This window comes from Musca vetustissima, unplaced genomic scaffold (assembly GCF_032173495.1).
Source record: "Musca vetustissima isolate MV318-11 ecotype Yass unplaced genomic scaffold, APGP_CSIRO_Mvet_v1 utg7851, whole genome shotgun sequence".
NCBI classification, from domain to species: domain Eukaryota; kingdom Metazoa; phylum Arthropoda; class Insecta; order Diptera; family Muscidae; genus Musca; species Musca vetustissima.
The window spans coordinates 172,260-243,843 of record NW_026878755.1 but is presented as its reverse complement, the minus strand read 5'-3'; the positions used below and the strand labels follow the sequence as shown (position 1 = coordinate 243,843).

Below are 71,584 nucleotides of genomic sequence, written 5' to 3'. Positions count from 1 at the left end.
TAGCTAAGTAAGTAAAGGCGTGGATTTATTAAAGAATATTTTTTGAGGGTCTATACGGGCGTGTATTTTTTAAAGAATATTTTTGAGGGTTTATAGGGGCGTGGATTTTTATAAGAATATTTTTTGAGTGTCTATAGGGGCGTGCATTTTTTAAAGAATATTTTTTGAGGGCCTATAGGGGCGTGGATTTTTTAAAGAATATTTTTTGAGGGTCTATAGGGGCGTGGATTTTTTAAAGAATATTTTTTGAGGGTCTATAGGGGCGTGGATTTTTTTAAGAATATTTTTTGAGGGTCTATAGGGGCGTGGATTTTTTAAAGAATATTTTTTGAGGGTCTATAGGGGCGTGGATTTTTTAAAGAATATTTTTTGAGTGTCTATAGGGGCGTGGATTTTTTAAAGAATATTTTTTGAGGGTCTATAAGGGCGTGGACTATTGAGGCGTGGATTTTTTAAAGAATATTTTTTGGAAGGACTATTGAGGCGTGGATTTTTTAAAGAATATTTTTTGGAAGGACTATTGAGGCGTGGATTTTTTAAAGAATATTTTTTGGAAGGACTATTGAGGCGTGGATTTTTTAAAGAATATTTTTTGAGGGTCTATAGGGGCGTGGATTTTTTAAAGAATATTTTTTGAGTGTCTATAGGGGCGTGGATTTTTTAAAGAATATTTTTTGGAAGGACTATTGAGGCGTGGATTTTTTAAAGAATATTTGTTAAAGGTCTATAGAGGCGTGGATTTTTTAAAGAATATTTTATGATGGTCTATAGAGGTGAGGACTTTCTAGAGAATATTTTTTGAGGGACTGTAGAGGCGGGGACTTTTTAGAGAATATTTTCAGCCGTGGATTTTTTATAGAATGTTTTGTTTCAGGAACTTTCAAGCAGCTACCCTGGGCTTTTTTGAAATTGTTTGTGAATGTTTGTTCATATTTTGTTCGGAAAATATTCATTATTATTACAAATTAAGTTATCAGACATTATAATTATATGTTTTCGATTAGTAGGACTAATTATCTTTGTTTACTAAACACTACAATAATTGTTCAATTAAATTGTTTAAAATCTTAATGAGCCAGAGTGTAAATAAAAGGATATTTTTGTGCCAAGGGGTGTTTTATTTTGCCGAGAGCCATTGAACGTAACAAAAACAACATCAAAGTTTTGGGTGTAAAAATAATAAAAAAAATATTATTTTAAACTTCGGATATTGTCCCAATAAACTTGAACGTCCAACGATGGCTATAATCGAGCGTTTTTTTGAAGATTTTGTATACCTACCATGTTTGCTGCAGAAAACATTGGGCTTTGATTTCCAAGGCTTACCACGTTCGTGGTTGATGAAGTACCTAATGAAATTGTATTTCCTATTCGCGCTGCTCTCCTGTTTATATACCACCTATTTTGTGGCCAATATAGCCTTAACCGAAATTCTAAGCAGATCTGAGGATTTACCATTAATTCTACGACTCATCGATGATATTTTTCACAATCTCTTTGGAATAGTTAAAAGTTTGGTTTTCTTTTACAACTTAAAATCGAATCGAAAGTTATTCCAAAGATTAAAGGAAATTTTCCCCACCTCTCTAGCAGATCGTATGGCCTATGATGTAAATGCATATTTTTGGCCAAAGTGGATTACCAACACCGTCTACATGCAATGCTTTGCCATTGCTGTGATAGTCTTTTCACCATTGGCTGTGGCCTTGGTGGAATATTTTGTGGGCCTGCTGAAGGAGGGCTTTGCTAATGCTGAATTTGGTTATCACATTTTGTACGGGGATCACATGTATATCGTTGATCATCATAATCCTTTGGTTTATATATTCATCTATTCGTTATTGGTAATGGGAACTCATTACGCTGTTATTTTTAATATTTCTCCCGACATTTGGCTCGTGGCCTATGCCATTCAGCTGTGCATGCATTTCGATTATATTTCAAGGAATTTGGAAGAATATAAATGGCAGGAAGGAGGAGCTAAAAAGGATTTACACGTTGTGAGGAAATTGGTGCGGAAACATGAAGTTTTATTGGAGTAAGTAGAAAATAACTTGATAAGGGATTTAACAAAATCCATGTACCACGGAGGCCAGGATTTTGTAATTATTAATTTTTCCAAAGCGTGGATTTTTTAAATAATAATTTTTCCAAGGACAAACAAGGCGTGGATTTGTTAAAGAAGAATTTTTCCAAGGACCAACAAGGCGTGGATTTTTTAAAGAAGAATTTTCTAAAAGACCAACAAGGCCTGGATTTTTTAAAGAAGAATTTTTCCAAGGACCTACAAGGCGTGGATTTTTTAAAGAGGAATTTTTCCAAGGACCAACAAGGCGTGGATGTTTAAAGAAGAATTTGTCCAAGGACCAACAAGCCGTTGATTTTTAACGAAGAATTTGTCCAAGGACCAACAAGGCGTTGATTTTTAAAGAAAAATTTCTCCAAGGACCAACAAGCCGTTGATTTTTAAAGAATAATATTAAGGATATTAAGGAAGACCTCTTTTATAATTTGTATAATCGCACTCTATATTTTTTGTATTTCCAGACTCGCCCACGACTTACGGCAAAACATCAGTTTACTCATTCTGGTTATGCTATTCTCAACAGTAGCAACACTATTCGGGGCAGGGATTTACGTTCTTACTCAGGGAGTAAATTCAGACATACTTGGCTATTTGGCATTTTTACCAACAACTGTGGGTCAATATTTTATGGTCTGCTATTATGGACAATTAATTATCAATAAGGTATAATACGAACTCCTATATAACTACGAAAAATAATTTATTTGTATCCTCCTTCTAGAGTTTAAAAATTGCCGAAGCTGCCTATGATCAAGCTTGGTACAATGCTTCTCGAAGCTATAAGAAATCGATAATGGTAATTATGGGTAGAGCTCAACGTCAGTGTGAAATAAATGCTGGCGGATTTCAAACCACCAATTTAAAGGCATTTGAGGGGGTAAGTTTTCGGTATATAGTTTTCGTAGAATAATATTGTTATAATCCTTTTCTTTTTCTAGGTTATGCGTATAACATTTCAATTGTTCACTGTGTGGCGTAGCCTTATGGAAAAGAAATGAAAAAAATGTGAATAAATAATTTATGGAGATTTGTATTTTCGGAAAGTATTTGAATGTACAAAAAATTAAAATAAAATTTGTCCTAGAAAAAATTAATTTTAAAAAAATCACTTCTTTTTGGTATGGTCCTAGAAAAAATTAATTTAAAAAAAAATCACTTCTTTTTGGTTTGGTCCTAGAAAAATTGAATTATTAAAAAACACCCCTTTTTTGCTTGGTCCTTGAAAAAATTCTTCTTTAAAAAGTCCACGCCTTGTTGGTTCTTGAAAAAATTCTTCTTTAAAATGTCCACGCCTTGTTGGTTCTTGAAAAAATTCTGCTTTAAAAAGTCCACGCCTTGTTGGTCCTTGAAAAAATTCTGCTTTAAAAAGTCCACGCCTTGTTGGTCCTTGAAAAAATTCTTCTTTAAAATGTCCACGCCTTGTTGGTCCTTGAAAAAATTCTTCTTTAAAATGTCCACGCCTTGTTGGTCCTTGAAAAAATTAAGCTTTAAAAAGTCCACGCCTTGTTGGTCCTTGAAAAAATTCTTCTTTAAAAAGTCCACGCCTTGTTGGCCCTTGAATAAATTCTTCTTTAAAAAGTCTACGTCTTGTTGGTCCTTGAAAAAATTCTTCTTTAAAAAGTCCACGCCTTGTTGGTCCTTGAAAAAATTCTTCTTTAAAAAGTCCACGCCTTGTTGGTCCTTGAAAAAATTCTCCTTTAAAAAGTCCACGCCTTGTTGGTGCTTGAAAAAAATCTTCTTTAAAAGTCCACGCAGATCGTATGGCCTCTGGCAGATCGTATGGCCTATGATGTAAATGCATATTTTTGGCCAAAGTGGATTACCAACACCGTCTATATGCAATGCTGTGCCATTGCTGTGATAGTCTTTTCACCATTGGCTGTGGCCTTGGTGGAATATTTTGTGGTCCTGCTGAAGAACGGTTTTGCAGATGCTGAATTTGGTTATCACATTTTGTATGGGAATCAGAAGTATATCGTTGAACATCATAATCCTTTGGGTTATATATTCATCTATTCGTTATTGGTAATGGGAACTCATTACGCAGTAATTTTTAATATTTCTCCCGACATTTGGCTCGTGGCCTATGCCATTCAGCTGCGCATGCATTTCGATTATATTTCAAGGAATTTGGAAGAATATGAACCGCAGGAAGGAGGAGCTAAAAAGGATTTACACGCTGTAAAAAGTCCACGCCTTGTTGGTTCTTGAAAAAATATTCTTTAAAAAATCCACGCCTTTGGTAGTCCTTGAAAAAATATTCTTTAAAAAATCCACGCCTTTGGTAGTCCTTGAAAAAATATTCTTTAAAAAATCCACGCCTTTGGTAGTCCTTGAAAAAATATTCTTTAAAAAATCCACGCCTTTGGTAGTCCTTGAAAAAATATTCTTTAAAAAATCCACGCCTTTGGTAGTCCTTGAAAAAATATTCTTTAAAAAATCCACGCCTTTGGTAGTCCTTGAAAAAATATTCTTTAAAAAATCCACGCCTTTGGTAGTCCTTGAAAAAATCCACGCCTTTGGTAGTCCTTGAAAAAATATTCTTTAAAAAATCCACGCCTTTGGTAGTCCTTGAAAAAATCCACGCCTTTGGTAGTCCTTGAAAAAATATTCTTTAAAAAATCCACGCCTTTGGTAGTCCTTGAAAAAATCCACGCCTTTGGTAGTCCTTGAAAAAATATTCTTTAAAAAATCCACGCCTTTGGTAGTCCTTGAAAAAATATTCTTTAAAAAATCCACGCCTTTGGTAGTCCTTGAAAAAATATTCTTTAAAAAATCCACGCCTTTGGTAGTCCTTGAAAAAATATTCTTTAAAAAATCCACGCCTTTGGTAGTCCTTGAAAAAATATTCTTTTAAAAATCCACGCCTTTGGTAGTCCTTGAAAAAATATTCTTTTAAAAATCCACGCCTTTGGTAGTCCTTGAAAAAATATTCTTTAAAAAATCCACGCCTTTGGTAGTCCTTGAAAAAATATTCTTTAAAAAATCCACGCCTTTGGTAGTCCTTGAAAAAATATTCTTTAAAAAATCCACGCCTTTGGTAGTCCTTGAAAAAATATTCTTTTAAAAATCCACGCCTTTGGTAGTCCTTGAAAAAATATTCTTTAAAAAATCCACGCCTTTGGTAGTCCTTGAAAAAATATTCTTTAAAAAATCCACGCCTTTGGTAGTCCTTGAAAAAATATTCTTTAAAAAATCCACGCCTTTGGTAGTCCTTGAAAAAATATTCTTTTAAAAATCCACGCCTTTGGTAGTCCTTGAAAAAATATTCTTTTAAAAATCCACGCCTTTGGTAGTCCTTGAAAAAATATTCTTTTAAAAATCCACGCCTTTGGTAGTCCTTGAAAAAATATTCTTTTAAAAATCCACGCCTTTGGTAGTCCTTGAAAAAATATTCTTTAAAAAATCCACGCCTTTGGTAGTCCTTGAAAAAATATTCTTTAAAAAATCCACGCCTTTGGTAGTCCTTGAAAAAATATTCTTTAAAAAATCCACGCCTTTGGTAGTCCTTGAAAAAATATTCCTTAAAAAATCCACGCCTTTGGTAGTCCTTGAAAAAATATTCTTTAAAAAATCCACGCCTTTGGTAGTCCTTGAAAAATATTCTTTAAAAAATCCACGCCTTTGGTAGTCCTTGAAAAAATATTCTTTAAAAAATCCACGCCTTTGGTAGTCCTTGAAAAAATATTCTTTAAAAAATCCACGCCTTTGGTAGTCCTTTCAGGAAAAAGAAGAAAGAGCAAGAAAAACGTGAGCGAGAGCAAATCGAGATGTACAGGAGTCAGAATGAAGTCTGAAAATTCTACCAACGGGTAAAACACCAAACCGAAGGCTTTGGTGCAGGCACATCCTCCTGTAGAGATGAAGAAGGAAACCTGGTGACAGATACAGACAACGTGTTGAGGATCTGGAAGGAATATTTTGAAAAGTTTCTGATATCAAATAGTGGCAGTGAAGTGGATACCCCAGAACCAATAATAGATGACGGTATAGAGTGTATACCACCTAGCCAAGGTGATGTCCGAATAGCAATCAATCGGCTGAAGAATAATAATGCAGCAGGTGCCGATGGGTTACAAGCCGAACTATTCAAGACTGGTGGTCAGATGCTGGTAAGGAGCATGCACCAGCTGTATAGTACAATTTAGCTCGAGGAATGCATGCCAAATTATTGGAACTTCAGCATCCTGTGTCCCGTGCACAAAAAAGGAGACAAGACGATATGTGCCAACTATAGAGGAATAAGTCTTCTTCCCATCACATATAAAGTGCTATCCAGAGTGAATGACTGAAGCCAATGTGAACGACTGAAGCCAATGGCCTGGCAAATCCACCATTGAACAGATTTTCACTCTGCGCCAAATCCTGGAAAAAAAGCACACGAAAAACACATCGACACATGCCACCTATTCGTCGACTATAAAGCCGCATTCGACAGCCCTATCCGTTGGGAGGTGTATAAAGCTATGTCTGCGTTTGGCATTCCTGCAAAATTAATTCGGCTATGCAGGATAACTTTAACTGGCACAAGATCAGCAGTTAACGTCGGAAAGGACCTCTCGGAGCCCTTTAATACCGAACGAGGATTCAGACAAGTTGATAGTTTGTCGTGTGACCACTTTAACATCCTACTGGAAAAGGTCATACGAGAGGCAAAAGTGAACAGAAATGGCACTCTGTACACCACACAGCATATGTTACTCGCCTACGGCGATGACATCGACATAATGGGTCGAACATTGCGTGCGGTAACAGCCACCTTTGAACAAATTGAGAAGGAGTCTGCCAAAGTGGGTCTGGCAGTAAACGGCGAGAAGACCAAGCTGATGGTATCGACGAGCAAGACGTACAGTAGACTCGGACCAACAGTGGAACTTGAGAACTGCAGCTTCGAGGTAGTCAAAGATTTTATATACCTTGGTACCGCCATAAATAAAACTAATGACATCAGTTTTGAAATTCGGAGAAGGATAGTGTTGGCCAACAGATGCTACTATGGTCTACGTAAGCAGTTCAGAAGCAAGGCCACCTCCCGCCAGACCAAACTCACACACTACAAGACGCTTATACTACCCGTGCTATTATATGGATCTGAAGCATGGGTACTTACGCAAGCAGACGAGTCAGCTCCTGGAGTGTTTGAGAGAAAAATTCTCCGAAAGATCTATGGGTCGATCTGCGTTGATGGTGAATGTCGCCGTCGAATGAACCATGAGTTGTACCAGCTATTCTCGGACATCGACATTGTTAGACGTATTGAGCTGCAGCGACTTCGTTGGCTAGGTCATGTTGTGAGAATGGATGAAGATGCCCCAGCCCAGAAGGTATATAAAAGCGACCCAGCTGATGGTTCAAGCAGAAGGGGAAGGCCACGAATACGAAAGAAAGATCAAGTCGAAAACAACATTGCCGAAAATGGTCTTTCAAATTGGAAAAACTGCGAAAAAAAGACCGACGCGCCTTGAAATATTTTCTAAGCTCGGCTTATGGAAAGAAAGTCCTGCCACAAGGCAGCTATGTAAGTAAGTAACAACAAGGCGTGGATTTTTCAAAGAATATTTTTAAGGACCATTTCATTTCATCAGCTACTTGATATTGACACACATCATTATTTAAATATTTCGTATTTATTTGACTTTAAATAGAAATATTTTTATTTATTTTGGTGTTCTATTAAAATTTGTAATGAATTTGGCCTTCTTTAATTTTTTTTTAATTTTTCAACAGTATTTGCATAGGCCACACAGACAAAAATCATAAATAATTATTATAAAAATTCAACTCTACTTGGAAAAAAAAATTACAAATTTCTCAAATCATTGATGATTTTTTATTACCCCGTTTTTATTGTTGTTGGGCAATATTTCGTTGCTGTTGTTATTTTTGTATTATAGCTTTTTTTATCATTCTTCTGCCGAAAGACAAAACATCTTTTAATTGAAATCATTTATATTCGTTGAATAAATTATAAAGAAATTGATGAAAAAGTTCATGCCAGGCAGTCAAATTCTGTTTTTTGTCGTTTCATTTTCATTTTCAATGAAGAACAGACCCACTATTGACTCTCCCATACGCATAAGAAACGAAAAACCCCATTGGCTTATGACGACAGTCAAGCATTTCATCTCATTTATTCGATTAAAGTATATTCTGCATCGTTTTGCCTTCACTGTCTTCGTTCATAGTTGTTCTTCAGTGCTGAAGAAGTAACATGACTTGAAATTGACACAAATGACAGAGTCATAAACTTGATGTACATTTTCCTCATTCAATAGCAGGGAGATCACTCATAGAACAGCAATTCCACCAATCATGTTGTAGATGAGGAAATTGCGAAACAAAAGTTGGGAATTATTAGTATAGAAAAAATACTGAATGGAGCACACTAGACAAGCAAGACGACTTTATTGCACTACATAAAGTCAACCATCCACACATGCAATGCAACAACCACTATTATCGTCATCGATTCACTCCACCCAATTCAATGACAATTTTCACTTTATGATTATATTTAATTTGTTCGGTTCTTTTTCGCTTTTATTGGTTGTTAGAGAATTTTCTATAAATTGTTATTGCGGTTTTTATAATTATCGGTGAGTGATAAGAACAACAGAAATGGAATGTAGTTTCACTTTTAGAAGAGAGAAAGTTAATTAATGCGGACTTAACCTCTAAAGTCTAAATGGAAGTCAATAATGAATTCCTTAAAAGAATATTTGCAATGGATAAAATCGTCATACGGAATTTGTACTTTTTAAGATGTTTGTTTTTATACCCTACACAACTATGTTGTCAGGGTATTATAGCTTTGTGCAGCCCCAAAAGTTTGTAACGCCGCGAAATATTGGTTCTAGACCATCCTTTAAGTATACCGATCGTCATATCGCGACCAGCTGAGTCGATCTAGACATGTGTGTCCGTCCGTCCGCCTGTCCATTATAATTTGTAAACACGGTTATGGACCAATCTTCACGAAATTTTGCATGTAGGATAGGCTCTGGCCAATGAAGACCCCTATTGTTTTTGGTAAAGATAGGTTAATATTTAGGGGATGAAATGGTCCAAAAACTTTATTTTGTCTGATTTTCTGGTAGCTCCAGAGGCCGCAATTGTGGCCCAAACATCGCGATTTTTTAGAAGGAGAAGGGACATGCCTGTTTTGATAAACATCGGTCAATATTTACCGGGTCAAATGGACCCTGACTTTTGTGTGAAAAATGACAAAATTTGTATTCTATGGCATATATATTTAGCCCTGAAGGACATATACCCAAGAAGTTGATAGTATATCCAAGAGGAGTGGTTGACCTTTAAATTGATGCCAATTATATTGTCGTAAGTACTCGGATGTGGAAGCTACACTTAAATATTTACAGGTGCTTACGTATTCATATATTAATTAGTAACGCATTACCACACGATAGGGCGGAAATATAGCGATGATCGCGTTGAAATTTTCCATGAGGATCCATGTATGGTCAAGGACAACGCATATAACTTTCGGTGATGATCAGATAATAATTTTGGTATGAACTGGACCGATAACTTAATTTTTTGTATTTTTTTTCCAGTCGATCCACAAGCCACAATTGAAAGCCGAACATCGCAACACAACCCACGATGAAGGGAATATGGCCAAGAAATTAGAAGGGTTATACTGAATATTAGTAATATTGGTTGACCTCTAATCGGTCAAGAGTGTGCAAATATCGCGAAATATTGCACAATCTCCGAATATAGAACCACAGAAAGTAAGAGATTCGTGGAAGTTGTGTAGGGTATCATATGGTCGGCCCCGTCCGACTATACTGCTCCGCTCACTGGTTTCTATTGTGGGAGAGGATTGGACCAATGGATCCTATATTCTGATTTGATCTAGGTTTAATAAAAGTAAGAAATAAAAGTAATGGGGGTCCCATTGGTCTACCTGAACAAGGCTTGGTAAAGATAATAGATTGTACAAAGTTTCGTTAAAATCCGATAGTCTGTTTGCATGTTATTACCAGAAGGAGTTCACCGATATTCCCCATCTTCGAACTTAAACAAAGTTTGGAAGAAATATGAAGATGTGCAAAGTTTGAATGAAATCGATTATTCCCTTCGAGAGTTATCGTGCGCACCAGCCAGACAGACAGACGGACATGGCTAAATCGACTCCAAACGGATTTGATCCAAAGAAACATGGGGCCTAAAACCAATATTTCGATGAGGCACATTTTCCCCATATCAAAGTGTATATACCCTCATTAGCCATAAGGCCGAGGGTATAAATATTACAATGGGTAACGTTTCGGGAAGGATTTTTTATGCTCAACTCTGAACCCTTTTCGAATATACTTCAAACGAATCGAGGGCAGATCAAAAAATGTTTACCACAGTTAACCCGAGCTGTGCTACCGTGACCATATGGTCACACTCATAAGACGAACAATAAATCATCTAAAAAACCTTTACCCGAACAGTGGTAGTGTGAACATATGGCCACAGCCCAAAAATTGATCCTTTCGATTATCCTGATAAGAAAAAAGGATAAAAATCAAATTTTTGGATTCACTGACCCACAATCTAGTTTCGTCCCAAAATTCGAAAAAAAAATAATTACAGCACTAATCGGGTTAATGTTTTAATTACATGATCACAACTGTATACCCAAAGTTAGACGCCTTCAATATATACACGTTCATTTGCCAGTCGTTTGGAATTTACCAAAACTTCAAATAGAGAAGGGGGTAAATGGCCACGTTTTTTACATGTGTTTTCTGTTCAAGCTTCTTGTGTGAAAATTTGAGCCCTCAGAGGGTAAGTTCGTTCGCAAGTTCGGCAGTGTCTGGATTTTTAATCCTGTCTGACTTTTTTAACCCTGAGGCAGACATTCAAAATTCCTAAGATCGGTCGGCATCCTTATAAGTACGCCATAAGGTTGGAAAAATTCGGCTAGGGTCTTGTATGAACGAAACCCGCCCCTCATTATCGTCTACACAAGAAACATAGTTGGTGAATTGAACAAAGTAGTAGTACAGTTGTGCCCAAAATGTTTAGTAAAAAAGAAAATTTTAATTAAGATGTAAACATGTTCTCGTTAACCATGACGCTTTGTTCCTAAACAAGATCCCGTTAGTAGAGAGGCCATGTGATCGGCGCGACAGCAGGAGTTCGACTGGGAGCATCTTGGAATTTGCGACCGTGTATAGAAAAAGGAGAGACAAGTCTGGCTTGTGATCAGTCAGAAGGTCCCGAGGATAGAAGAGATCACCAGCGGAGAAAAATAAGAAATTACCGTTATGTGGACACTATACCAGAACGTGGACCTATATAATAAAAAAAAAACTGCGAAAAAATTGCCCACCCATCAATAACACAGATTGTCAAATCGCTTGAAATGAAAATGGTATCTATTTCGGAAGAAATGTTCTGATTTATATTTACCAAACTGTCGATGTCTTCTGTAGTCGATGTCTTGACAATAATGTTTCCCATTCGATTTGAAGAAGCAACATTTTTGTAAAATGTATCCTCTCTTTCTATCTAGAACCCTTGGGCGTTTTCTTCGTTTTATTTATTTAACCGTAAACTACATACCACAAGACGAGATTTTTTATCTTCAAATATTCTACAAAATTGTCCACGGTGTGTATACAAAAAAGTATAGATGCTAATAAATGTAGCACAATTGGTAGACGAATTGCGCTAACATACAACCAGTGAGCGGAGCAGTATAGTCGGACGGGGCCAAACATATGATAACCTACACAACTACCACGGAACTCTAACTTTCTGCAGATCTATGTCTATTTGCACCCTCTTAACCGATTAGAGGTCAATAGCTCCTATTTCTTTGCCATGACATCTTTTTCGAATTATGTTTTATATCATAATATCCATTTTTTTTTTTCATTTTACACAGAAAGGTCTTGATTGACTTGACCCGGTGAATAGTGACAGATCAGCCCATCAAATTAGTTGGCCAGATTCATTTTCCAGTGTAACATTCTACTTATAATTGTGGCATATAGATCGACATAATCATCACCGCAAATTATAGGCGTTGTCCTTGATCATAACCGAACCTCATGGAAACTTTAAAAGCGATCAGCGCAATATTTCCGCCTTCTAGTGTGGTAATGGGTTACTAAATAATATCTCAGTACATAAGCACCTGTAAATATTTAAATGTAACTCTCACATCCGAGTACATACGACAATATAATTGGTATCAATTTAAAGGTCAACCACTCCTCTTGGATATACTATCAACTTCTCGAATACAATTTTTGTCATTTTTCACACAAAAGTTAGGGTCCATTTGACCCGCTAAATATTGACCGATCTTTATCAAAGCATGCATATTCTCTTGCCCGATCCCCTTCTCCATGCAATAATTGCGGCCTCTGGAGCGACCAGAAAAACCGACAATGATGGTCCATTTCATCCCCTAAATATTAACCGATCTTTTCCAAAAACAATAGGGGTCTTCATTGGCCAGAACCCATCCTACATGCAAAGTTTTGTGAAGATTGGTCCATAACTGTGGCCTGTATCGTGTTTACAAATTATAATGGACAGACGGACGGACGGACACACATGTCTAGATCGACTCAGCTAGTCGAGATATGACCATCGGTATACTTAAAGGTGTGTCTAGGACCAATATTTCGCGGCGTTACAAACTTTTGGGGATGCAAAAAGCTATAATACCCTGACAACGTAGTTGTGTAGGGTATACAAATTTGGGAAAACGTTGATGATTTATAGACATAAATGTGTGGACGTTACCTAAACAAGAATCGATTGTGGCATTCTTGCTGACCTAAATAAAATGAATGCATATTCATTGAAATACTGTAAGGGAATGAATTGAGGCTTACAGAGTAACCCATCTAACCAATATAGTGGATGGGTTAGGAAAAAAGTTCTCAAGAATCGCTTATGACAAAATGTTGAATAAATTGCATAATTTTCTTTCATAGTAGGATTTCGTTATAATTTGGAATAATACTTCCATAACAGGCTTTAACTAATAGTGCCTTCAAGCTTCACTGTTCTGTTTTAAAGAAGAAACACCATTGTGTTAATCCTGAAAAAATCTTGAAAATAAAAGAGAAAGTATAGGGTGATGGAGGATTGAAATTAGGTTTGGTAATTAGCCATGATATTTCTTTAAACCTTGAAAATTACATTTCGGAAGAAAAGTTTAGATTAGTTGTATCATATCTACTAAACAGTCGATGTCTTCTGTTCCGAAGTTGTTAAAATCAGCAGGTTCGATGGATTTCCAAATTATGCTGTGATCTGTCATTATCCCTACAGAAACGTATATGTATATCGAGACACTCAGTTCGGTAGCTTATATAAATTCTTTTGTTAGTACGATTACAAATTTGATCTCAATTGAATAATAAACTCGATCTTTTTTATAAAAAGTCAGACGGTCACACGTGAATCGACATACATATAATATATTCTTAGACATTAGACATTAAAAATATCTAAAAATCGTTTATATGAAGGTTACGACTTGGTAAATTTCAACCAACTTGGAGAACTAGGCCAGGACTTATGCCGCTAATAGAGCATGACGGGTTAAAAACACGCCTAGAATCATTAAAATACCAAAAATTGCAGTTGGACCGATGTTGACTATTTTTGAAGCAAGATTTGACACCCATTGAACATTTCAAAATAGTCCAATTCGATTAAAAACTTGCCGAAAATACCGAATATTAGGGATACCCTTTAAAACATGTACCAATATTGATATATTTTGATAAGAAGATTTTCAACCCAATAATCCAAAACATACCAGAAATACCGAAATTTAATACGTACAATGGAGGCAATATTCATATTTTTTATAAGGAGATGTTCTGCCAAATTCGGTTGAATTCCACTGTTCGATCTTGATTTCAGCAGAGGGACACGACTAAATCTAATATGATTGTAATCAAGAATATAACGTATGGTCTCCGGCGAATATTTTGAATTTGTGATATTATTATAAAATATTATATATTTTAAAATATTTAAGCTTGTAGCTTGAATTTAGGGGTTGAGAGTAGATGTAAATCGTAGTCCTTGGCCCTATGGGCTAGGACGCTACATCAAATAATCTAATTATTATAATAAAAATGTCTTTGAAGTACAAGTGCTCAGTAACGAGCGGTCATAGAATCCATTATTCAACCATTGAATATAGGCAGCCCGAAGCTCTGCATATATACCTTCAAGCTAAATTTAATTATAATGAAGTGAATGATTGGGTCGGTATAGTTATATCGCCAAATTCCGCAAAATATATAAAAGTCACATCTGATAAAATCAATTCGAAATGAACCCATTTCTCCACAAGTCGTAGTATAGTGTAACACATTTCCATATAACTTTTCATTACTTCAACAATTTATTATTTTTTGTAATTCTCTTTAAAAGACACACAACTATTAACTACAAACTAATGATTAGAAAGAATATAGCTTCTACGTCTTCTCTCTCACTTAATCCTTGGGATCATGTGGCAATTTGAAACCAACCATATCGGCAGTTTCCCTTACGGATCTTTCGCCGCGACCATGGAACTCCTTATACAGCTCGTTGTATTTACGAATGCTGGACAAATAGGTTTGATAGGTCTGAGCCAAAGACAGGGCTTCATCACGAGCCTTGCATAGCTGTTCATCGGTTGTTTGGAATTTCTTATATTGCGTTAAGACATAACGAGCGGCCAATGAATCTTTGATGCAACCATTTGGTGAGGCAGCACGTAATTCTGCCAAGAGGCCACGTAACGTTTTAACAGCAGCCATTCTGTGTTTAGTGAAGAGTTTTAATTAATAATTTTTTGGAATTTAATTGTTGAAAAAATTTTGAGAAACTTACTTTCAAGTGATTACTAAACACAACAAACAGAACCACACTACGGACAATGTTTTTTTTTTGTCTTGCGGCGATTAAATAAACGAACAGCTGTTTTGGGGGGTATAACGAACAGCTGATTGTCAAATCGAAGAAATGTCATATCTATAGTGGCAATAACGAATGGTAGTCGGTTCGGTTATTCGTTATTCTTTGTGGAATTTTGAAAAATAGTGACAAGCCAATACAAGGCGTGGAGTTTTTAAAGAATATTTTTTTAAGGGTTACAAGAGGCGTGAAGTTTTTAAAGAATATTTTTTCAAGGGTTACAAGAGGCGTGGAGTTTTTAAAGAATATTTTTTCAAGGGTTACAAGAGGCGTGAAGTTTTTAAAGAATATTTTTTCAAGGGTTACAAGAGGCGTGGAGTTTTTAAAGAATATTTTTTCAAGGGTTACAAGAGGCGTGGAGTTTTTAAAGAATATTTTTTCAAGGGTTACAAGAGGCGTGGAGTTTTTAAAGAATATTTTTTCAAGGGTTACAAGAGGCGTGGAGTTTTTAAAGAATATTTTTTCAAGGGTTACAAGAGGCGTGGATTTTTTAAAGAATATTTTTTAAAGGGTTACAAGAGGCGTGGATTTTTTAAAGAATATTTTTTCAAGGGTTACAAGAGGCGTGGATTTTTTAAAGAATATTTTTTCAAGGGTTACAAGAGGCGTGGATTTTTTAAAGAATATTTTTTCAAGGGTTACAAGAGGCGTGGAGTTTTTAAAGAATATTTTTTCAAGGGTTACAAGAGGCGTGGATTTTTTAAAGAATATTTTTTCAAGGGTTACAAGAGGCGTGGATTTTTTAAAGAATATTTTTTCAAGGGTTACAAGAGGCGTGGATTTTTTAAAGAATATTTTTTCAAGGGTTACAAGAGGCGTGGAGTTTTTAAAGAATATTTTTTCAAGGGTTACAAGAGGCGTGGAGTTTTTAAAGAATATTTTTTCAAGGGTTACAAGAGGCGTGGAGTTTTTAAAGAATATTTTTTCAAGGGTTACAAGAGGCGTGGAGTTTTTAAAGAATATTTTTTCAAGGGTTACAAGAGGCGTGGAGTTTTTAAAGAATATTTTTTCAAGGGTTACAAGAGGCGTGGAGTTTTTAAAGAATATTTTTTCAAGGGTTATTATTATAAAATAATTTTTAAGGAGTATCCAAGAGGCGTGGAGTTTTTAAAGAATATTTTTTCAAGGGTTACAAGAGGCGTGGAGTTTTTAAAGAATATTTTTTCAAGGGTTACAAGAGGCGTGGAGTTTTTAAAGAATATTTTCTCAAGGGTTTCTTGATTTCTAAATAGACGCCCACAACTCTGCAGTCTTCAAACATCATCTGCAGATATCAGTATGTTGAATATATATTTCTATGGTCTATCAAATTATTTTTTTAATTACTTATTTTACAATTCAAACTTCTTAATTAAACACTGTATATTTATAATTACGTTCTTCTTTTTTATTATTAAAGTGGCATGTTCTTATCAATCTAAATCCATACATACTAAAATTTCTGGAAAATTATTTAGTAAATACAAAAGAAACCTCTTCTAAGACGACAGAATAACATCATCCATTTTAACGTCATTGTCATCCTTATCAATGCTCAGCTCCAAAACAACATCCTCATCAATGGACATGGGCTCCTTGATACTTTTCGCATCATCATCATCTTTGATTTCGATTTTCTCAACGATATCACGTTCCATATATCCCCGACGGCGACCAGTTTTCCCTGACTGTGACCCGGACTCTACTTCATCATCACTCAAACCATCCAATAGGGTTAAATTAATAACATTTGATTTATTCGATGCGGAACCAACAATTTCTTCATCATCACTTTTGCTAGTTTCCTCATCACTGGAACTATCCTCAGCCAATTGGGCTTCCAATTCGCGTACGGCGTACATGAGTACGGAAAAATCTTTTTGTCTCTTCTCAAATTTACGTTCCAATTTCATTTTCTTTTCATTCAATTCGGCCAGTTCCTTCTGCAGGGATTCAATGTGTTTTTGGGTCTCTTTGCGATCCGGTTGCTGCTTTATCACCTTGGCCAATTGATCATATTCCATTTTATTTTTACGTATTTGTTTAGCAATCACCAACTCCTTTTTACTCTCTTCGATTTCTTGTTTAGCTGCTTCAATATTTTTCTCGATAGTCTGGGAGAGCTGCTGATAGTTTTCCAATTCCTTGTCGATCATTTGACTGGTACGTTCCGTCTTGGCAGCAGCAAATTGACACTGGGCTAATTGGGCCATCAAACGATCATAGATAATTTGGCTAAAGAGTTTTGTTTGACAAAAGGGGATAAATGTGGGGTTATTTAAGGGATCAAGTTTGAGGATTTTTTTTATATTGACTTAATGATATTATGAGGGTGAATTGCATGCAAATGAATGCTTCAGGAGTCTAGCACCCAAGTAATATATACACATTTCACTTATACTTCACACCACTTATATAATATTATTACAACTTCGTCTTCAAAATTCACAAACAAAAACTTGTAGACATAAATGGTTGATATTAGCAGCATAGGACCCAAGACAAAATATTTCGATTACTCTTAAGTAAACCAAATGGCGTGGATGGGTATGATAATATAATATTTAAAGCTGCGGAATATAGAACCAAAAACATTCCTAAACTACTAATTTTGTTGAGTTTCTATGAAAAGCTGATGGTGGACATTCACAAATGCAAGATATGAGACTAGAAGCGGGAAATCTATGAGGTATCCATTTTTTCATGACATCCTCATCCATATCATTTTCCCCCTCAATTTCCATTTACTTTGAAATTCTGCGATGATTTACCTTCGCTAGAGGATGACACAAATTATTACAGAAGTGTAGATATCATCATTCCCGTTAGCTTTGGTGTTTTTTATTTTATTTTTTTTGCTAGACCAACGTGATCCGTATTTACCAACCGATGTGTCATATAGATACTGATACAACTGAAGTTTGAAGAGACAACCGCCCAGGCACGTCAGGAATGATCTTTGCGATCTAAAGAGATCCAAAGAACAAGTAAAAAAGTGTCAGACGATGTAGCCAACAAATGTGGTTTGCGGGGGTCTAAGGAATTACTACAAACTGTTTTTTATTATTATTTAATATATGTTTTTGTTATATAGAGAGGAACCAGAAGAGGTTTCTCTAAAGAAAAATATGTTTGACTGATTGTGGGAGGTACCAGAAGGAGTGGATCGATTTTTCCCATATTCGGTCTTAATACAGGTTTGGTAAAAGTTATACGATTTGCAAAGTTTGAATCAAATCAGACATTCAATTCGTTTGGTATCGAAATTAAAAAATGTTAAATTACACTTCTTGATGAGGTACCAGAAGAAGTGGACCGTCCTAACTTGGGACAGGGGGTGAATAAAAAGAAGCTGCTGACAAAACTGAGCTTAGTACAGCGATCGGCTTCAATTCTGATCACTGGACCATTAAGAAGCACACCACAAGCAGCCTTGAATGCAATCTTGAATCTCCAACCATTGGACATTCTGATCAAATTCCAGGCTGCTAGGTGTGCCCTGAGACTCCGGGAAACAGATGCCTTGAAATCGCTGAACTATGGTCATGCCAGCATTCTAAACATAACGCCAAGTTATGACCTTTCTAGAGGGGATAGTCATATCAGTGACTATATTCCCCCCACAGGGATTTTAATGACATTAAAGTCGAATTTCCTAACAGGGAATCCTGGACTAGTGGCTCCCTACCTCTGCCAGGTCTGTCAATCTTCACAGACGGGTCCAAGATGGAGGAAGGCACTGGCGCAGGCGTCTACTGCAGGGAATTAGGTATACGAAACTCATATAAACTCAACAATGATTGTAGCGTTTTTCAAGCAGAGATTCTTGCAATCACGAAAGCGGCCGAGATAGTAAAAGCACTTAATACAGACATTACAGGACCGGTGACTATTTACGTAGATAGTCAGGCGGCCCTGAAAGCAGTGAAGTCGCATACTATAAACTCGAAAGCAGTTCATGATTGTAAAACCGCTCTGAATGATATACGTCAAATAGTTGGGTTATGCTGGGTTCCAGGACATAACGATATTGAAGGGAATGAGATAGCCGACGAGCTTGCTCGAGGGGGGTCACAGTCGTCCAGTCTTCTGATTGAGAGATCTGTGAAACCCCCTATTAGCTATTTCATTGGCAGAATCCGCGCGTTCCATTGCGAGGTAGTCGGCAACAGATGGCTAAGGGAGCCTGCATGCAGAATCTCTAAATCTATCTGGCCAGAATTCTCTCGTAAAAGAACGTCTTCGCTGCTGAATCACAACAAGAGGGAGATTAAGATCGTTGTGGGGATCATTACTGGTCACTGCAAAGTTAGATCTCTCACTTCTAAGTGGGACTCCAGTGGAGAGGATTACTGTCGTCTATGTGAGGATGAAGAAGTGGAAACAATTGAGCACATCCTTTGCAAATGTCCATCGCTGATCAGCAGAAGACATAAACAGTTTGGATGTTATGAAATTGATAATCTAGTCTTCTTCTCCAAAATAGACCCTATCCTAATTCTAGGCTTTGTCAAAAAATTGACTTGGCTAAAATAATGTCTCTTCCGCTCCCACCCATTCTGACTACCTCTCTCTCTACTCTTCCACTATCTTTTCTTCTTTCTCTTTATAGGTACACCTATACATAAAGGATGATCACAATGGACATAGTTTCCGAGTGGACGGTTGTTACAACAGCCGTACATCCCTAACCTAACTTGGGACTTCATCCAGCCAAGATAATTTTGGATCAAAGCGTACATTTCATTCGCTTGATTAACAAATTATTAAGATTTTCAGCCTTTAAAGGGGAGATACCAGAAGACATGATCTAAAATTGGTAAAAGTATGACGATTTGCATAGTTTGGATGAAATCGGACATTTCATTCATTTGATATTCAATTAACACATTTACAAAATGCTGACCCTTTGTGGGGGAGGAATTAGAAGGAATGAATCGATATTAGATTGTGAAAAGTTTAGTTTAAAACGGGTGGTCCATTCACGTGTTACCATTTTGTGGTTGAGGTACCAGAAGAAGTGGACCAATATCTTCCATCTTCGAACTTGATCTAAGTTTGGAATACACATTACGATGTGCAAAGTTTGAATGAAATAGTTTACTCCTGTCGAGAGTTAGGCAGTGTATGTACCCTCATTAGCCATAAGACTGAGGTTGTACAAATCAAGTGGTTATATGTTCTCCCATCTCGATTAAAGGATTTTTAAATTATTGATACATAACAGAGAATTGCTGACCGGACATAGTATATACAGTTGGTTCCAAGATGGAAAATGGCATAGGTCCGGAAGTTCACTGAAATGAACTTTCCATCAAGAGTTTCATCAAACAAAACTGTAGCGTCAAGGAGCTATTTATTAATGACTCAGGACCGGCGTTCTTATAGTCAAGCAGCACTTAATGCAATCAAGTCTTTGACTACAAGCTCTTCATGAATGTAAAGTAGTTTTGTGGGATTTAGGACATTTTGTTAGGTTTTGTTGAGTTCCAGGTCACAGTGACATATGACACATGTTGCCAAAATATATAACCTTGGTTTTCTCAGGATTTATTAAGAGCCTATTGGTAGCAACCAAGTAACTAATGCATTAACAGTGAAATTAATCGAAGACTTCTAATAATCATACCACTGAAAATATAATTAACATACATTATAAACAACAGGGGACCAAGAACAGGCGCCTGAGGCACACCACTACTTACTGGCAACGTACTCGAAAAACAATTCTTACAATTAACATATTTGGTCTTTTCCAGAACCTGTAAAAATTTTTACTACGATAACAATTTTTGATATCGAAGAAAATAGTAAAAATTGGTAGATTCTTGCAGGACGGGAACGGACCAAACAAAAATGGGAAAACTAGCTTGCATGCTGACGATGAAAAATCAAAGAAACGATGAAATTTATCGACCAATATGGAGTGATTGATTCGGTCAAAAGCCAAGGTCCAGTGACAATAACACAATACCATACATTGTCATTCAAGCCGACAAGCAGGGATGTCGTACTACGATTACGCTTAAATCCAAATTGGCTATCATGCAATAGTGGTCGCTCATTAATATAACCAAGCATTTGATCCTTTAGGATATGTTCAACCATTTTAGATAAAGTAGGAATTATGGATATAGGCCGGTAATCACTAGTGTCTCTACCTTTATGTATAAGCACCACTTTAGCAATTTTCCATACATCAGGGAACGAAGACTTTGTTAAAATAGAGTTCACAATGTGCAACAAATGTCGCCCAACCAAGAGTATCACCAACTTCAAAAACTTTGAAACCATCGGAACCCACTGCTCTGGGCCTAATTTTGCCAAACGCATCCATAAGTTCAAACAAATCAACTACATATTTGATACCTTTTATATTCGAACCTTTGGTGAATTTGCATCACATCTCTTTCCACTATAAAGGTGGTAAACATACATTTAAACGGAATATTGGAAAATGAAAAGGGAATTTCTACATTGCACAATTTTAATCAAATTCTAATATCCAAAAGTTGCAACACAGCCAAATTAAAGAATCGTGAATTGGATATAGTATTACAATCAATCCCTTTATGCCTCCTTATGATAAGCCAAACGAGCAATGTTGATGATGTTTGGAATGTGATGATGAATATTAATAAATAAAAACACAATTACTCACTTATTTTCTGGTGAATCGTTCTTGGAATACATCCATTTCAGAAATTGTTTCAACAGCATATTAAGACGCCGGTCATCGCCGGTGCCATCTCCATCAATCAGGAGACGCTTCTTGATAATTTCCTCTGCAAAAAATAAAACAAATTACAAAAGCTATCCATCGACAAATAACAACAACAAACCATCCGTCATTTTCAGTAGTTGTTTTTATAAATATTTAAATGTGTATTTAATATTTATTTAATTTATATTTTATTATAAAAATCACACGCGAATTTAAAGTGGCGTTCTATACGAATGAGATTGTAAAGCAACATTACCAAAAACCAACCATTATTTACGAATGGGCAAAATGCGAATGGTAAAAACAGCTGATATTCAATTGCGAGTTTGTAAGCGGAGATCACATTCTGTGAGGTTTTCCAATAGGTGGTTCACATGCTATGGTAATGTAAATATTGAAGAGATATACAAACAATTATTAAAATATTTAAATTAAAATGCGAGGATTTATTTAAGACAATTATTTGAAGGGCCAGTTAGGCTTGGATTTATTAAAGAATGTTTTTTCAAGTGCCGTTACAATATTTTTTAATAAATCTATTCCTTTATTGGTCCTTGAAAAATGATGTTATGGGATATCATCTCACTGTTCATAACCTGCTAAAATAAAGAGGAAGAGTTGAATATAAGTATTGCCAATCACTAGAGTTACGTTTTAGCAAGTGTTGGCAACTCGGAGAAATAACATGGATTTGTTTATGTTTACATTTTGACCAAACGAACGTATTGAAGGGATGAGTGCTCCAATTGTAAATAATACAATTAATATGGAGTACAATCACCCCGGTCCACGAGTCCATTCCACATTTCGCAATCAACCCAGCTACACCTACTTCAACAAATCAATTGCCGACCCCAAAGATAATGTCTATCTGTTGCTAAATGAAATCGATGCCCATTTTATGGAACCCCAACAATTGGCGGATAAACGGGGCTTTGAAAATGTGACAATAATTGATCCTCGCAATCAGAAACTGGTAACGGATATCCTTTATGATTACACCACCAAATATAGTACCAAAGTATTTTATTCTCCTAGACCATCCAGTTTGAACTTTGCCCAGCATAGTATTGGAATGCGGGTTGTAAAGGCACGCCAAGAAGGAACAGAGTTGGCAGAGGATGATTACTTGATATGGCATAAAATGGAAAGTAAATTTTTGAAAGAGACTCAGGAATTTCAGAAATATGTCTATGAATATCATCAGACAAATAAGGAGGTGATATATGCTCCGGCAAGAATGCTCATGGATTTGTATAAGCTGTGGTATGGGAGGAAAGCGGAGAAGTTGTTAAAACGATACTCAGATTTGTCATATAACACACATTTAGGTTTGCCTCATGTCAGGGTGTGTAAGGAAGCCCTCAAAGAACAATGGGCGGAAATTGTTGAGGTTCAAGTGAAGACGGAAATGAATTTGTCAATGAAACCCGACCAAATGGATTTAAAACAAGTTAAAAGAAATTTGGAAATATTTTTCCAAAACTATGTGGATTCGGAGAGCAGGAAAGAGGAGATGGAAGATTCAACAAAAAATGAATTTGTTAAAAGTTTGGGATCAACTGAGGGGTTCCCCTTGTTTTACATACCCTTGGATTCTTTATTATTTCTACTGACGGCTGGTGACTATGTGGATTTGCCCATGGAGATGCTATTGGACATAAAGGAAAAGGAAGGAGATTCTGAAGAAAAATATATAATTATGGATTTGCCATTGCCGGCAAGGCAAATGGGATGGCATACATGGCAACTGGTGGTAGAGTCAGGAGCCACTGCATATCTTTGTCGATCTTCGGAGCAACAACAAAAATTAAAGGATCAAGAAGAAGACAATGCAATGTTAACTGATTCCCAGGAGAGTATTCCCTATGTACTCAAAACAATTGAGGATTATATGGAATCTCTAGCCAATAGAGATGGAGAACATTGTAAATTTTCCCAATCCTGTACCAAATGGCAGCTAAAGGCCAAAGATAAAGATTTGATACAACACATCCATACAATTATACCAACAAATCTTGCCATAGATTCCATTAAATTGGAATATAAACCCAAATTCGGCTGTGAGCTACAAACCAAATATGAGTTACTAAGGGCATGGTTGAAACTAAAATTGCTGAATAATAAATCCAGCACCTGTCACCGCTTGGATGTGAATAATTTTCAAACATTGCTGGCGGAACGCCAAACTTTGGAAAAATTACAATTTCAATTATCCACCACCTATCACATACAAATACCTCAATTACTCAGCAATCTCTATGAGTTCCTAAATCTCCTCACGCAAATGCCTTGTGGTCATTATATGTTGCGCTATAATCCCAAATTTCGTGATAAATTTATGCTTTGCAAACCCTCGGAGGAGATTACACAAAATACCACCAACATACATCAATTGTTGAAAACCGAACCCTCCGAATTATTGTTTATGTCACAACAAAGTTATCTGCCCATTGCCGATAATCTTTGTAGTCTAATGCATGTTCAACACAAACTGATACCATGCACCTTTCGACCTTTGGGCATGAAGCATCGTGATGAGAAGTTAACTAAAAAGCTAACAAAATCTCCCATCAATGATCGCAAGCTTATATTGGAAAAAATTGAAATGAAGAAAAAGTCGGCGCGAGATCATTTAAATGCTATGCGTAAAACACGAAAGAAGAAGGCCCAGAGAGCTAATAAAAGAAAACGTGCCCAGCAGCAGCAACAACAAAATGGTGACGAGAATGGATTTCAAAAAGAAATGGAGTTGGATCAGCAGATTGTGGGCCATTAATATTTGTAGTTATGTGAAAACCAATATTATAAGGTATTGAAATGGATAAAGTGATATGTAATAAAAATAAGAATTTCGAAGATCTTAAGAAAAAATAGAAAATAATAATTTCAACGACCTCAGCATCCGGACTCTTTATCAATCCCGTTGCCTTCCAAATAGTGAAGATTTTAGCTTGGAAAACAATACAGTTGCTAAAAGAAATTAGGCTCTATAAATAAACCAGTGAGCGGAGCAGTATAGTCGGACGGGGCCGACCATACGATACCCTACACAACTACCACGAACTCTAACTTTCTGAGGATGTTTATTCCGAGTCTGAGTAATATTTCGTGATATTTGCCCCCTCTTGTCCGATTAGAGATCAACAACACCTCTTCCTTACTTTTTTTGGATATTCAGTACAGTCCTTCTAATTACTTGTCCAGATTACCTTCACGGTGGTTTGTGCTGTGATTTTCGGATTATACTCGACTCGAAAACACACAAAAAATTAAGTTTTCGGTCCATTTCATCCCAAAATTTTAATCTGATCATCGCCGAAAATTGTAGGCGTTGTTCTTGACCATAACTGGAACTTCATGAAAAATTTCAAAGCCATCAGCGGGATATTTCCCCCTCTAATGTGGTAATGGGTTACTAAATAATATCTGAATACGTAAGCACCTGTAAATATTTGACTGTAACTCCCACATCTGAGTAGATACATCACTATATTTGGTATCAATTTAAAGGCCAACCACTCCTCTTGAATATGCTATCAACTCCTCGGGTCTACATCCTCCAGGAGTAAATATATATGCCATAGAATACAAATGTTGTCATTTTTCACACAAAAGTCAGGGTCCATTTGACCCGCTAAATATTGACCGATCTTTATAAAAACATGCATGCTTATTCTCTGGCCCGATCCCCTTCTCCATGCAAAAATTTGCAGTGTTTGGGCCATAATTGCGGCCTCTGGAGCGACCAGAAAAACCGACAAAAATAATGTTTTTGGTCCATTTCATCCTCTAAATATTAACCGATCTTTTCCAAAAACAATAGGGGTCTTCATTGGCCAGAACCCATCCTACATGCAAAATTTCGTGAAGATTGGTTCATAACTGTGGCCTGTATCGTGTTTACAAATTATAATGGACAGACGGACGGACGGACAAAAGGACACACATGTCTTGATCGATTCAGCTAGTCGAGATATGACGATCGGTATACTTAAAGGTATGTCTAGGACCAATATTTCGCGGCGTTACAAACATTTGGGGCTGCACAAAGCTATAATACCCTGACAACATAGTTGTGTAGGGTATAAAAATATATTATATTGTATTGCAATTGTTAAAAACAAATGTATATTAAAGTACATTGAAAATTTATATTTTAATAAAAAACAAGAAAACTTAAAACAAAAAAAAAATAATAATAAAAATAAACAACTTGTAGTTTAAATTTTGTATTTATTATTAACTTATACTTAAATTAGCAAAATCTTCGGCAGATATCATTTCACCATTATCATCATTGTTGTACTTGGGTGCATCTTGTTTCAACCAAAAATCATCTGACGACAATTTCAGTTTATTTTGTGGAAATATATGCACCGATAAATCATTAAATATATTTTGTACTTCATAATCATCCTCCAGTGGCAATTCCTCGCCATGTGGCATTATATCCAGAATATAACCAGCATCTAAACGTAGTAAACGTTCTGGTTTTGAGCAGGACAGACTTTCAAAACTATTATTAATTAAAATTACATTCGATAATAAGTGAGGTTGCCAATTACTCCACAGGAGATTGTTGGTTAAACAATTCGGGCAATGGGGCAAGTAAAATAGTGTCTGAACATCAGCTTCATATTTCCCTTCACAATTCTCAGTCATAACAAGGCATTTTAATTTGTGCAATATGTCTTTTTCACTTTGTCGAAAGACGGGATCAAAATAGATAGCCTCATCTATTTGAAAATGTCTTTGGGTACATAAAATAAATGCCAGTTGATGTAGAGCTTGAAAGTTGCGGGTAAATGGTCCAATACCAAAACACACTAAACGTTTGGGGGTATTATTTTCCTCTGTGTTTGTATTAATTTTCTCCAAAGATTCTTTAAGTGTCGTCATGGCCTGTGTAAAATAATCACTGTCCTCCATGCGTTCCCGCAGCGTGTCCAGTTTTCTGTAATATAAAATCAATAGAAATAATTTTAACCTCTCGATATTTCCAAATAAATAACATACACCATAAACTTGTCCACATCAACATCAGGAAAATCCTTTTCATATCCTTTGTCCGATAGTCTGCGCGTCCTTTTGTTTATACTTTTGTGGGCAATCCATTTTTTTCGTGTCACCGTACGAAACTCTTCACTCATGGCGCTTTGGTTTATCTCTCTTTGTATTGATTTATTTCGGATTCCCGCCAAAATATTTATGAATATTAATTATTTTTATTAAATTAATATAATTTTATTAAGATTTCTTTGTTTATTGTTTTCCATTAAAAAATAAAGACGTGTTTATGTTTACATTACATCAACAGGCGGTGAAGTGTCAAATGTGTGTTGAGTATGGCATACAAAAGCTGAGTGCTGTGAAAACGTTGTTTAACTTCCAATTAGAACAGTACGTAACGTAAAAGGAAAATAAGACTGAAATCAAATTTATCAACAGTTGTACATTTTTTTCTCCAAAATGTTTAAGCGTAGATTTTTAAAGGACTATTTGTTCCAGGACCAGGGTAAAGATGTAATCTTGTATTTTTTATATGGGAATTTTTCAAGGAATGTAGATTTCTCTGTCGTGGAAACCAATCATTTATGATTTAATGGCATGGCATTGCAAGTGTAAATATAAGTCCCAATATCTTATAGCCTCCATACAGCTGAACCAACCGAATTTAAGCATTTGAAATATTCCACAATAATTTGACAATCAAATTCCTCAAAAATGTCCAAAATTGACACCCAAAGGGCCGAAATTAGCAAAGTATAGTAAAATAGAATTTTGATTGTTTTGCGGAATCCTAATACTATCGTATCCAATAAATTTTGAAACAGGCAAGTATTCCTGGAGGATATAAAAAGTTCGTACATCGACTACAACAAACAAAGGATACAAAGCAGTTTGATGTGCTGCAAACGACTGCTTGGATCTCTTCGAGGGTGGTTGTTTCTCATTCGAAGATCGTATCCTCTTCACAGACACAGGTTGTTTTGGAGGTTTGGTCCACAGAGTTGCAACGGCCGCAAAGGACAATGCTGTTATAGCGTGTAGTTCCTATTTTACGTTTCTCATTTTATGTGGTTGTTGGGGCTTGTCGTGCTGTTTTGAAGCTGGTTCTGGATTTTGGCAGCGCAGCAATCGTCCTAGCCGTCGATCGAAATTCTCTTGCCTTCCACTCACACTTGTAGATGATGCAAAGATTCTCATCATTCAAGAGCCCCCTCGAAGGTCCTGATTGATCGGGGATTCCTGGCATGATTTTCACAGTCGTACTTGGGCTACTCAGAGTGTTCTCCTATGTTGGAGATTTAACTTTTGGCACCTTTATACACGACGTCGGAATTCTTTCGACCAAGAAGTTACTCGCAATATCATTCGGAAAGTTCTTGAGGATTTCTGATTAAATTTGAGGTTTATTTTAATCTGAAAAAAATCCGTGTCTGTAATCGTGATTCTGTTCCGTTCGAAGAATCAATTGAGAAGTTCCGAAAAATGTTGTGGTTTCTTTTGAATTGAAGGAATTCCTTGTCAGTAATCGTAATTCAGTCCCACTCGGTTATCTGCTCTCCGGTAGATATTTTTTCGAAGGCTTCCTCATCATTTACACATTTGGTGACTGCTTGCTTTGATGAGTATCCATAGCTTCAGATCTTCAAGGCCAACATACACTTCAATGCCATTTTGCCTTGGAAGCATCGATTGGCCACTTACCGCAATTTGGGATTTCTATCCCGATTGACGTCCTCTCCCTTCAGTTTGGATGATTCTCCTTAATTTGAAAAAAATCCCAGAATCGCTGTTGTGTTACCCACAGTGATATCCATAGTGTCTTCCTCGTTCATCAAGGGTATATCATTGCAGAGATGGGTCGGAATACTCTCTTGGCTGTGACGGGAAGATGGATTCCTTAATTAGTTCGATGAGAAGATCCGTATCTAAATGCTCGCATTTATGTAATAGATTGTAATGGTTTTTGGAGGGTTTAAAAAAGGTTCGTTAGATATGATCGATGTTATTGTGAAGAAAAATTGAAGCTGCAATTGTAGAAGTCGAAACTGAGGCTACCAAGGCAGTCACACCAACGAAATACATTCGCAATAATTTTTTAGAAGAGGGGGAGTTTTGCCTAATATTTCCATGGGAGTATTTTTCTCGAGGACTTAAGGATGTAAGCCCACCATTGTAAGGACATTGCAACTAAGCCTGTATAACATGTTAAGACGACCAGTTATCAACAATGCTCAGTTAAAATAGGGTCGGTTCCCTCACTACAATCTGTGAAGCACAAGGATAACATCTCGCATTAGGGAGCTCGCTTAAGGAATGAGGTTACATGTGTTGTTGTTGTAGCAACAAAATACATGTGATGGGCTATTCATTGTCTGGTTCTGCTTCTTCTACCTCCAAATTCAAAAATGTTCGAACTTGAGCGAGTTGCGTCCATAGCCAATTAGGTGATAGATGACTCGGCTTAGCTGGGCATTTGAAAAGGTGCAGGACATGTGCTAGGTATCGAGATATTAATTCTTGTCCAATAGAAATTAACGAGGTTGCACCATCCTGATCTTAGTTGAGCCTCTGCTGGGGCCATTGTCTCCGATTATTCCGATATTGCTCTACTGCCTGAGCGACTGGGTCCGTTTGAATACCATTCAGACCTGCTTGCTAGGCTTCTTGATCTAGAAGCTCACGTTCATATCTTTGGATCTCTCTCTAGATCATAAAGATCTTTCCTGACGTGCATGGGCGGGGAATTTCTGTCCATAACACTGGGACGATTGCAACCAAGCAAGAACTGCACGGGTAAGATCATCGTCTCCTCATGAAGATGGTTCACAGGAGTTTTGTTCAGACACCCTGTTGCAGTTCTGGCAGGTTTGGATATTATTCCACTGCGTATCACTTACATTCGCAAACCACACTGGCGTCGCATAGCTTACCACTGACCGTACTATTGCTTTATAAGAGGTTCAACAAAGTTTCATTGTCAGTGCCCCAATTGCTGCCGGCTAACGACTTGAGGACTTTGTTCCTACTTCTCAGCTTATCGCATAAAGCAGTGGCTTGCGCAGACGACTTGAAAAGGCTGTCGAACGTTATTATGTTCAGTGGGAGCTTAATTTTAGCCGTCCATGTGGTGTACAGTGTGGCTGTTGATTTTGTGGCGGATATGTATTTTCATATTCCTCAGATGGAAGAAATTTACGAGATCAGCTATGTAGAAGTTTAACCTCACACATACGATACGATCTCTAGCCGTCCGGTGGTTGTGGAATAGGGGGTTCTGACCCCTCCTTAGGGAAGGGGTTCTGACCCCTCCTTAGGGAACTCCCTGTTTCGCTCTACGGGGGTTAGGCTTTATGTTTCTGAATTCCACATACAACTGGCGCCCATAGTTGATTATCCAACGTTTCAAACACGACCGGAAATCTTCGAACTGCTTGGCATGGTTGACGGTATGGAAGGCCTTCGATAGGTCAAATGCCACCATAACTGTTCGGTTGCACGGCATGTTCTTGTTAAGTCCCATTCGTCCTAGGGTTTGGTTATTTAGGGCGCCAATTTCGGCTGGTCGACCTTGGAATCTAGGGTATTCGATCATTTCCTCCAAGTCTCTATATCATAAAATCGTAGGTTAGAAGGGGAGCATATGCTATTTTGTTCATGAACTTTCCAAAGATTCCCCTCCTTTTTTGTTGTTTTGGCCTGCTGAGATATCCGAAATTTATACTAATTTATGACTTCCAAGCAAACCGATTATGTCTTGTAATGTGTAATCTTGAATTAGTTTGTTAAATATTTTCAAAGTCTGCTGTACTTTCCCTTAATAGTTCCACAAATGCATACTTTCGCTGAACCTTTTTTCTTCGACAACTGTACTTTCTGCATGTTATTTCCGTGGATTTAATTTGAAATTGTTAAACCTTTTATGATTTCCCGATTCGTGGAAAATTCGTCAGAATGTTTGGTGTGCTAATTATGAAAGGCGGATTAGCGACTTCGAGAATTCGTTAATCCGTTTTCAAATAAATCTACGGCTAGTATGTGCGTTTATGTGCCATGTAATAAATTTACAAATTACACCAAAATATACCTGCGCGAGTGATGCATACGGATCTAAAGGGAACACCCTACCTGAAGCATTACCTGGCTACACGAAGGAACTGTTAAATATAGGGATAGATTTTGTGAAGTATAAAAACTGCTGCTGGAAGGAAAGAATTTATCATTCACTCAGTGATTGTAGAAGTTAAAACACATCTATTTTGAAAATCTAAAATATTGTCTTAAAATTTAGTAACATGGATTCGGAACAGCAACGTAACGACAATGAACCCTTCTACTATATTGCCAAAGATAGGTAAGTTTAAAAACCCAATAATAATTTATTGCAACATTTAGAACAATACAAAAACTCCTGGTTCCAAAATTAATGGTCTGTTCCCGTACGGCTAGAATCTACTATTTTTTACAATTTATTTCGATATCATAAAGGAAAAAAATGGTTATCGTAGTAAAAAAAATAGCATATTCTTTCAGTCTTTTCACAGACCATAAGTTACGTCTACAAAAGCAGTACTATATACTACATAAACTATTCACCTAATTGAGAATTCTAACAACCTTTTTAAAATGTCTTCTTGTTGACAATGTAAATAGATGTCATAATTCCCACTGCTAGGCGTCTCCACTTTACAGTGTATAGACATAAATTGGTTTTTATTTTTGTAACAAAACCAAAAATGCGTTTTGATTCCTGTACATTTTGTAAAATTTAATTTTGAATTTTTTTGCAGATCCTTCAATTCAAGTGGCTATTTGTCAGAGGATAATACCAGCATAATGGTATCCTGGGATGAGGACAGCATATATATTAATGAGGCAAACGATGATAATTTGCCGTCACTTGATGAGTCCACAGTTTCGGTAAATTCGGATTGATCGATCGAACGACGTTACAGTTGAAGAACGAATTTGAATTGAAAGGATTCTGGAATATCAGCTGTGTGAAATGATCAAACCGAATATAGTTCCTTAAGTGGTTTTTTGTAATTAGAAAATAGGTATACGGGTAACGACGATATCTTCTGAAAACAAGATGTAAAATAAGAAAAAAATAAAAAAACATAATTTTAAATAAAAGCATTATTATAAAAAAATCAAAATTAAATTTAATATTTTATGGGATAAATATCCTGCTAATTGGTTGGTTAAACAAGACTATGAACGCAGATAATAAGATAAGATCAAATAATTCAAAATAATCCAGCATTTAGACGACTGCAAGATGAAGAAGCTCACAGGAACAAAGCTTAAAACATTCGAAGCCTTTGTAAAACTTGTAGCCCAACACCATAAGTAACATTGAGCTGAGAAACGTAATGAAGTAGCAACTCATATTCACAGGAAACAAGCAAAACCAGGGAACGGAGAAGTATAGTCGGACGGGGCCGAATATATGATACCCCACAAGACTTCTACGAAAATCTAACTTTCTGTGGTTCTATATTCTGTGATTGGAGAATATTTCCGCCTTCTAGTGTGGTAATGGGTTACTAAATAATATGTCAATACGTAAGCACCTGTAAATATGTATGTGTAACTTCCAAATCCGAGTACATGCGGCAATATAATTGGATATGCTATCAACTTTTCGGGTCTTTAGGGGTAAATATAAACGCTATAGAATACAAATTTTGTCATTTTTCACACCCGGTAAATATAAAAATGTCAGTCGGTGTTGCCGACAGATATGTAGCCTCAGCCAATGGTTTGCGGAATTTTCGGAATTGCACACAGGTTTCATTTATTGCTTTATATGAGGTATATGTTTTTATCAAATAAGTTTCGGATTTAAAGTTGATCAAATAAAATATTGAGCCTTTTTGGGGACCTTCCAGAAGGAGTGGAACCATGCCGGCCAGACAGGCGGATATTTGTAAATAGACTCCAAGTCGACTGTAACGGATTTGGTAAAAAAATATTTTGATGAGGCACATTTTTGCCCTATCAAAGTGTATATACCCTCATTAGCCATAAGGCAGAAGGTATAATTATATTATCATGTTCATAGTGCTATTATTTTTATCACACATGTATGAAATCACATTTAAAATTCGGTCACCTTTTACGGAAATGTCGTGCTGTGTTGGACCCATTATGCTTTCATTACTGAAGAAGTCCCAATGACCAAAAACACATTCCAAAAACAGAATATTTTCAAAGAAATTGAAGTGAGCTGAGCAATGTTATGGGTGTAATGGAAAAGAGCGGTTATCTCTATTATCCCACCATGCACCATTCGCATCTTCATTCAGTCGCACAACATTAAATCTGGTTATGTTTATTTGTGGGATATGAACTTGCTCCACAACAACTAGGCATTACGAGCGATCATCTCGGTCAGCACGCACAAAGAATGATTCGGCAAGAAATAAAACAGGGAAATAAGAAGTGCACAGTGTTTAGAAATGGAAGTAGAAACACATAAATAGGAATTTAATTAAATTAACAAATATTGGAGCTATGTAATTGTAAATTGATTGTTTATGCTCTGAGAAAATTATCAAAATTCCAAAAACTCAGATTGAACCAGTGAGCGGAGCAGTATAGTCGGACGGGGCCGACCATATGATATCATACACAACTATCACGAAAAACACACTTTCGGCGGTTCTATATTCTGAGCCTGGGCAATATTTCGTGATATTTGCACCCTTTTTACCGATTATAGATCAACAACTCCTCTTTCTAAGTCTTGCATATTTTACAAAATGTTTTTTCTTGAAGTGAATTTTTACGCAATAAAATAAAAAAAATTTTCACTTTAGGTTTTGGTTGATTTGACCCGCTCTAAGTATTTGGTCAGATCCCCTTCACCTTGTAAAATATGTGATGTTCTGCATATAATAATTGCCTCTAGCGCGACTAGAAAATCTGACAAAATTAAAGTTTTCGGTTCATTGCACGCCCTGAATGAAATCTCAACTTCACCGAAAACAATAAGCGTCGTCCTTGACCATAATCGGAACTTCATGTACAATTTCAAAGCGATCAGCGCGACATTTCCGTCCTCTAATGGAGTAATAGTAATAATATGCACATAGTCACCTTTACATAATTACGTATAACTCCCGCATCGGAGTACATACAACAATATAATTGGTATCAATTTGAAGGTCAACAACTATTCTTGGATATACTATCAACTTCTCGGGTATATGTCCTTCAGGGGCAAGTATATAAGCCCCAGAATAAAAATTTTGTCATTTTTCACACAAAAGTCAGGGTCCATTTGACCCGCTGAATATTGACCGATCATTATCAAAACAGGCATGCTTATTCTTAGGCCCGATCCCCTTCTCCATGTAAAATTTCACGATGTTCGGACCATAACTGCGGCCTCTGGAGCGACCAGAAAAACCGACAAAAATTTAGTATTTGGTCCATTACATCTCCTAAATATTAACCGATCTTTACCAAAAACAATAGGGGTCTTCATTGGCCAGATTGGTCCATAAATGTGGCCTGTATCGTGTTTACAAATTATAATGGACAGACGGACGGACACACATGTCTAGATCGACTCAGCTAGTCGAGATATGACGATGGGTATACTTAAAGGTGGGTCTAGGACCAATATTTCGCGGCGTTACAAACTTTTGGGGCTGCACAAAGCTATAATACCCTGACAACATATTTGTGTAGGGTATACAAATTGGCTAAGATATTCAGCATATGGAACTATTTAATACATGCACCTACATTGAAATTTTCACGGGAAGAAGTTTTTTATACCTCGATCGGAAAATTGAAAAAATCTTCATAATATAAATGATGAGATCGTAGCCTGCACCTAGTCTTTATAGTCTTGCCTGCAGCTCATCGAAATAGACTTCTTGGCTCATCTATAAACCCTCGTATATAAAAATGCCCCTAACCTGCCCTTTACCACGTATATAACACCTGGCCTTTACCACGTATATAACAACTTCTTGGCTTTTAACTTTAGTATAAAGATTTCATTGTCCATAAAGACTTGGATTTTCCAAGTCCATAAAAACTGGGATTTCACTTATACTATCCTTCAACTAACCTCTGATCTATAAATACTCTGCTCCTCTGAAAAGACTTCTTGATCTTCAATTTACATATACACAGTTCGCCTATAAGTTCTCACTAGCATTATGCTCGCAAGTAAACAACCACTGGCCTCCCGCTCGAATATAAATTCTGTTATTCATAAGGATAGACTATATCACCTCTCTACATTAGATCGCTTAGTACTCTTATCAGTTCGTCTATTAATAATCCTTTTTCAGTTCGTCAATTTCTCTCTATATCTATTGGCTGCATGAGTTATGAATTCTATCTGCCGTGCAGATAGTCGCACATATAGGCAGGATACGAAGTCTATAAAAGCTCGAAAAAGTTCCCCGAATTTCAGAGTATTTAAATACTATTAAGATGACCCTGGACTTTAGCTGCCCTATGATCTATGAATACTTGAGTTGTGTCGTTCCAGGACTTCAGAAGAAGGAACGATCGGTACTATTTCCGGTTATATCGATCATCTAGTTCATTTTTCTTCAGTCGTTAATTTTTCTTCAAGGTCACCTAATTCCCTAATTCTATCGTTTTACTAGATCTCCCGTTCATTGGGCTAATTAACTGACGTCTACAAATGAAGGATAGAACTAAAAGAAACTATGGAACTATATGAATTACTTAGTTCTTTTTGCGGGTCGATTCAAAAAAGATCGAACACTTCAGGAACTTGATTACCCAAAATTTCACTTCAGCTCGTCTATAGAGATTGACTGACCTTCTATAAAAATTCCCGACAGATAGATTGTTAATAAAAATCGGCTCAACAGATTACAAAGCCATAACTTGGTTACAAAGCCAAAACCCTGATCTTTAATCCCACTATAAAGTCCACATAGCGCAAGCTCTTTTCTTATAGATTATCAAACCTGTAGTCGCAGCGACGTAGCCCGAGCGGATTCGTGGCCTTCCCTTCAGAGTGAACCATCACTTGGCTCGCTATTATATGCCTTTTGAGGGGAATCCTCATCCATTCTCACAACATGACCTAGCCAACGTAGTCGCTGCAGCTCGAGTCTATTGGACGTCTTTCGCGTTGATACCATCAGCTTGGTCTTCTCGCCATTTACTGCTAGTCCCACTTTGGCGGACTCCTTCTTAATTCGTTTAAAGGTGGCTGTTACCGCTCGCAATGTTCGACCCATTATGTCTATGTGGTCGGCGTAGGCGAGTTAAATATGTTATTTGGTGCACATAGTGTCATTTCTGTTCACATTTACATCTCGTATAACCTTTTCCAGCAGGATGTTAAGGAGTTCACACGGCGAACTGTCACCTAGTCTGAATCTTCTCTCGGTATTGAAGGGCACGTAGAGGTCCTTTCCGACTTTAACTGCAGACCTTGTGCCACTTCAAGTTATCCAGCATAGCCGTATTAATTTTGCAGGAATGCCGAATGCGGCTCTATAGTCTAGAAATAGGTGGAATATGTCGATATGTCTTTCGTGGATATTTTCCAGGATCTGACGAAGTGAAAATCTGGTCAATGATGGATTTTCCGACCTGAAGCCTCATTGGTATTTTATCCTAATCAAAAATATATACACGTTATGGGGTTTCCGGAGAATATTTCGGGGTGTTGCAACATGGAATGACAAATTTTATATAACTACACCTTATGGTGCATTCAGCTCGTCATATAGACTCCTTGGTCTTTAGTTCATTTATGCAGCTTCAATTCGTATAAAATCGTAATCCGATCTTCAACACGGCTCCCTATCATTTGCAAAATACCCTTGGCCCTCGGCTTGTCAATAATGACTGCCTGCCTTACTTCTTCGTTTACAGATCTTCTATGAGGATTTCCTTTGTCAGTTCGTCTATGAATACTCCTTTCATCTTGTCTATAGAGACTCTTTCCTTTGTAATCACTAACTCTTCAGCCTGTCTATCTCTCCCTTCCCATTTTATTGTTTTTTTAATTCTTTTTGATTTGAACCACTGTGGCCTCATTGTAATAGACATAAAACAGTGGGCAGTCATGCTGCCTCAAACAATGATGCAGTTGATAGATGCATCAAAAGACAAATAAACATCAACACACAAACAGAAAAGAAAAAAAAAACAATAAAATTTTACTTTGTAAAAAATTTCAAAACAATACTCTTTTTGAAATAAATGGGGGAGACAAAAAACACCACATCTCAGACTCAACGGGAGAAGCCGCTTAAGTAACGGATAACAATTTGAAGTCTCTGTTAAGAAGACAACAATAAAATACACAAAAGAGCATCTTGGAGATTGTCATGCTGTTGTTGGGGAGAACATTTAACTCTCTGTTGTTTACATATAATGGGGGGACTCTTTGAACAATGATGTGCTCTGTGGTTTTCTTTGGTTTGGGGGACTCTCTGAATAATGCTCTGCTCTCCTTGTAAAGACATATATGGTAAAGTGAAGTGGAGCATGTGTTTTAGTTATTGTTGTTGTTCTTCTTTGATTTGCGGCCACTTTGTTGTGTTGTTTTTGTTTTGTATTGAGAAAACACGTTTTGGCTTGGTTTCTTTGGACAGAGAGAGCGAGAGACAGTGTCTGTTCTCTGGATATTATTATTGTTTGGGGGAGCATGGATAAAGTTTTCTTGATTTGCAATGTAGATGAGTGTGTGTGTGCGAGTCTGTGAGTTGTGCAAAATTGTGGGGCCTTCTGTTCTGTTGCTTTCAAGAAAAGATCAGTTAGTTTGTGAGCGTCAAGTAAAGGAGTTTAATCGTCGTCTACGTTGCGCAAAACATTTTGATTTGCTTGAATGAAATTTCGAATGATCGTTAAAGGCAAGATTTTATTTGTTCTTTTATGTTTTATTGATCAGTGAATTTCGTTAAACGGTAAACGGCGTGTTTTCAATTTTAATGAATGTATTTCGAGCGAATTCTAACAAAAATAAATAATAAAAACAAAACGGAAATACAAATATGAATTAATTTGAGTGCAAAAAAGAAAAACGAAACGAAAATTAAAAAAAATCTAACACAAGAAAAAGAAAACCCGCTTTCTAAAAAAAATAAAAGAAAAAAATACAGCAACAATAGCAACTTGTTAGAAAAATAATAATTCTACAAATTTTAAAAGTCAATAATAATCGAGTGAATCATTTTGAGTGAAAAAGGTGTTTCAACATCAAACAAAAAATAAAGAAAAAATAGAAAAAAAACAAAACTTCAAAACTAATATTGCGAATTATCGAACATAGAAAAAAAAACAAACAATAACGACTGTTATCTGCAGTATGACTTGTGGAAACCCCAACCTGAATCAATAATCCAATATTATTAAGGTGGAATTTAACAATTCACCAAACGAAGTGTTAATTTATTTGTACAACAAGAAGCAACTATAACAACAACGACGTGAAAAAATAGAACGAAATCTTTTGTTGTTGCCAAATTATTAGAACCGTTATTCACAAATCGCGCTGTTTTCATTTTTAGCCTGGCTTGGCTTAACCATCCATCCATTGAGTGTGTCCCCAAAACAAAACGAAGAAGTAAGCCACCAACAACAAATCATTTGGTATTCCAACAACAAATATCTGTATTGTATGCTGCTTCTTCTTATTCTACCAAACAATCAATCGTGCTGAAATTTGCATAAATTGTGTCTTGTTTTTTTTACCGCAGCAGCACTGCCACCTCTCTTTTGTCGTTCTCATTTCATTTCACCTTAACAGCAGTTAACTGACCGGGTATTTTGTTGTTTATTTTCAAAGTGAGTGTTTAATTGTGTGTGTGTGCGTTTCGTGGATTTCATCGTAAGTTTTTTTGTTTGTGTGCTTGGTGTAAACTCCAGCTCCCAGCTCCCAGCTCCCTCGGTTTAAACCACTTTTGTGAGAATTTTAAAGTTGTGTGTGTGTGTTTGTTCAACAAGAAAACGTTTTTGTTGCTGGCTGGCTAACTGACTGGATTAAAATTGGTATTGGATTTCTTTACGGATATTTTTTTCCTGACCTCATCATCATCAACTGAAAAGAATACGATATCACCCGGGATACTCGTCAAGTAATTTAAACGAAAAGGTAAGCATAAAATATGAATGGAAATACGATTTTTTTGCGGGGTAAATTAATGCCACCGAAAAAAAATAAATTTTTTACACTGAAGAAAAATTGTGAAATATGGATTATGGAAGTAAAAAATAAGAGGAAGTAGTAATCGATATTTTTAATTTTAAAGAATTAGGTTTGCTACTCAGAAATATTTTTTATTAATACTAAAAAATGTTAATTGCTTCCTTTAGGGACAAGCAAACGGAGAAACAAAATTTAGCCGAAGCAAAAATTGGGGATTTTCCTCAATATTTCCGTAACACACGAATAACCGAAGAAAATAATTATTTTTGGCATTTAAAAAATTCCAATTTATTATTTGAAAATCGTGTTCAAAATTTAAACAATGTTACAACTGCTAATTTATGTTCGTTGGAAGGGTGACATTTCGCAGTAATTTTTTTTGTGCATTCAGTTGTGAGTTACAAGGTGTTAAAAATGGAAGTGAACAAAGAGAAAATTCGGTACATTTAACAGTTTTTCTTTGACAAAGGCGAAAAGGCAAGCCATGAGGCGAAAATTGGGAATGGTGTTTATGGTTGCGATACTGTAACAGCCAATTATGTGCAATGTTGGTTTCGTAGATTCCTTTCAGGAATTCTTGATGTTAAATATGCACCTCGCACAGGTAGGCCGCTCGTTGAAAATGTCGATAAAAGCGAAGTTGACCGGCATGTTAGCAGCCGTAACATCACCCAGGAGCTAAAAAATCAACCATAAAACTGTTTTAAACCATTTAAAATTGACCAGAAACTGTCAGAATTGGCCAACAGAAGAGTGTCGTGTTCCAGGACTTCTATGAGAGAGGCATTATGAAGTTACCTTTAAAATGGCAATAAATCATACAACAAAACGGTTCATTCCGAAGCATGTTAAATAAAGTCCTATAGATCATATACAAATAATGAATTTCTTTTTCCACAACCTAATATTACAAAATGTGTATGAAATCAGTTATTCCCTTCGAAAGTTATCATGCGCACCAGCCGGCCAGATAGACAGACGGACGGACAGACGATCTTTGGGTATAGTCCCTATATAAATGTGTCATCTCTTTTTATATATTTTAAAATCTGTAGAAAATCTAGGCCAATATTAGTCATTCGACGGCGATATTCACCGTCAACGCAGATCGGCCCATAGATCTTTCGGAGAATTTTTCTCTCAAACACTCCAAGAGTTGCCTCATCTGCTTGCGTAAGTACCTGCTTCAGATCCATATAACAGCACGGGTAGTATCAGCGTCTTGTAGAGTGTGAGATTGGTCTGACGGGAGGAGGCCTTGCTTTTGGGTTGTTTGCTCAGACCATAGTAGCATCGGTTGGCCATGAATATCCTTCTCCGAATTTCAAAACTGATGTCATGCGTTTTATTTATGGCTGTACCAAGGTATATAAAATCTTTGACTACTTCGAACCTGTAATTCTCAAGTTCCACAGTTGGTCCGAGTCTACTGGACGTCTTGCGCTTTGATACCATCAGCTTTGACTTCTCGCCGTTTACTGCCAGACCCACTTTGACAGACTCCTTCTCAATTTGTTCAAAGGTGAGAGCTGTTACCGCTCTCAATATTCGATCCATTATGTCGATGCCATCGGCGTAGGCGAGTAACATTTGTGTACACTGTGCTATTTCTGTTAATTTTTGCATCTCGTATGACCTTTTCCAGCAGGATGTTAAAAAGGTCACACGACCAATTGTCACCTTGTCTGAATCCTCGTTCGGTATTAAAGGGCTCCGAGAGCTCCTTTCCGACTTTAACTGCTGATCTTGTGCCTGTAAATGGATCTCATCAAAGTTTGTATAAAATCGGAAAGTTGCTTGATATTAGGTGGGAAGCAGAGATGGCCTGTCAGAAACAGTGACGTAAATGACATACATTTCCGACGTATAATACATACGTCAGAAACGTCGGAAACCTACCCAAATCACTTAGGTTTTTGACAAAATAGCAATTTCCATTAATCAATCTGTATTACGCATGCTTAGCTCAAATTAATATAAAATTTCAAAATGTTCTTCTCAAAAAAATTTAGTAATTTTTACCAGTTCTAGCAAGGTATAGTGAGATATATGTAAAAATAATATGTATTCTTGAAAATAATTGTATATGCTGATAATATTGAAATAAATGACGTTTACTACATTTATTACATTTTATACAGGTATATGACGTTTTCGACGTTTACACCTTTTTGACAGTCGAAAACCAAAAAATTCGTCACACGGACCATCCCTGGTGGGAAGTAATTGATTAATGGGTTTCACGTTTAACTAAATTTGGATATTCCGCTCGCTTCATTTAACCTGTACACATTTTTAAAATATTGACCCTTTGTGTTCGAGGTACTTGAAGCAGTGGACCTATACGTTCCGTCTCCAAACATTACATAGATTTCATTAATATGTACAATTAACATTTCAGCAAAATGTTGGCTATTTTCAGAAGGAGGAATTAGCCGATATTCCTCATCTTCGAACTTGATTTAATTTTGTAAGAAATAATATGATGTGCAATATTTAGAAGATTTTATTTATTCGTTCAAATGTTATTGCGTGCACCAACCAGACAGACGGACGGACAGATGACCAACCGTTTGGAGCCGTGGATATACCTATGTTATATTTACTGCGAAGTTTCTACGCATTGATAATTTCATTACAGACTCCTCGGTAGAAACAGGTGGCTAGAACCTTCAAAGCATCAAAAATCGCTTATCAGAAAAATATAAGAAATATATTGCAAAATATGGGATATAAAATCAGAGTTGCAGAATTTTTTATTTAAAGAGGGCGTACTTTGTATACAGACGAAGGCAAATTGTATACATCCATACGGATCGATATTTATATAAAAAATGTTTGAAAACATATTTGTTGATATTTGTCAATAAAATAGGGAACTAATGAATCATCCACCAAGACAATAATTTATTCTGTATTATGTCCAAGACAACTATTCCTCCATATATTAGAACTTGATTTTAATTGAACATATTTTGAATACCTATTTAAGAAAACATAATTTTATATTATCGTCGAAAACTCTGTAGTTTCTCCTTGCGTCTGGACCCTAATTGTGAAACTTTCAGAATAGTGTATTTCAAATCCGGTTGAGTCTGAACCAGAGTCGGCACACTTTGCTGAACGAACATATATTTTTTATTTAAAAAAAAACCAATAAATATATTATTAATTGTAAACCTAGACCTATTCTGAAAATGATCAATATTCCCTTTGGCAATTCCTCTACAAATTGCCAACATATCGATTTTTTTATCTATATTTAGTTTTTAGTTTTGCCAAGATGCATATGAAATATATAGTTTTAAAATTCTTTAAATTTGCTTCCAAATATTGCCTTCTTCGGATATATAAGAATTTGTTTTCATAGTCCAATATGGAATAGATCTTTTTTTATATGAAATTTGATACCTTAAATACCTATACGAGTATTCCAAATAATGGTAATAAATATTATAGAAATCTATTTTTGTTTTATATAGAATACTACATTATTATATCAAAAAAAAAGAGTTAATAAAAACATTATGATTATGACTATTAATTATGTATAAATCGAAGCCCTATTTCTTTCACTAATCTGTTACGCCAGTGATCGTAAAAATTGATCTCGAAAAAAATTCCAATGTCAATATATCAATAACGAGTGGTTATTGTTCTATTATTATAGCTCCCCCCCCCCCCCCCCAAAAAAAAAAAAAAAAATTTGCCACATTGTTTTGTTTTCTTGTCCAGCCGTAACCAAAGTTAATTATTCATGGAAACAAAAAATTGTTAAACTCTAAAATATTTCACAAAAAAAGTGTAAATGAACTTTTGTCGATCAAAGAAAATAAAAAAAAATATATATTCTTTTGTCTGTGTCTAATATCGGAATTGAAATCATAACAACAATAACAAACAGTTTATATTGGTCATAGTCTGTCAGAACGTGAACGGTCACGTTATACATATATATTTAGTGGAATGGCTGAGATCACGGATTTATTAGCACTTATAAAATTTAATTCTTTAAATAGAGAAAGGAAATATTTATTGAATGTGTCTGATGAATGCAGTGTAAAAGGTGAAAATTTTGAAATAAATAATAAAATAAGCTGTGTGGAAATCTCCAATAGCAATAAGTTTTTTTTTTTAATTTTTTAAGGATCTGAATTTCTGGCTTTGATCTTTTTAGATTATTTATTTTTTTCTTAGTTTAATTTGTTAGATTTGTTTACAATGTAAATTTACATATAAGTAAATATGGGTCAAATTTGAAAAATGACTGTTGGCCATGAAATTGGGTTAATTTAACTTAATTAAAATTAACCCTGTCAAGAAAGGTAAAAAACAAACATTAACATCATCATGAAAAGAAGAATAAGATGTGGCAACACAAAAGACCTTGTTAAAAATCACGAAGCGTAAAATTATTTTTCAAGAAAACTGGGTGAAGTGTTTTATTTCAAATAATGCCTACATCATTTCATAAACAAATTATGAAAATTATTTCCTAAAAGTAAACAAGAGCCGCCTAAGTATGTAATAAAAACTTTCAATTTGTGTAATCTTGAAAAGAAGGAATACAAGCATGATTTTGATTTTGAACGTACTACACTTATGCCCTCAATGGGCATTATATATTTCGTTCATTGGAACCTTTACGACCTTGAAATAAATCTGTAAAAATTCACGGTTTTTTAAAGATTGAAACAATTTGATTTAAAAAAAATTTAATCAATGTTTTTCTTTTTTCAAACAAAAACCAATTTTTTGAAGAAATTAAACATATAAATTTCGATTTGTATAAAATAATACTTTTATAGACCCTTGTTTTGTTCCTTTTGTAATCTTGAACTTGCGTATTTGACATTTTAACGAATAGTTGTCACTTGTTTTTCCGCCTCCTTTAAGTATCGAGGAGTATCAAACTGTCATTAGGCATATCGTTGCCAAAAGGTGAAATTGTTACCAAAAACCAACCTATTACTAAACATTGAATTATTTACATGTTATTTTTACGGTCTCATTAAACCCCTCATCCCCTCTAAAAAATCTAGGTTCTGATCACATATACGACATTATTTTTCTTTCAGTATTGCTTTATTTTGTTTTTCATTTAAGTAATGGAGTTTTTCCTGTTCAAGAAAGTTGTTGTAGTTGAATACAAGGAGATTTAATAATTTCGATAAGATTTAGTTTTCGCACACCAAATAGGAGTATAAAAAACACAAGTCGCTGAAAAGAGACACCCACAAATGGAGATGTTTCAATAACGAACAGCAGTTACGTCCCCAAAAACCATAACCCAGTGTTAGCCATCTAGGCCAAAACAAACATGTTAATGGGAATTGTGCATGTTGGTGGAGGTGATTTTTAAAACCAGCGAAGTGGCAATAATAGAAAACAATTAAATAAAAAGCAACAAAAAAAATAGACAAACAAATCTAAAATTTTTTAGTCATGCTAGAGCTTTGAACACAAATAGACAAATTTATAAAACATTAATGACGGTACAAAGGTAGACAGCCACAAATGTTATCAGGATCATAGTTAAAGGCATTTCGGCTAGTGCCAACATTTTGTTTAGAAACTCTTTTAGAGGATTTCACTCTCGAGAGAGTGTTGTTAATTTTTAATACCGTGTTAAAACCATCGCCATTAACATTGTAATCATCATCCTAGTGGCTAATGTGAGGATGGAGTTGTGGGGGTGCTGGTAAAAATATAAAATTACTCCTGTTCACAATGTTTTAGTTTTATCCGTGAAAATAAGTTGTAATAACATTTTATGTAACGGCATTAGCGGAACAAATAATAACAAACATGATTGTGTTAAATATGATCAAATTAAATGAATTTTGAGTTTTAAATGAAAACAAGTCAGAAAAAAATCTTAAAACAATCTACACCTCATGGTTAAAACAAATTCTTTGAGCATTGTAAGACTTTTCAAAAAAAAAAAAAAAATCCGCACAAAATAATGTATGATTTTACACCTAAGTCTGTTTTTACACGGTCTTTTTGTACACGGTTTTTATATAACTCGGTTTGAAAATTGAATATTTTTAATTTTTTTTACACTATTTTATTTCATTTAGCACGATTTGAAATTTTATTTACTTAAATTTTTTTGTCAAATTTAATTTTTGCGAAGTATGTTCATATGAAAGAAAAAAGTCTGAAACCATCGATAGTATCGATAGTTTGTGAACACTAGCTTAAAGATTTAAGCGAATTCCCCTTTAGCGCGTACAAACAATTTTTATAGAATAGCACTAATTAAGGGGAATTCCCTTTATGTATAAGATCAATGTCTTTTTTACACGGCTTTTTCTGGAACCAATCTACCGTGTAAAAACAGACTTAGGTGTAATTGCTTTCCTAAAAAATCTTTAAAATTCCATGCTCTATTGCAGCCCTTTAAAAATTAATGTCTTTAAAAAAATACCTCCTTATTGCAGTCCTTAAAAAATCCCCTCCTTATAGATGTCCAAGAAAGAATATTCTTTAAAAATTCACGCCTTTAGCTTAAAAAAATATTCTTTAAAAATTCACGCCTTTAGCTTTGAAAAAATATTCTTTAAACCAGTAAGGAAAGTAGTAAAGTCGGACGGGGCCGACTATATGATACCCTTCACCACTATGGGTATATTAAAAAGGACTATTAACATGAAATTGGATGAAATAAAATATGTGATATTTATCTAAATGTAAATCTGCCTAGATCTATCTATAAAGTATGTAAATTGACTTCAAACAAATATAAATAGGTCATCCGTTGGTCTATGTCTGTACATCCAGAAAACGCAACTACGTAATTCTATGCTCATTTTTTTACGCTGTGCAAAATTTGATGTCAATCTGACTAACATGAGGAATTTGATGCCCAATTTACTTGAAATCGGGCGAAAATATATATCGAAGCTCTATCCAAATATTAAGCGATTTCAAACAAACTTGTCACAGGTTAGGTTATACTAATTTCAGAACGTTTTGTTCCCATTGGTTCCTTGGTGCGTCAATTACTTAAAATCAATCTATAATAAAAGGGAGCTATATCTAAATCTTTACCGATTTTCACGAAACAATTCAGATATCACTATAGGCTCAATTCAGTACGTTATGCCAAATCTCGTGCAAAACGAAAGATATATAGCGACTTTGGTGCACCATTTACATGAAATCGGACGAAACTATATGTGGAAGCTATATAGAAATCTGGACCGATTTTCACGAAACAAGGCAGACATCACTCTAGGCACAGTTCAGTACGTTATGCCAAATTTCGTACAAACCGAAGGATATATAGGGACTTTGGGGCACCATTTACATGAAATCGGTCGAAACTATATATGGGAGCTATATCTAAATCTGAACCGATTTTCACGAAACTTGGCAGACATCATTCTAGACGTAAATGATTAGGCTGTACCAAATTTCGTGCAAATCGAAAGATATATAGGGACTTTGTGGCACCATGTACATGAAATCGGACGAAACTATATATGGGAGCTATATCTAAATCAGGACCGATTTTCATGAAACTTGGCAGACATCATTCTAGCCTCAATTAAGTACGTTATGCCAAATTTCGTGAAATTCGAAGGATATATAGGGACTTTGGGGCACCATTTGCATGAAATCGGACGAAACTATATATGGGAGCTATATCTAAATCTGAACCGATTTTCTCGAAACTTGGCGGACATCACTCTAGGCTGAATTCAGTACGTTATGCCAAATTTCGTGCAAATCAAAAGATATATAAGGACTTTGGGGCACCATTTACATGAAATCGGACGAAACTATATATGGGAGCTATATCTAAATCTGGACCGATTTTTACGAAACTTGGCAGACATCGTTCTAGACATAAATGATTAGGCTGTACCAAATTTCGTGCAAATCGAAAGATATATAGGGACCGTTTACATTAAATCGGTTAAATATATATATGGGAGCTATATCTAAATCTGAACCGATTTTTCCCAATTTCAATAGGGTTCGTCCTTGGGCCAAATAAGTGACCTATGCTAAATTTCATCCAATTCGGATTATAAATACGACCTGTACTTTGTTTACAATTTTACATCGACAGACAGACGGACGGACGGACATGCATAAATCGCCTCAGAAAGTGATTCTATGCATATTCTCAAAAGGAACCATGTGTCTATCTCGTTTCCTTTTGCCTGTTACAAACATATGCACAAAGACATAATACCCTGTACCACAGTGTGGTGAAGGGTATAAAAATCCACACCTTGTTGGCTCCTTGAAAAAAAATATTCTCCTCTTGTGGGCTTCTTGAAAAGATATTCTTTAAAAAACCAAGCCTTTTCGGCACCATTCTTTAAAAAATCCGCCTTGTTGGCTACTTGAACAAATATTCTTTAAAAAATCCTCGTTGGCTCCTTAAACGAATATTAAAAAAAAAAAACCCACAAAAATGTCAATTAGTTAAACCGCCTCTTATTTTCTTCTTCTAATCAAAAAAATGCCTTGAATTGTTAATTTAGTTAATTAAAACCACCAAAGCCGTGAACAGAAAAAAATCCACGCAAAAATTCCAAACAAGAAAAATAAAAAGAGAAACAAAAAATCAATTAAAATGTTGTAAATGTTGCAAATCAGAGATAAATATCAAAGGCAAATTAAGCCGCTTCAATGATTTCTTGGAAGCGGTTAGATGGTGTCGTTGTCGCGTCTGTCGTCTTAATCGAAAATGCTAACGTTTACTTTTATGGAAGCTCCATCCATTCAATGAGAATATCTACTCCCACAGCTTATTAGCCGATGAACTGCTACGATTTTTTTTTCTATACCATAATCAACTGTCTGTCTGCCTGTCGGGTAATGAATTGTGATGAATGGACCTGGACAGGCGGTAGACCGATTCTTTTTTCTCCAATATATCAAAAGTTCTCTAATTGGTAAGAAATCAAATAAGAAACAAATCAAATCAACAACCATAAAGAGAAGTAGAGAGAGGGAGGGTGTTAGGTTTTTTAATTGACAAGATATGGTCAATAAATGTAGATAGCTAGTTAGCCTAAGCGCAGCTATTGGGTTTTAGTCATCTATAAAATATTATGGAATTGAAATAATTAAACCTGAATATCAACAACAATAACAATGACAGCATATGAAATCAAAATAAACATCGTTTCTGTTGTTGAGTGAAACACAAAAAGCGGAAATTATTAAACATTGACTCAATTGAATTGATTTTGTTGTACCGGGCTTTTTTATTGATCCGGCTTTTAATTGACAGGCACAATTTTGAAATGGTGTTTGATAGAAGATGAAGAAAAAAAATTAAATTAAACCTCCACCTTTTATGGAGCAGCAAAAACTCCTTTAACCTAACCCCCACACAAATTTTTTTCATTATCGAAATGTCAAGGGTAGATAATATTCACCTTTGAAAAAAGCGTTTAACCCAGCTTGAAAGTGAAGTTTTTGTAAACCAAATTTAAAAAAAAAAATTCCTATTTTGAAGATCAAACTATGAGTTGACATTTTATTTGAACAAACGATGATCATGATTTCCAAAAAAAAAAAAAAAAATTGAAAATGAAACTAAAAGTTCGTGGCTGAGAATCATTCCACAATAAATGCCACGTCATTGCCAAGTACACTTATGTCTCGACTTGCAAAGATTAATGGAGGGATTTTTTTAAGAATATTTTTTCAAGAAGCCACGCGTTTTTTATATACTATTTTTTAAGGAGGCGAAAAAATTTAATTTAAAATATTATTTTTTTTTTAAGGACCCAACAAAGCGTGGATTTTTATACCCTTCACCACACTGTGGTACAGGGTATTATGTCTTTGTGAATATGTTTGAAACAGGCAAAAGGAAACGAGATAGACACAGGGTTCCTTTTGAATAAATATGCATAGAATCACTTTCTGAGTCGATTTACGCATGTCCGTCCGTTCCTCCGTCTGTCCGTCCATGTATTTTTGTAAACAAAGTACAGGTCGCATTTATGATCCGATTTGGATGGAATTTGGAATAGGTCACTTATTTGCCCCAAGCTTCCATATATATTTTCGCCCTATTGAAATTGAGAAAATCTGTTCAGATTTAGATATAGCTCCCATATATATTTTCGTCTAATGTAATGTAAATGGTCCACCAAAGTCCCTATATATCTTTCGATTTGCACGAAATTTGGCACAGCGTAATAAATTTGGTCTAGAATGGTGTGTGTTAAGTTTCCTGAAAATCGGTTCAGATTTAGATATAGCTCCCATATATATTTTCGTCCGATTTAATGTAAATGGTCCACCAAAGTCCCTATATATATATTTGGCATAATGAATTAGGACTAGAATGGCGTGTGTTAAGTTTCCTGAAAATCGGTTCAGATTTAGATATAGCTCCACTATATATTTTCATCCGATTTAATGTAAATGGTCCACCAAAGTCCCTATATATATTTAGATTTGCACGAAATTTTGCACAGCATAATGAATTAGGTCTAGAATGATGTGTATTAAGTTTCATGAAAATCGGTTCATATTTAGATATAGCTCCCATATATATTTTTGTCCGATTTAATGTAAATGGTCCACCAAAGTCCCTATATATCTTTCGATTTGCACGAAATTTGGCACAGCATAATGAATTAGGTTTAGAATGATGTGTGTTAAGTTTCATGAAAATCGGTTCAGATTTAGATATATCCCCCATATATATTTTTGACCGATTTAATGTAAATGGTCCTCCAAAGTCCCTATATATCTTTCGATTTGCACGAAATTTGTCACAGCATAATGAATTAGGTCAAGAATAATGTGTGTTAAGTTTCCTGAAAATCGGTTCAGATTTAGATATAGCTCCCATATATATTTTCAACCGATTTAAGGTAAATGATGTACCAAAGTCCCTTAATATCTTTCGATTTGCACGAAATTTGGCACAACGTAATGAATTAGGTCTAGAATGATGTGTGTTAAGTTCTGTGAAAATCGGTTCAGATTTAGATATATTTCCCATATATATTTTTGTCCGATTTAATGTAAATGGTCCACCAAAGTCCCTATATATATTTCGATTTGCACGAAATTTGGCACAGCGTAATGAACTAGGTCTAGAATGATGTGTGTTAAGTTTCTTGAAAATCGGTTCAGATTTAGATTTAGCTGCCATATATATTTTCGTCCGATTTAATGTAAATGGTCCACCAAAGTCCCTAGTCGATTTGCCCGAAATTTGGCACAACGTAATGAATTAGGACTAGAATGATGTGTGTTAAGTTTCATGAAAATCGGTTTGGATTTAGATATAGCTCCCATATATATTTTCGTACGATTTAAGGTAAATGGTGTACCAAAGTCCCTTAATATCTTTCGGTTTGCACGAAATTTGGCACGGTGTAATGAATTAGGTCTAGAATATCTGACCAAATGAAAAATTTAGTATAGGTTGCAAAATGACATGCTTATGGATCCAATATAGTCGGCCCCGTCCGACTTTATTAAATACCTTACTGGTTTTAAGTAATTTTTTTAAGGGGCCATTACAAGACATTTTTTGATGTCGCAAATATGGCGCTGCTCGCCATGGAATTTTGCATGAAATTCAGGTTAGATTCAAGACTGTCTAGTGACCATAGAGACCATAATTATTAGCCGAATATCACGAATTTCACACGGGGATGGGGATTTGATCAACTATTGAGAATGTCTGTTTTTATCATGATCCGTTGTTGTTGAAATGATGTCTTTACCTTTATCGGTCAAGAGTGTGCAAATATCGAAAACATATTGTCCAGCCTCTGAATATAGATCCGCAGAAAGTTAGACTTCAGTGGTTGTTGTGTAGGGTATCATATGATCGGCCCCGTCCGACTATACTGTTCCGCTCACTGGTTTTAAAATATTTTTTAGGACAGCTATAACGTGTGGATTTGGATTTTTTTTAATATTTTTAAAGACAGCTATAAGATGTGAATTTTTTTTAAATATTGTTTCAGGGACCATTACAAGGCGTGGTTTTTGTAAAGACATTTTTTTAAGAATGACCAGCAAATTCGTTGAAGTATTTCTAACATCCATTTAAAATTTTTAAATTCCTTTTAAAAATACTTCAAATCCATTCAATCTGTTTATTTTCTTCACCACCATTGTTGGTGCTATTATTTGTCCCGCTAATGCCGTTACATAAAATGTTATTACAACTTATTTTCACGGATGAAACTACAACATTGTAAATAGGAGTAATTTTATTTCTACCAACACCTCCCCCAACTCCAACAACAACCACCACAATGGTTACAATGTATCGCCGGTTTGATAATGGTAATGGTGTTAAGACGGTATTAAAAATTAACACCACTCTCTGGAGAGTGAAATCCTCTAAAAGAGTTTCTAAAACAAAATGTAAGCACCGGCCAAAATGGCTATGACTGTGAACAAGGTCCTGACAACATTTGTAGCTGGCTGACTGCCTGTGTCCCATCATTAATGTTTTATAAATTTGTCTATTTGTGTTAAAGTTGTAACATGGCTAAAAAGCCTTCTTGGATTTGTTCGTCTATTTTCCTTGTTACTTTTTATTTTATTTTCGTATTTTCTATTATTGCCACTTTGGTGGTTTTGGAAAATCTCCCCCACCAACATGCACAATTCCCATTAACACTTTTGCTTGGGTTTTGTTGCTACTAGATTATGGATCTTTGCCCGTTGCTGAAATCGCTCAATTTGTGGTTGTCTTTATTTCGGCATAGTTTTTTTTTATATTTCTATTTGGTGTGAGGGAAATTAAATCTTATCGAAATTGTTAAATCTCCACGGGTTGGATGTTGTTTTATATTTACAACTTTTTAACATTGTTGTAACAAAATAAGAAACTCAACTATTTACAAAATATATGAAACACGACATAGCTAAAATAGCCATTGTTAATCCTGGTCTTTAATATGTCCCTAAATAATTAAAATATATCAGTGCATGGATTTAATTTTTTCAAACGCCAACACAGTAAAGAGATTAATAAAAAATTATTTTTCAAGCCCATTTCTGTTACCTGAAATGACGAATTTTTTAAAATATTTTTTTTTGCGGATTTTTTATGTTTCAAAGGGTGGATTTGAAACAAATATTAAAAGCCTAACAAAGCGTTAACTGTTTAAAAACATTTTTCCACCTTAAACGGAACGTGAATTTTTTAAAAATATTTTTGGAAGATCAATCAATGTTTCACTTAAACATATTAGCCTGTATTTAAACAAATGACGTATCAATTTTTAAAAATATCGGTTCGAGATATGTCTGTTCGTCGATTTTTAAATATTATTTCACTACTGTATAGCATAGTGAGAAATATTTAATAAAAATATTTTGCAGGTCTTTTGTGAGAGTTGAGATTTTAAAAATATTTTTCAAAATCTATAAAAAGTGTATTAAAGAAATATATATTTGTTTTAATTACTGTTTTTGTTAACATTTTTTTAAAATATGTATTTGATGCACTATGTAAGGAATATTTAATGTTTATAGCCCAATATCATCATCAGATGATATTGGGCTATAAACATTATCGAGCAGATGGTGTTTTTTTGAATATATTTTTTAAAAGATTTAAAAATATCATGAATTATTACATTTTAAAAAATAAATTTTACTATCATATTTTTTCAATCTCCATAAGAAGAGCTTAGAGCTATTGTCCTTAGAGTCCTTGGGTACTGGGATAGCCCTCATATAACCTCCCCATTTGCAGTCAATATTCGGTATTTGGAAGGTCGTAAACTAATTTTTTCAACGAAGTGCATGTAATTTAGCATTTCTAAACAATATTGATACGGGGTCCATTTTCGGTTTTTTAAAATTTTTTACGAATTTTTCCACCGAAGTGATTATGATTTGGCACTCTAATTCCCGGGAGTTTGATTGAAATGTAGGTCCATATTTTCACATAGTCCGAATATAATATTCCCGCCATATTTTTGGTATTATGGAAGTCTTTTCCGTATTTGAAAAATTTAAGCCATATTTTCCCACCCAAAGTTTCGAATTCTTGGTGGTTAAACACAATTTTTGCACTGAAGTTTTAATGAAGGCTTCTGCAGGCAATAGTCCCCATTTAAAGGGAATGTCAACCTTGTGGTGGTTTGTCGAACTTAACGCCATTTTTACTTGTTATACCATCCACCATAGGGTGAAGTATATATTCAATTTATTATTGCTTTTGATACTACTCATACAAAGTTTGGTATTTAAAACGTGATATATACGGATCCACGTTTTGGTATATGCCCATATGACGGTACCCCCAATATTTTTTGAATTTGTGGTATTTTTCAACCAAATGATGAATATTTTTTCAGTTGTTAGAGTAGCCCCCATATAACGGCAACTCTGAAATTTCGGTATTAAGGGGTTTTTGTCCAGGTCTTTAAACCAAATTGACTATATTTTAATAGTTTGTGTTCTCATTGGGTTAGGAAAAAAGTATCAATATTAACTTAAGTTCCGGGGTAGACCCCACATACAGAAGCGAAAGCATACATTTTTGTGACATATTATACAGGTTCTCGGACGAGAAGCCGTATTTGCATAAAAGAGTTGGAAATTATTTGGTTTAATCCAGAGACCCTGTTTTTAATTGTCCAAGGTTCATGGATCAGTCCGATGTGTATTTTACATTTTATTATTTTTTCCATCAGGGCCAGGGTTGCCGTCTCGCTCCGATGGAGGTTAATCTGGATGACTTCTATCAATTGTCCTCCAGTAACCGGATTCTTGCTCACGATCGCGGGATGACGACGGGGCGTGACTCGTGGCAGATCAACGACACTAGCCGGTACTGAGTTATTTAGGCTCTGCACCGTAACTTTATTTCTTTTTCCTTTTTCTTCTATTAATAAAATCTTTGTGTAATTCCGAAGTCCTCCGCAAACCGGTCAATATTTAGCGGGTCAAATGGACCCTAACTTTTGTGTGAAAAATCACAAAATTTGTATTCTATAGCATATATATTTACCCCTGAAGAACATAGACCCGAAAAGTTTATATTATATCCAAGAGGAGTGGTTGACCTTTAAATTAATACCAATTATATTGTTGTATGTGCTCGGATGTGGGAGTTAACCTAAATATTTACAGGTATCTCCGTATTCGTATGTTATTTAGTAACCCATTATCACCCTACAGAGGGGAACTATAGCGCTGATCGCTTTGAAATGTTCCATGAGGTTTCAGTTATGGTCAAGGACAACGCCTATAATTTTCGGTGATGACCAGATAATAATTTTGGAATGAAGTGGACCGATCTATATACTACAAATGAAAGCCGAACATCACAACACATCCCACGGTGTACTGAATACTCGTAATATTCGAAAAATATGTCAGTGTAAGGACAATAGCTGTACTGAACAATAGCTGTACTGAATACTAGTAATATTCGGGAAATATATCAATGTAAGGAAGAGGTGCTGCCAGGCTCGGAATATACATCCGCAGAAAATTTGAGTTCCGTGTTAGTTGTGTAGGGTATCGTATGGTCCGACTATACTGCTCCGCTCACTGTTTTTTTTTTAATTTTTTCATGGATAATAAAAAATTATATTGTGCTATGAACCATATAAGCGTAGATATGTTAACAATATTTTTTCAAAGACTATATAAACGTGGATAAACAAAATTAAAAATGTAAATCCTCTTAAAAACAATTGATTACCTTTTCAAATATTATATCTAGGGCCAAATGGTCGTGTATGTAAAGAATGATATTTTTCCGAGGAATATAGCATAAATGTTAATATTATTTTTAAAGATCCTATTGATTTTTTAAATTTTTATGGGATTATCGTAGCTAGAAGCATGCACTTTTGAAGAATATTTTTTTTTATAGATTTACTGATTTTCAATTCGATAATACAATATCTAAAAATATTCTGAATTTATAAGAAATTTTTATAGGGGATGGGAAAAAAACATTTTTTTCGGCTCCTTACTTGTAACCTATAATAAAAATCGTAACGCCACCTCTTTTGGAAATTCCATGTGAAAATTTTCCTGTACTCAATATGACGTCACAGATTTCTTGGGAATTAATTACACGTGTTTGTCTTACAAAAGAACGCAATTGGTGGTGTTAATTGCGAGTTTGGTTGGTTTTTCGCATGACAAAACATTTTTTGACACTTAACATTGTCAAGGTGATGACAGTACAAACAATTTGCTTTATTACTATTATTTTTATATTTGTGGTGGGTGGGAAGACAATTAACGCCAAAATGGCCAAAGGTTACAAACAAATTTAACTACAACAACCTCATTATCACGACACGACATTGTGATGAGGCCACATTAATTTTCTCCTTGGCCGACCATCAATGGAGATGTTAAAACTTTTACAAAAAACAATGATTTATTTTTAGGTTAAATATTAAAAAAAAATAAATACAATAAATTCCACAGTGGAATGAAAAACTCAAACAGAAAAAAACACACCTTCATTGCCTACTTGAGAAAGAAAGCGAAATTGAATATGAAAAAAAGCAACAACAGCAATAACAACTGTTTAATATAGCTGTCATATTTTTCGTTGAAAAAAAAAAAAATACAATTTAATACGATCTCATATGGATGGGTCGAGACGGGATGGTATGGCGGATTCACGCACTTGGTTTGTTGTCATCATCATTACTGCTAATCAATGTGTGATGATGAATTGATGGATGGAAGGCAGAGACTCATCAATGGATACTATGTGTTGTGATACAATCACTTCCCCTCCCCTCTTCTCCAAAATTTGTTATGGTGTGGAGCTGTAACTAAATTTGTCACACTGTTCGACGCTGGACCGACGATCGATGAGGCGACCAGACAGCCAACCAATTCATTCATTCAGAAATACAGACATGTACTGATTTCATTACGTTTTAATATTTACTTAATTTTTTCTCCTTTCTTCGTACTCTCTTCTCTACTCCACCACCATCCTCCCCATCCCCACCTTATTATTGAAACAAAATCAAAACTTTCTCCTGGCCTAAGTCTACTTTTGGAGATGTAAGTGTTTGTTTTGTTTATTTTATTTTTTGCGCTTACTTTTGTTTGTTTGTAACTTGATTTTTAAACCTCCGTCTGTCCGACCACCCGCCAGCCAAATACCAGCCTGATCATCCCCAATGACTGTGTGTAAGTAGCTCTGTCTGTCTGGTTCGAGTTCCAGTTGTTGTTTTTTCTCATTTTCAATAATTTTTACACATAACGTGTTTATTTCACTGCCACCAGTGACACCACCACCATCGGAGCCAAGCAACACTTTACAAAAATGTCAGTAACTCATCTCAGAGATGACAACCAACAACAGCAAAAACATGGACTAAATATACGAGGGGCTAATATAAATTTTTCTGGGGTTATAACCAGAGATGCGAATATTTATCATCAACAAATAAAAATTCTGTTAAGTTCGGTAGGGGCGGACTATTAATACCCACCCTATACCTTGAGGTGCATATTTAAAATACCTAAAATGGGATCGGAAACTTTATATGAGGTATATGCAAAGGTAAGCTGCTATCAGGAGAAAATAAAATACCAACTACAGACACTCAGGTTGGCCATTATTTTGGGGGCTAATTTTGCAAGAGTCGGAAATATATGTAGTAGCCCTCGTATATAAAGTTTTTTGCATTATTGGGATTTTAACTCATTTGTCAAGTTGTTTATTCGTCGTCGTTGTTGTTTTAGTTGTTGTTATTTACTTTTCGTTTGTTACTTTTCAATTTAAAAAGTTTTCTTGCAATGGCTGTTGTCGTAGAGACACATAGATACTCGTACATTAGGTTTCAGATTTCATTACTTGCACTTGTACTTCGATTTAAACTTTTCTATATAAACAACACCCCATTTTTATAGAAAACAAAGGAATAGAGGTGTTTTTGTTGTCTCTCAGAATTTTGTTGTATGTGTGTTTGTATTTTGTTACACCTTTACATACATTATTAAAATAAGAGTTAGAATAATAAAATTAATTCTTGGAAATTTCATTTCAAAGTTTAAAGTTCAAGGGAACTGATATGAATAATTGGAATTTCAAGGGAAATTCTTCCTGTCATCATGGAGGTAATAAAAGGAAGTAGGCGGCACCGATTTCAAGGAAACAAATGACACGACTGCAAGTCTAGTCAATAGAAGGGATTTAATCGACTGATGTACCGGTATGCATATACAAATAAAATATTAGGTCTGCTAAGTCACACCTTTCAATATCTGTTCGTCTGATATTATAAAAATAATTTTGGGAGATAGCGTATGTGATGCTGGATATCAAGCAACGGCTCTGATTGGATTTAAAACGGCAAAGCCCAAGCTTACTTCGATTGTGGACACTGAACTCTCCGCGGTGTCACCTGGGGTAGCTATTTTCATAACCCGTTGAATTAGTGAGCTGATATACAAAATGGGTTAAGGCGACGAAAACGAAAGAAAACCAAACACCGTTATGTTGATGACTCCGGCAAAAATACCACAATCTGCAAATCTGCACTTGGAATGTGTGCACGTTGTGTGCATGCTCAGTTTTCGCTTTGGCGGATATACTCAAGAAGTACAAAGCCGATATTATTGCCTTACAGGAAATGCGATTGAAAGGGACAGACGGAATTAAATCTGACGCACTCTGTTATAGCTGCCGTGAAACGAGGCATGAATTTGGCTGCGGATTTATGATTAACTGGAGAATAAAATACCTCGTCTCCAGATTCACTTCAGTAGATGAGCGAATTGCTATAATTCGAATAAAAGCGAAGAACCAATAAGAGGTGACGGTATAGAGTGTATACCACCTTGCCAAGATGAGTTCAGACTAGCAAACAATCGGCTGAAGAACAATAAAGCAGCAGGTGTCAATGTTTTACAAGTCGAACCATTCAAGACTGTTTGTCAGATGGTGGTCAGGAGCATGCAACAGCTGATTAGTACAATTTGATTAGAGGAATGCAAGCCCAATGATTTGAACCCCAGCATCCTGTGTCCCGCGCATATAAAGTGCTATCCAGTGTGCTGTGGGAACGACTGAAGCCAATGTGGCTTCAGACCTGACAAATTCAACATTGACCAGATTTTCAATCTGCCGCACCTATTCGTCGACTGTAAAGCCGCATTCGACAGCCCAATCTGCTCAGAGGTATTCAAAGTCATGTCTGCGTTCGGCATTCCTGCCAAAATAATACGGTATGCCGGATAACTTTAACTTGCTTAAGTCAGCAGTTAAAGTAAGAAAGGACCTATCGGAGCCCTTTAATGCCGAACGACGATTCATACAAGGTGACAAGGTTTGTGGTGTGATTTTATTAACGGGATGAATAGAAATGGCACTCTGCACACCAACTGTGGAACTTAGGAACTACAGCTTCGAAATAGTCCAAGATTTTTATATACCTTGGTGTCACCATAAATAAAACTAATGACATCAGTTTTGAAACTCGGAGATGGATCGTATTGGCCAATAGATGCTACTATGGTCTAAGTAAGCAGTTTAGAAACAAGGCCACCTCCCGCCAGATCAAACTCACACTTTACAAGACCCGTGCTGTTATATGGATCTGAAGAATGGGTACTTGCACAAGTAAATGAGGCAGCACTTGTTTAAGAGAAAAATTCTCCGGAAGATCTATGAGCCGATCTACGTCGACATTACAATCTATACGCGGACATCGACATAGTCAGTCGTATTGAGCTGCAGCGACTACTGTGGCTAGGTCATGTTGTGCGGATGAATGAAAATGCCTCAGCTCAAAAGGCATATAAAAGCGAGCCAAGTAATGGTTCACGCCTAATCTGAAATATCAATGTGTGTGAAATATTCAAATGTTTTTGAAACCAATCTCTATCTTAAATCATGTTCGAATAGGGGGAATGTCGCTTTACTTCTCCTGATACCTCACAAAAATAGACAGAAAAATAAATTTTTAATTTCATGGAGACGAAGTGACCGTTTGAATCGTCGAAATATTTTTACCAAATCTAGATTAATTTTGAAAATGGGACCATTTCTTCTGTAATCACTTCTCTTCCTAAAGGGCCAAAACTTTAATAGCTAGTTATCTTATATGATGCTTAAGACGTATGAGACGTATACTAAACCTGGCTGGTGCACACGATAACTCTCATCCAAACTTTGCACAACTTAATATATCTTCCAAACTAAGTTTACCTTCAAAGATGGGGAATATCGGACAACTCCTTCTGGTACCACCCCCACAAAATGGTCAAAATTGTGCAAAAATATAATTTTATAAAATCATGTAAATGGACTATACGATTTGAACCAAACTTTGCACATCGTATTATCTTGACCAAACAAAGATCAAGTCACAAGATGGGTCTTGGTACCTCTCCCACAAAGGGTCAACATTTTTAATATTTATAAATCCAATATCAGGCGAATGGAATGCCCGAATTGAACCAAACTTTGCACAAACAATTATCATTGAAAAACCTAGATCAAGTGGGAAGATGGGATCCATTGGTCCACTCCTTCTGGTACCATCCCCACAAAGGGTCAAAAATTTCAATTCAATTTCAGGAAAATGAAATGTCCGATTTGAACCAAACTTTACACAACCTATTATCCTTAACAAGCCTGGATCTAGTCCGAAGTTGGAACCCGCCTGCCTTATATTTTGGTACCTCCCCTAGAAAGGGTTTATATTATCGATATATTTTTGCAAATCCAGCTGTCAGGAGATAAATTTTGTATATAAAAGACTTTGTGAATCTCAATATGCATTTGTTTTGATTTTTTTTTTCAAATCACAATTAAATATTAATTTCCGTTTTGACATCGTCAATTCATATAATCCGATAATTGATGGATATGCAAATAAACCGTCATTACAAGTTTATGGCATATTCAACACCAAAAACATTCGTTAATTACATACTTATTATAAAACGCTTATACATACAAACCAAGTAATAAACAGCAACAGGTGTCATTATTATTTATTCATATACAAATTTTGATATGAGATTATATAATTTTTGATAAAAACAAAAATTAAATGTAATGTTCAACACACTCTTCAAAAACTCTCACTTCCTTTATCAATAATCTTGGCACTTAATTCAATGTGCTGGGTTATTGGAAAGTTTCCTCAATTAAAAAAATGTTCTTCTCATTGGTGTCTCCGTTAAATGCCTTTATGGGGGTCACAGAACAATATTATGGAGGAAGAAAATAATAATTAGTTGAGGCTAATGGGAAGTGTATTCATTAGAAAGAAAATTATTCTATTATATTTCTTTCCTATCTATGTTAAAAGCACAGTGAAATAATTCTCATTGACTTCATTAAAAACACATTATTACAGTTAAAACGATTTCGAACAAAACGTCATTTATTTTTTCATCTTCATTAATGGTGTTGTAAACTATTTTCTATTTTCTTCTGTTGTTGTATATTTTGAATAAAAGTAAAAGAAAAAATATATATAAAACTAGCTGGCCCGGCAAACGTTGTTTTGCCTTATCAATATTGCATCAATATAAGGTTGGTAAAAAACATTTGCCACTAAGTTTATGTCAATAAAAAGTATTAACTGGTACCCCAATGTAGGCCCAAGCACATAACAGTTTATAATTTGGTAGAACTTATTTCACCATTTTTTTTTTTCAATAGAAGGTCATGTTTTGTTATTGCTTTAACGTTTTTACATTATCTTAATTGTCCCTTCTTGAAGGATTCTTAATTACAAATATATTTTCTTCAATATTCACATGCTGTTCATTAAGTTTGAATTTTGTATCTTTAATTGTTTCATTGCCTAAAAGGGTCTTTAAAAGAATGCATTACCGAACCTAAATGGAATATTGGTTTTATCTGTAGATATCTTAGTATTTTTAAGAAATCGAGATCAAATTAGTTAGTCGTTTCATCTATACATCCTCGAAATAATAGTTTTCAATAATTTTTTCATTTCACACAATTTTTATTCCAATATGATGATAATGGAGAGATGAAAACAGCAGATTTTATTGGAATTACTAAACTGGTGGTTATTATCATTAATGTCATAATAGGACCAAAAATTATGAGTCGAAAGATCTTGAATTGGACAAATTTTTTACTTCCTGGTTGTTTAAGCTTAGATCTGTAATTATCTGAGCATAACACACACTTTCATGCGCTGATTTATTCAAGATATTCAGATATATGCATAGAAAATGAGGTATGGCAACTGTTGATGCCATCGACATCCCGGAATTTTGGAACTTTATTTTGCTTATCTTACTTCAATGCGATGGCATGGCTGACTGCGAAATTTTCTGTGCAGTCTATTCAGCGATTTTTTTGTCTATTTCATATGTATAGATAGATGTAATACAATGGGGAGTACATTACCGCCATTGTACCACGCCAATTTATATACGGATGATACGTATTTGTAAGGAAGATAGTGAAATTTTGAAGTCGAAATCTGTAAGCTCTCTTAAGATATAAGAATAGAATAGGTATATTATTTAATATGTGTGCTTACTTTTGATTCTATAAGTCCGCATCCACGTTGAATTTAAGAATTTTATCTAGCCTAAGTTACTTCTATCGGATAGCATGAGGTACTGTAAAAATCTCAGTAAAATCTTTTTAGCGGGTTTTGAATATTCAAACAAAACTTTTTTATTCTCTATATTTAGATTATTTAAGTACAACGGGAAGTGCATTTATCTCCAATCGTACAGCGCTCATTTTTGAATGGATGATGTGTATATACGCCTACGTTATTCAGACAGATTTTGTAGACGGTATCTGTAACCGTTCTTAAAATATATCCATATTACATGTTCAGAAATTTTGAGGTACGTTCACTGTTTATGATATAACTCTTCATCCACGCGGAATTTTTAAAGTTTATCTAGCCTATGTTACTTTCAGGGCATGTTATGACTGTGTAAATCTCATTAATATCTGTTCTGCGGTTTTTTCATCTATCGGTAACATACAAACAAACAAATTTTTTCTATTTATATAAAGGTTATTAAGGCAATGACAATTCAATTGATTGTAGGAAATTAACATATTTTGAGAATTTTCCATAATTAACAATTACTTAAAGGTATACGCTGCCCATTTTCGCCCAAAATATGTTTAAAAAGAACTACGAAGAGATGAAACCATAAAGGTTCGATATAAAATGTGTGGAAAATCTAATATCTTTCAAAATATATTTTGCAACATTTTCGCGGATTTTTCTCAAAATGTTCTTTCATTAAAACCTTTCCACTTCAATTACAGATTACTAACAGAAACTCTAAGTCAAATCGGTCCAGACGTTTCTTTAAAATCATTTTTGCAAGATTTTCGCGGATTTTTCTCAAATTTTTCTTTCATAAAAACCTTCCCACTATAATTACCGACAACTGAATGAAATTTTGAGTCAAATCGGCCCAGCCGTTCTCAATTGATGCGTTAGTATACATTTTCTTGGCTCCATTTTTATATATTGTACAAACAATTATTGTCATTTCTCTGGAAATTTATTTTGAGGAAAAACAAACCCCAACTTTTTCCTTCCATAAATCTCTGCTGACACCAATGATGGATTGTTATGATTTGGAAAATCTAAAACAAAAAAAATGGATTGCTCCAATTTTGCCATTTTCAGTTATCCTCCAATGCCTACCTACCTACATAAGCTGAGCTTCATTAGCAATGGAAAAATCAATTCAATACTGAAACAATCAATCAAGTTTTCATCTCCTATCTGGCGTTGCAAACAATTTTATTAGTTTTTTTTTGCATTTGGAATTGGAATCGGAATTGCAATTAGGTTTGGTTTTCATTTTCAAATCTAACCAGACAGTGAAAATGGTCATGTGTGCGCATTGTTGCTGTTGTTGTTGCGATAGTCATCTTCACTTTTTATCACGTTTGCTACTTTTTTGTTGTTTTTAATAATTGAGTTTTAATAGAAATTTATTGTGGATTTGTGTGTTGTTTTTATTTGCCCGAGTATCTATTGTATTCCGCAATTGTAGAAACATTTTCTATTTCTTGTTAACATGAAATCGAAATGATTTCGTTTTAGTGCTTCTTTTCCAAAAAGGAAAGTAGTTGCAGTTTTTTCTCATTCGACTTTTTTCCTTCCTTATTAAAAATAAACAAAAAACTAAATAACAAATAAATAGAGAAAATCAATTACAGATCCAACTTGCATCTAAATCTATATTCATAATTAATTAAACAAAAATGTACAAAATTCATATAGGATACTAAGATTATGGGATGACTGGTGAATATTCCGAAGTCTGGCAAATAGAAATAATAAATAGTCCTTGAAAAAAATAATAAAATAAATATCCCTTAAAAATCTACGCCCAAAATACTTACTTACTTAGCTGGCTTGTGACAGAACTGTCATTACATAAGCCGAGCTTAAAAAAGATTTCCAGGCGCGTTGGTCTTTTGCGCAGTTTTTCCAATTTGAAAGACCATTTTCGGCGATCTTGTCTTCGACTGGATCTTTTCAACGTATTGTTGGCCTTCCCCTTCTGCGTGAACCATCAGCTGGTTCGCTTTTATATGCCTTCTGGGCTGGGGATCTTCATCCATTCTAACAACATGACCTAGCCAACGTAGTCGCTGCAGCTCAATAAGTCTAACAATTTCGATTTCCGAGAATAGCTGGTACAACTCATGGTTCATTCGACGGCGATATTCACCGTCAACACAGATCGGCCCATTGATCTTTCGGAGAATTTTTCTCTTAAACACTCCAAGAGCTGTTTCATCTGCTTGCGCAAGTACCCATGCTTCAGATCCATATAACAGCACGGGTAATATCAGCGTCTTGTAGAGTGTGAGTTTGGTCTGGCGGGAGGTGGCCTTGCTTTTGAGTTGTTTGCTCAGACCATAGTAGCATCGGTTGGCCATCACTATCCTTCTTCGAATTTCAAAACTAATGTCATTCGTTTTGTTTATGGCGTTACCAAGGTATATAAAATATTTGACTACCTCGAAGCTGTAGTTCTCAAGTTCTACAGTTGGTCCGAGTCTACTGGACGTCTTGCGCGTTGATACCACCAGTTTGATCTTCTCGCCGTTTACTGACAGACCCACTTTGACCGACTCCTTCTTAATTTGTTCAAATGTGGCTATTACCGCTCTCAATGTTCGACCAATTATGTCGATGTCATCGGCGTAGGCGAGTAACATGTGTTGTTTGGTGTACAGAGTGTCATTCCTGTTCACTTTTGCCTCTCGTATGACCTTTTCCAGCAGGATGTTAAAAAGGTCACACGACAAACTATCACCTTGTCTGAATCCTCGTTCGGTATTAAAGGGTTCCGAGAGGTATTTTCCGATTTAAACTGCTGGTCTTGAGCCTGTTAAAGTTATCCTGCATAGCCGAATTAATTTTGCAGGAATGCCAAACGCTGACATGGCTTTGTACACCTCTGTGCGGATAGGGCTATCGAATGCGGCTTTATAGTCGACGAATAGATGGAATGTGTTGATGTGTTTTTAGTGGTTTTTTCAGGATTTGGCGCAGAGTGAAAATCTGTTGGATTTGCCAGGTCTGAAGCCGCTTATTGGTATGGTCCAATAATGTCATTGACCATTGGCTTCAGTCGTTCACACAGTACGCTGGATAGCACTTTACCTCCTTTTTGTGCACGGGACACAGGATGCTGAGGTTCCAATCATTGGGCATGCAATCTTCTAGCCAAATTGTACTAATCAGCTGGTGCATGCTCCTGACCAGCATCTGACCACCAGTCTTGAATAGTTGGGCTTGTAGCCCATCGGCACCTGCTGCTTTATTATTCTTCATCTTGGCTAGGCGGTATACACTCTATACCGTCATCTATTATTGGTTCTAGGGTATCCTCTTCACCGGTACTATTTGATAACAGAAGTTTTTAAAAATGCTTCTTCAGATCCTCAGCACGGTGTCTGTATCTGTCACCAGGTTTCCATCTTCATCTCTACAGGAGGATGTGCCTGCACCAAAGCCTTCGGTTTGGTGTTTTACCCGTTGGTCGAATTTTTGAACTTCATTCTGACTCCTGTACATCTCGATTTGCTCACGCTCACGTTTTTCTTGTTCTATCTACTTTTTTTTCTGAAAATATGTTTCTCCTCTCTGCTTTTCTCCCGATAATTCTCCATCCCATTACGTGTTGCTACTCTCTGCAGTGTCGTCCTATACGCTGCGTTTCTCACATCAGTAGCATTACGACACTCCTGATCGTACCATGGATTTCTTTTTGGTGGTTTTTGGTACCCAAGTGTTGCTTTTGCTGCAGTTTGTAGGAAGTGGGCAATTCTTTGCCACTGTACTTCTATACTATTATCAGGACAAGAAGTGCTTTCGTCAAGCAGGTGGGTAAGTAAGTTGAGAGTTTGCTACCTCTTGTGATTGCAGCTTTTCGACGTCGAGTTTCCGTGTTACACTAGATCACACCTTTGCTGCTACATAAAGACGGCCTCGTATCGATGAAACGTCTAAAACACAGGACGAATGCCTTCCATCTGTCACAACATGATCAATTTGATTTCTCATTGCTTGATCAGGAGAAATCCAGGTTGTCTCTTGTGTATATCGAGATGCTTGAATCTGGTGCTGCCGCGAAGTCAATCAACCTCATGCCGTTGTCGGATGTTTCTTCGTGGAAGCTGAATTTTCCGATGGTGGGGCCAAAAACATTTTCCCTTTTCGAGTTTTGCATTAAAATCTCTTAACAGAATTTTAATGTCATGGTCAGGGCAGCGGTCATATGCAGTTTCTAGGCGCTCGTAAAAAATGTCTTTTGTCTGTTCATCTTTGTCTTCCATCGGAGCATGGGCGCAAATAAGACTGATGTAGAGGAACTTCGCTTTTATACGGATTATAGCAATTCGCTCATCTACTGGAGTGAATCTGGTGACGATGTCTTTTATTCTCCTGTTAACCATAAATCCTCAGCCAAATTCATGTCTCGTTTCATGGCAGCTATAATACAGGGCGTAATCATCTTATTTACTTACGCCAGTCCTTTTCCATCGCATTTCCTGTATGGCAATAATATCAGCTTTTTACTTCTTGAGTATATCCGCCAAAGCGAACACTGCGCCTGTTCTATACAACGTGCGCACATTGCAAGTGCAGATTCGCAGATCGTGGTCCTTTATATGTTTGCGGGGGTCGTCAACAGGGGTTTTCCGAGTGTGGCAACTAACCCGACGCCTCAACCCATTTTTTATAGTTCTTATGGGTGAACTCGCGGCACATATCAGCTAACTATTTCGATGCATGATAGTTACCCCAGGTGACACCGCGGGGAGGTCAGTGTCCACAATAAAGATGAGAAAGGAACAAAGATAAGCCTGGACTTCGCCATGTTAAAGCCAATCAGAGCCGTTGCTTGGTATCTATCATCCCCTACGTCACCCTACGTCGACGTATTTCCTTTAATATATTCTTTAAAAATCCACGCCTTTGGCTATTGAATTGGATTTTTAAAGAATAAATATATAGTCCTTGAAAAAATAAAAAACTCCTATTTACAGTAGCTCAAATATATATATATATATATATATATATATATTTAAAAAATCCACTTATTATAGTAGTTGTAACAATTATTTAAATAAAAATTCACGAAATTTTAATTTTGTATTTTTATTGTTTCTTTTCAGGTATATTTTTCTGCATTTTTAAATCAAAGGTAATTTATATAAGTATTTTTGTAAACTTTATTACTTTAATAATTTGTTTGCAGTTTTACTTTCTTGTAAATCCCCCCTTACATCGATTGTAAACCTGTTCAGGATCATTTTTATTTTATGTTGTCTTCCTTGGAAAATCCTTGTGGATTTTTTCCCTCGTCATATTTATCGAAGTTATTACAGCTATTACAATCAAACAAAGTGCTCTAAAGTATTACGCGTACAGTGTGACACATAATTTAAAATTAAAAATATAATTTTCAATAAATGAAGGGTTACGGGTTTTTTGAAAGGAAGATAACAGGTCAATTGAAAATGCTCCGGTCGTTCATTGTAAAACACAGTTTCTACTTCTTGAAACAGACTTTGGTAATTTTTATATTTTTTATTTCCACTGTATCTCCCCCTATCTAAAGAGACACATTTGCTCTGAAGTTTGTTAACTATACTTGCAACAACAACATCAGCAACAACAAAGTTGTTTTCTTTTTTAATGCAACTTGGTGGTGGCCGTGCTATCATATGTTCCGATGTTGGTTGGTCGGTTGGTTGTCTGGTAAAGTTTTGTGTTTTTATGCCACCATAAAAATATATAAAAACAATTTTGTGTAGTGACAACTTTTTATCCGATTTAAGAAAAAACGAAACAAAAACAAAACACGACGAAGAAAAACATTTGTAAGTTGTAAACTAATGTAAAAAATGCCTACATTCGCACTGTCATCGCTTAGGAAACAAGTTTTTACTTTGGATTTTTCTCTCGAAAAATGTTTTGATTTTTTTTAATCCATGAAAAAAATGCAACTTCGGTGTGGTCAGCCAAGTCATTCGTACAGCCCATCATCAATAGATGTTTGAGAATTTAAAAAAAAGAGGATTACAAGTTTTATGAAAAATAATTCAATGGATTTTATGGGTGCTGGTGTTGATGATGTTGTTGTTCGTAAATGAAGTTTTCACTTTATGTTTATCGATTAGAGGCGATGAAGGAAAATTGGAAAAAAATCAAGTGAAGCAATAATTAGTAAATGCGACATTGGAATGTTTACTAAGTTGCTGTGGGTTTAAAATCATGACAAAAAACCAAAGTCCAGGGAAAATATCCTTAACATAAATATTCTTTAAAAAATCCACGCCTTTTGGTAGTCCTTGAAAAAAAAAAAATTCTTTAAAAAATCCACGCCTTTTGGTAGTCCTTGAAAAAAAAAATTCTTTAAAAAATCCACGCCTTTTGGTAGTCCTTGAAAAAAAAATTCTTTAAAAAATCCACGCCTTTTGGTAGTCCTTGAAAAAATATTCTTTAAAAATCCATGCCTTTTGGTAGTCCTTGAAAAAAAATTCTTTAAAAAATCCACGCCTTTTGGTAGTCCTTGAAAAAATATTCTTTAAAAATCAACGCCTTCTGGTAGTCCTTGAAAAAATATTCTTTAAAAATCAACGCCTTCTGGTAGTCCTTGAAAAAATATTCTTTAAAAATCAACGCCTTCTGGTAGTCCTTGAAAAAATATTCTTTAAAAAATCCACGCCTTTTGGTAGTCCTTGAAAAAATATTCTTTAAAAAATCCACGCCTTTTGGTAGTCCTTGAAAAAATATTCTTTAAAAAATCCACGCCTTTTGGTAGTCCTTGAAAAAATATTCTTTAAAAAATCCACGCCTTTTGGTAGTCCTTGAAAAAATATTCTTTAAAAAATCCACGCCTTTTGGTAGTCCTTGAAAAAATATTCTTTAAAAAATCCACGCCTTATGGTAGTCCTTAAAAAAATATTCTTTAAAAAATCCACGCCTTTGGTAGTCCTTGAAAAAATATTCTTTAAAAAATCCACGCCTTTGGTAGTCCTTGAAAAATATTCTTTAAAAAATCCACGCCTTTGGTAGTCCTGGAAAAAATATTCTTTAAAAAATCCACGCCTTTGGTAGTCCTTGAAAAAATATTCTTTAAAAAATCGACGCCTTTGGTAGTCCTTGAAAAAATATTCTTTAAAAAATCCACGCCTTTGGTAGTCCTTGAAAAAATATTCTTTAAAAAATCCACGCATTTGGTAGTCCTTGAAAAAATATTCTTTAAAAAATCCACGCCTTTGGTAGTCCTTGAAAAAATATTCTTTAAAAATCCACGCCTTTGGTAGTCCTTAAAAAAATATTCTTTAAAAAATCCACGCCTTCGGTAGTCCTTGAAAAAATATTCTTTAAAAAATCCACGCCTTTGGTAGTCCTTTCAGGAAAAAGAAGAAAGAGCAAGAAAAACGTGAGCGAGAGCAAATCGAGATGTACAGGAGTCAGAATGAAGTCTGAAAATTCTACCAACGGGTAAAACACCAAACCGAAGGCTTTGGTGCAGGCACATCCTCCTGTAGAGATGAAGAAGGAAACCTGGTGACAATACAGACAACGTGTTGAGGATCTGGAAGGAATATTTTGAAAAGTTTCTGATATCAAATAGTGGCAGTGAAGTGGATACCCCAGAACCAATAATAGATGACGGTATAGAGTGTATACCGCCTAGCCAAGATGAGGACAGAATAGCAATAAATCGGCTATAGAATAATAAAGCAGCAGGTGCCGATGGGTTACAAGCCGAACTATTCAAGACTGGTGGTCAGATGCTGGTAAGGAGCATGCACCAGCTGATTAGTACAATTTGGCTAGTAGAATACATGCCCAATGATTGGATCCTCAGCATCCTGTGTCCCATGCACAAAAAAGGAGACTATAGTGTCAACTATAGAAGAATAAGTCTCCTTCCCATCACATATAAAGTGCTATCAAGCGTGATGTGTGAACGATTGAAGCCAGTGGACAATGACATTATTAGACCATACCAATGCGGCTTCAGACCTGGAAAATCCGTCATTGACTAGAAAGACCTGCGAAAACCACATCGAAACAATCCACCTATTCGTCGACTATAAAGCCGCATTCGACAGCCCTATCCGCTCAGAGGTGTATAAAGCCATGTCTGCGTTTGGCATTCCTGCAAAATTAATTCGGCTATGCAGCATCAGCACAAGATAAGCAGTTAAAGTCGGAAAGGACCTCTCGGAGCCCTTTAATACCGAACGAGAATTCAGATAAGCAGATTGTATCAACGAGCAAGACGTCCAGTAGACTCGGACCAACTGTGGAACTTGAGAACTACAGCTTCGAGGTAGTCAAAGATTTTATATACCCTGGTACTGCCATAAATAAAACGAATGACATCAGTTTTGAAATTCGGAGAAGGATAGTGATGGCCAACAGATGCAACTATGGTCTGAGCAAACAACTCCCGCCAGACCAAACTCACACTCTACAAGACGCTGATACTAACCGTACTGTTATATGGATCTGAAGCATGGGTACTTGTGCAAGCAGATGAGGCAGCTCTTGGAGTGTTTGAGAGAAAAATTCTCCGAAATATCTATGGACCGATCTGCGTTGACGGTGAATATCGCCGCCGAATGAACCATGAGATGTTCCAGCTATTTTCGGACATCGACATTGTCAGACACATTGAGCTGCAGCGACTACGTTAAGTTATGTTGTGAGAATGGATGAAGATGCCCCAGCCCAGAAGGCATATAAATGCGAACCAGCTGATGGTTCACGCAGAAGGGGAAGGCCAAGAATACGTTGGAAAGATTAAGTCGAAGACAACATCGCCGAAAATTGTCTTTCAAATTGAAAATACTGCGCAAAAGACCGACGGGCCTGGAAATCTTTTCTAAGCTCGGTTTATGGAACGAATGTTCTGTTCTGTAAGAATATGTAAATCTGAACCAATTTCAATAAAACTTGACACCCGAAAGATGATAGTAACTTCAGTACAATATTTGGGTCTTTAGCCAAATTTCATTTCTTAGCCAAATTTCATCCAAATTGGATCATAAATGCGACCTTTATTTTGTTAACAAAAATACATGGACGGATGGACGGACAGACGTACGGACAGACGGACATGCATAAATTGACTCAGAAAGTGATTCTATGGATATTCTCAAAAGGAACCATGGGTCTATCTCGATTATTTTTGCCGGTTACAAACATATTCACAAAGACATAATACCCTGTACCACACTGTGGTGAAGGGTATACATATTCTTTATTAAATCTACGCCTTGCTAGACCATTGACAAAATATTCTTTAAAATATATTTGTGTAGGGTATAAAAATTTACACCTTTCTAAGTTCGGCTTATGGAACGAAAGTTTTGTCACAAGCCAGCTAAGGAAAGGAAGGTTGTAGACCCTCAAAAATGTTTTTAAAAGATCCACGCCTTTTTGTAACACCCAAAAAAAAAATATATATATATGGGCCATATTGCCAATTTTTTAACATAGCTGAAGCGGAGGTTCACCCCTTTATAACTCGGGAGTTACTTAAGTATATGAATAAAAGGGAATAGTTTTGGGTTAATTGATCTGTCGTCGCAAACTGCTCATGATATTGACCTCCAAACTTTATTTTGGTGGAAGCTGTGTCTACTTTAACGAAAAAAAATGTGTAAAAACAGGTTGAGGCGAACCAGTTTTTTTATGTTCTCTATCGATTTGTGACTAAGCCACTCATTGCACGATCTTCGTGTCAAAATAAAACTAGAAGCCAACAAAATGGGGACTACGCCCCTTATGTATCATTTTTCAAAATTTAAACTGCATCTATCTTTAAATGATGCTGACATTTTGAAGCTCGATTTTGAGTGTTTTTTGAATTTTACTTCTAGCTTTAATACGCAAACAGGAATATCCAAAAATCGATTATAAGATTATTGTAGTCGCGAATCTGCGTAATTTGGTATGTATTTTGAGTATGTAGTATGCACAGCTTCAGAGTAACACTCATCCGAAGGTGCGAATTTTGTGCGATCAAATTTCTAAAAAACCTATTCTTCGGGCCAAATTTTTAGATCTGTCAACTGAATGATATGGGTACCCGCGATCAATAAGGTTTTTTACGTTTCGGATGATATAAAATCTTCTTCGTGAAAATCCATCTACTAGAACGGCGGGAA

At 35.6% G+C, this 71,584-nt stretch overlaps 5 protein-coding genes across 5 annotated transcripts; 2 read left to right on the top strand and 3 right to left on the bottom strand.

The window, feature by feature from the left end:
• Positions 1–1,238: 1,238 nt before the first annotated feature.
• LOC133323531 (odorant receptor 49a-like) lies at positions 1,239–3,084 on the top strand. Its single transcript, XM_061532449.1, has 4 exons — positions 1,239–2,038; positions 2,548–2,749; positions 2,808–2,963; positions 3,025–3,084. Exons 1-4 carry the CDS (start codon positions 1,239–1,241, stop codon positions 3,082–3,084), a joined length of 1,218 nt encoding a protein of 405 aa, XP_061388433.1.
• An 11,496-nt stretch (positions 3,085–14,580) lies between these two features.
• On the bottom strand, positions 14,581–14,901 carry LOC133323530 (protein FMC1 homolog). The gene has a single exon (XM_061532448.1). The coding sequence runs from the start codon at positions 14,887–14,889 to the stop codon at positions 14,581–14,583; it is 309 nt and encodes a 102-aa protein (XP_061388432.1). The 5' UTR covers positions 14,890–14,901.
• A 1,623-nt stretch (positions 14,902–16,524) lies between these two features.
• Positions 16,525–21,820, bottom strand: LOC133323528 (THO complex protein 7; the record flags this gene model as incomplete). Its single annotated transcript, XM_061532447.1, has 2 exons — positions 16,525–17,260; positions 21,687–21,820. Coding segments are annotated over 2 exons (870 nt in total), but the record flags the coding sequence as incomplete, so codon positions are not given.
• A 695-nt stretch (positions 21,821–22,515) lies between these two features.
• Positions 22,516–24,528, top strand: LOC133323527 (little elongation complex subunit 2). The gene has a single exon (XM_061532446.1). The coding sequence runs from the start codon at positions 22,516–22,518 to the stop codon at positions 24,526–24,528; it is 2,013 nt and encodes a 670-aa protein (XP_061388430.1).
• A 1,463-nt stretch (positions 24,529–25,991) lies between these two features.
• Positions 25,992–26,902, bottom strand: LOC133323526 (SRR1-like protein). The gene is made up of 2 exons (XM_061532445.1): positions 26,769–26,902; positions 25,992–26,706 (listed from the first exon to the last, which is right to left on the bottom strand). Exons 1-2 carry the CDS (start codon positions 26,900–26,902, stop codon positions 25,992–25,994), a joined length of 849 nt encoding a protein of 282 aa, XP_061388429.1.
• Positions 26,903–71,584: the final 44,682 nt, after the last annotated feature.

Coding starts and splice junctions, on each gene's coding strand:
- LOC133323531 (XM_061532449.1), top strand. CDS start 1,239: ATGGCTATAATCGAGCGTTTTTTTGAAGATTTTGTATACCTACCATGT. Junction 2,039..2,547: donor AAACATGAAGTTTTATTGGA/GTAAGTAGAAAA, acceptor TTGTATTTCCAG/ACTCGCCCACGACTTACGGC. Junction 2,750..2,807: donor GACAATTAATTATCAATAAG/GTATAATACGAA, acceptor TCCTCCTTCTAG/AGTTTAAAAATTGCCGAAGC.
- LOC133323530 (XM_061532448.1), bottom strand. CDS start 14,889: ATGGCTGCTGTTAAAACGTTACGTGGCCTCTTGGCAGAATTACGTGCT.
- LOC133323527 (XM_061532446.1), top strand. CDS start 22,516: ATGGAGTACAATCACCCCGGTCCACGAGTCCATTCCACATTTCGCAAT.
- LOC133323526 (XM_061532445.1), bottom strand. CDS start 26,902: ATGAGTGAAGAGTTTCGTACGGTGACACGAAAAAAATGGATTGCCCAC. Junction 26,707..26,768: donor GATGTGGACAAGTTTATGGT/GTATGTTATTTA, acceptor TTTATATTACAG/AAAACTGGACACGCTGCGGG.